Source organism: Solanum pennellii, chromosome 11 (assembly GCF_001406875.1).
Source record: "Solanum pennellii chromosome 11, SPENNV200".
Lineage (NCBI taxonomy): Eukaryota > Viridiplantae > Streptophyta > Magnoliopsida > Solanales > Solanaceae > Solanum > Solanum pennellii.
Window position 1 is genome coordinate 23,533,381 of NC_028647.1, and position 72,089 is coordinate 23,605,469.

At 34.8% G+C, this 72,089-nt stretch overlaps 1 pseudogene; it reads left to right on the forward strand.

The window, feature by feature from the left end:
* Positions 1-1,992: 1,992 nt before the first annotated feature.
* On the forward strand, positions 1,993-30,922 carry LOC107003752 (annotated as a pseudogene).
* The last annotated feature ends 41,167 nt before the right edge of the window (positions 30,923-72,089 follow it).

Below are 72,089 nucleotides of genomic sequence, written 5' to 3' on the forward strand. Positions count from 1 at the left end.
GGGGGGGGGGGGGGGGCTTGCATCTCAGTCATTTAGTCATACTATAAGGAAACTGATGTTTTCCTAGATATTCGTCATTATTCGTGTAAACTTAAACCTACTTACCTTTACTCAACCTCTCTATGTATCCTATACATTCATCTACAACACTCAATTCTTAGTGAGTTATCTACACGCTCCGCCCTATGGAGCCGCTGTACATTGATCCATCAGCACGTGCTACTTCTCATGTGAGATTTCTTCTAGGTTCAACCATATTAGGGTATCAATGAGGCTAAAGAGGAGGAGAATAAAAAGAACAAATCTATCAATATAATTGAGTGGAAAGGTGAACTGAAAAACCAGAGCTAGAAAAACAACCGTTCACAGAGATCTCTACCTGCGAAGAAAATGGCAAAGTCAATTAGATCAAAGAATAAAAAAATGAGAGTTATAAGGAGATATGTAGTTGCTATAGAACTCACTTTTATTAAGAAAGCAACTGCTAAATTGGCTTCCCAATAAGCTTCCCTTGCTACTCCTAAGCTTAATGTTATGTCTCATATGATTATGGCAATAAAAATTCAAAATCTGTAAAACCTTTTCGAAAGAGGATGAAAGAAGCTAAAAATAGCTAATAAGAAGAATCATGGCAAGAGAAAGATTAGGAGAAAAAATGTATGATTATAGTATATTCTCCAAGCTGGCAGATGTCTTGTTACTTACTATTTGAAGTCCCTCCTATATTCTCTCCTTATTTCATGATCTTACATTGTAGTATTATCTTGGAACTTGAGCATGTGAGTTATCAATACTCATAAATTTTGTTTGTGTGCTGTCAGAATGAAGTCTCAAGTTCTTAAATTTGTTTACAAAATAGATCATCTTATTCATTTACCTTTTAAAGAGTGTTAGAACATGTTCAACTGGCCTAGAAATATGTAGATGTAGAATATAATCAAACAATGTCAAAATTTTTTAGTTTTCTGATGAAGTTGACATGGGAAATATCAAAAAAAATTGATTGGGAAGTTTGTGCAAACACGGGAATGACACGTTTCATGATAACCATACCGTGGGTAGGAGATAATCGATTACTCAGTAACACTTGCATGGGAATTAAGCTAACAGATTACTCTCAGTAACACTTGAAGAAAGAAAACCAACGTCATGTTCAAATTTGCTATATCTACATAAAAAAGAAAGAATAGAGATAAAATAATCATGATCACAACGAGGAAGAAGAAACAAAAAAAAATCCTGAGTCAAAAAGCGAGTGGAAACCTAATGGACATATTGAGGCACGAAGCAACAATAATCAACTGAATTACAGTGGTATCAAGCTGAAAATAGCTATGTTTCGAGGAAAAAATGGAAAATACCTACCCAAATGAAGAACATGTAAAAAACGAGTAAACGAGGATCAATCATATAAGCAAGTCTACTAGCTTAGTTATTATTATTAAAAATAAAAAACATCTACAGTTAGTGATGGAATTGAACAGTTAGCATGTAGTTGATCAATCCCTAGGACTCCAGACAACAATTAAAAAGATATTTTAAACCGTATAAAGGACATATTATATGGCTCACTCAAATGTATAGCTCATTTTGTCCTGAAGAAAACAAGAAGAATGTTGATTGATAGATACAAGCTTCATAACAATGTACTGGGGCTCAAAATGAGCATGAGCCTAATACGACTAATTTTTTTGAAACTTGGATACCATTAATCTTACAGGTGATAACTCAGGGAGGTTTCAAGATACTACAGGAAATTACTATATGTAAGAATATCAATAGGTTATCGTTGTGGTTTTGTTCAATAGTTCAAATAAATTTAGCATCCTTTTATATTTCGAAATGAGTATCTCGCATTCTCAAAGTAATGCATACAGAAATCACTAACAAAATTAGAAATATGTAATGTTAAGGTATTTGATTCGATAACAAAATTAGAAATTGCTAATCTTTAACTAACAAAACAAACAGTAAATTTATATAAACTTGAACATGGATTATAGGAATAACAAGAGCCCGACACTCTGTAGGTGACCTGTTGCTTAAGGTAGTTTTATCAAATAAAATAAGATGGGAGGACTATAAGATAAGATGGGAGGAAGTTCATCAGTAATTATTGGGAATTTATTGCAGATGAAGATCATACATTACTCATGATTGGAGGTAAAGGTGAAGGAAAAAGTACCACAAACAATAGCATTGTTGGTAGAAATGCATTCCAACTAAGGTCTAGCTCTTGTGATGGTACAAGAACTTGTGAGATTTAGAGGACTCGATTAGAAAATGGCAGATTCTTGATGTGATGGATACCCCTAGATTTGATCTTAATGCTGAATCTGAATTAGTTGTAAATGAAATTGGTAAATCAATTGATTTGGCCGATGATGGTGTCCACGCTATTCTTTTTGTTTTGTCTCTACGAACTAAAATTTTCAAAAGAAGAACAGGTTGCCATCCAGTACTTTAAGAAGCTCTTTGGGATTAACAGTAGAAATTGCATGATTGTGGTCTACACTGATGGGTATAAGATGGAAGATAATGACTCTTTGAATGATCACTTAGATTGTTCCCTCCCTGAGAATTTAAGGAAAGATCTTATGATATTTGCGTATAGGCAACTATTTTTCGACAATAAAGCATAAGATCTAGCAAAGTATGCTGAATAATGAAGGGAAATTCTTTTCAACGACTAGTGAAATACCATATACGAGTAAATTATTTGAGGAAGTAAAGAAGCTGAAGCTTCATAATGACTCATTTGAAGTTAGTTCTTCGCTCAAAAATTTAAGGCAAGGGGTAGGTAATTAGTTGAAGGAACAACTGCTGAGGTTCCCTTTCAAGGAGCAGCAGAGGCGAATAACTTAAATAGTTAAATCGAAGATGAACAATACCATTCATAGTATGGAAAACCGTTAGGGAGGAGCCTCCTGCTCGGTTAGAAGCAGAAAGAAAAGTTCGTGAATTGAAAGATAGCTTTGAAAAATTGCTGGCATATACTGTGTGGATTGCAATGAGGTATTGGGCTGGAAGAATGAACAAGCTATTAAGCCATAACAGAAGTATAATTAAGGGTAATTTTGTACTCGAGCTATCAAAAATTTCTAACATGTACTGTGTGGATCTCAATGAGGTATTGCACTGGATGTATGAACAAGCTGTTGGCCATCACATAAGTACAAGGAAGGGAAAGTCGTACTTCAGCTATGCAAAATTGCTTACTTATACTATTTGTATTGCAACGAGGTATTGGGTTAGAAGTATGAACAAGTTGTTGAGCCATCGCAGAAGTACAAGGAAGGGAATTTCAAACTCGAGCTATGCAAAATTGTTAATGACATTTGGTAAGTCATATTCATACTCTTTTTTATTTTATATGTTAGTACTTTGAAGAAAGATTATTTTCATGTCTAAGAGCTTTCACTCTACCTAACTTTCCATCAGAATTATCAACATTCATATTGTCACTTTTGTTTCATGTTATAGAATCTTTTTGTTCTTCATAAAAGAACAGGATTAACGATATAGTCGAAACCTTTTTAGATGTAAATAGCAGTTACAATAGTTAAAACAGAACAAGTCATTATCTGGCTCGCAACGTATCAAAACACTGATTATATAAAAATAAATTATGATATCAGAAAAATAAGATTATCTATTACAAATCTCAACCTATTAAAGAAAAGATTAGGAAATCAGTCTTCACGAACATCCCCAAGACGTAACCAGCTTCTTAGTCCTCTTTCAGGGCTAAGATAAGCCTATTAGCTTACATCATTACATTCATAGGTAAAAAAATTGGAAAATTGAAAAATTTTCATTACTTATACAGTGAGGTGTAGATAGACCTCTACATACACATTATATTTATATCGAGTATACATAGACCCTTCATATAGGAAGATTACATAGTCTTCTACTTCTATTGCACATAGATATACAAGATGTAACATAGTCTCAAATGGATGTCTCATCTCATAACCATCTAACAAGAGTATAATAATTTTTGCCTCGACCAAACATCATTGTAATAAAGCCACATATAGGCTATACAATGTTTAATATACAAATGAAAAGGAAAGAACATAAGAGTCTTAAAACTAAAACAACTTCATAAGCCTGATATTGGCATTGCCCTCAGAAAGTGAGGACCTACCCAACTAGGATGAATTAGAATTCAAAGTATTCCTTCAAAGTAGTCTCAAAGCCCTTCAATGACCAGAACATAAAATGTTGGGGAAAAAGGGAGAAAATGGGATTAGTACACCACTTGTACTAAGTAAGAGACCATATGCACACATATCATGAAATCATTCTAAAAGGGGACATTTCATTGAAAAAAGCTGTTTTTCATTTAGAAAACCTTATGCACATTCAAGAAGACCATACCAATAAAATACGACATATTCATTAAGTCTAAAGCACGTACATCACAAGACCAACAATACTAAGGCTAGTCAAGACAACATGCATATCACATAATTGAACACTTAGTCAAGACCTCTCTATCATCAAGTTAAAATATCCATAAGCATGAATAAGACTTCATTACAACATAACCAAATCAAGATAATTACCCATAAACCCTCATTAATTCAACAAGCGCAATGACCAATCAAAGCCCCATAACCGTACTCAATCAAGTAAACTCAAAAAAACTCATAACCAATGTCCAACTTCACATAGTATATAATTAAGAGTACATATCACTATACTTTAGCAATAGACATCAACACATATTCCTAAGTGAAACCATCATCATGTAGTATAATCAATGCAAGATCATAATATTCATAGCATGTACAATTATTAGTGCATTCATATATAAGAACTTCCTCCTAAGACATCCCTCAAGGCTAACTACTGCAATGTTTAGATAGATTCTCAAACCCCTACCTAGACTAAGTTAAACCCCTTATGTTATCATAGTTAGAGTTCATTCCTTTAGTTCATTTTACCCTTTGGGAACATATTTCATTATCCGACATCGACCACATGAGATAATGTGGTGTCCGGTGTCATGGAACACTACAGAAAATGAAGATGACTACTTTCCAAGGTAGTACAAAAAATATGAACATAGTAACTACGTGGATCCACTAGCTAGTATGCCTATGGGGGCAACATAGTTCAAGAACTAGGAGATATAGTTGGGACCCTCTTTATGCTACATGCATTATAGTCTCCATTCTCAAGAGTACATTAGTTATCCTACCTTCCCTATGTTGTAAGGGACACTACTCACTCTAGTTCACTCGGTGCTAAGCTAGAGGCCCTTTTAGAAATGTTTTTGTTGTCTTCATTAATCATCAAAGCTTAATGTAGGTCATAGGGTCTATCCCTTGTATAATCATCATCATAATCATTTCATGAGTATAGTCCTTTCATTAAAATTCATATAAGTGAAGTTCGCACATTTACACATTCACATCATGATAAGGCACATTTGTGAGTTATGAACATCCTTATACCATTTACATCTTAGCCAACACATCACAAACCATAGTGAAGACATTTCAATTCAACTTCCTACCAACCCTATCAATCCTAATACAAGATAAACTTCAATGCAATATCATCACTCAATCTAAAGAAAAAACAATTGAATTAAACAATAGGGATGACAAGAGTTACCAAGTTTCCTTCATAATCCATCATCAACGTCTTACAATCAACCCTTAACTCAACCTAAAAAGGGTGTAATACCATCACATAATACTAATCAATATGATAATGAAGTCAATTAAACCACTACATAAAAATCCACTACTAGTTCATAGCTTAAGACAAGAGACTTCCGTCAAAGTCATAATCTAGATCAATTACTCAAGAACTAACATGATAGGACTATAAATCATCCTAATATATTCATAATTGATACAGTAACATCATCTAGTAGTAATTCAACCAATAAATTCAATTGAACAAACATTACACAATTCATATTAAGATTACAACCTAGGGTTAAGTTATTGAATTATAATACATGTTAATATATTGATAATATCAAAAGTAATTTATAAAAAAAGCAATTTACTGTATCAATTTTGAGATTGGAAAAAATCCACTTGAATATCATACTTTTGAAATCAGTTTGACAGAACCCTTTGCGGAAAGAAGTCCCAAAGGTGAAAGGAATCCCATACTTTACTGTTTGATGAATATTGATGGAGAAACCTTGGTGATGTTATCCCTAGAACCCACCTTGACCTTGTCTCCTGTGGTGTTCTTCAACATTGGACAGAGAAAGAAGAGAGAAGGAAGAATGTTTGGTTTTGGAAATTATGAGGTCTTAGGGTAGTTTTATTATCTTAGGGGATTTATATAGGTCATTAACAAAATTAATTATACCTCCCTAAACCCCTAAATAAATAACTAACTACCTTATTAATTAATTTAACCCATATAAGAACGTGCAGCAAAACAGCCCCTTGACAGACGAGACCAAGACAAACGGTCCGTTTGTCAAACAACGGGCATTGTTAACTTCCGTGTTGTACACTCATCGTTTTAGACTGAGACTTATCAAAACATGCCTCCAAGAATTTTTCTAACCAACTACGGAATCAGTCCACGCCCTGTCGATTGGACAACAGATCGATGGTTGCATCCGTTGGTGGACACTTCCTTCGGCAGCCTTTGACCCAAAAAATGCAAGGGTCCTCCTCAAGGGCACTTTGTTTGTCCTTGGGGAGTCGTGGCCGGACGTTTAAACTACGAATCAACTCTAATACCTGCTAGACACCCTTCCACAAAAGTTCATCAATTTCTGACTCCTAAAACTTAGTCAAATAGGCTAAGGCATACTAGCACCTCGTTGAACTAGTTTCCGGACGTTATGGGCGTTCCTTAATATTTTGGTTTCTAACCTTCCTAAATGACTTATATACACAAAAATAGACCTTAAACAGTGTATAAACCTTTTTACACTTATTTTAGTCTATAAAGCACGTCTCAGACATTCGAAGTGTTACATTGTTCCCCCCCTCCTTAGGAACATTCGTCCCCGAACGACACAAAAATCTTTTCAAAAGAAGGACTAGACTCAAGACAAATAGCCCAACAAATAAACAACACATAAAAACATTAGTTACAACGTCAATCATATAATTTACCCAAAGCAATCAAAAATCATCAATTACCACACATAAGGCTCAAAATCACAGTATGAAGAATTTCCTTGTCACACAATAATGTGAGCTCAACATACCATATCTGAGTCAATTATGACAATACTCAACTTACCTACAAGCTAAATATCATTTCATAAAGACTCACCATACAAAAATTCACAACATAACTCAAAACAAGAAGTATTGCAAATTTTCAAGTCAATATGCACAATTCATTGTAACTTCAATCTAATGACACCAAAAATGCACATTTTTTTGTAAAACATTCCCAAAATTAATGCATATTAAAATTATTCATTATTTTCATTATAAACAATAACAACTAACCTTCATTAGGAAAAAGATGAGGATAACGGGACTTCCTGTCGGCCTCAGCCTCCCATGTTCTTCCCTCAACTAGGTGGTTTCTACATAACACTTTTATGGCGGCGACTTCTTTATTCCTCCATCTCTTCAATTGAAGATCAATGATTTTTATCGGGACCTCCTCATAAGAGAGGTTATCCTTCACATCAAGACCCTCAATAGGAAGAATAGTCTTGGGATTAGCGGTACACTTATTAAGCATAGAAACATGGAAAACGGATGAACCGAAGATAGTTCACTCGGGAGTTTCATCTCATAGGAAACCTTACATACCCTTTGTAAAATTTCTTAGGGAGCCGCATAACGAGGACTGAACTTCCCTTTCTTGCAAAATCTAACCACTCCTTTCATAGGCAAAATTTTCAAGTACACCTTATCACCCTCTTCAAACTCTAAATCTCTTCTCCTATGATCGCCATAGGAATTTTGCTGACTACAGGCTATTTGCAACCAGTTCCTTCTGAAATGAACCTTCTCCAAAGTCTTATAAATATATCGGGACCCAAAAGTGAAAACTCATCCACTTCAAACCACACAATTTGAGATCTACATGTCTGTCACGACTAGAATCTAGATTCTAGCTAAAACCAGAATTGTTGACCTCTCAAAAGTCACAGACAACCCTACTTACGTCATCGTTACATCATCTAGATAAATTTTAGCATAAAATTTGAACTTTTTGTTTAGTTGAAGTATACTTAGACTTCATAATAGGAATCATCGTGTTCGTATAAGATCATAAATGTAATTTCATAATCGTTCACAACAACCATCTATTATCAAGATAATCAAATGAAAGACATAGTCATCTCTGTATAAAAATAAAAAGTTGCCAAAATGGCACCAATACAATATCTGAAAATCACTTGGAATGAAACACTAGTGGAACATACTCCACTAGCTTATGACTACATCTAAGCTAGAATATAAAAGATAGGAATCCTCGAAAGCAAGAGGGCCTACCTAGTCCTGATGAGTGCTCCACGTCTGGAAAACGTCAACGTAGTCTCGTAAGCTCTAGCGTTCACATGCAGCTGCACTTAAAAGTAGAGATTTGTATGGGATTAGTACAGAGTTTTACAATTTATGGGTATATGCAAGCACACACCATGGACATGCATGATTAATAAGAGCTCTCTCCTGACGATATGAGTTATGGAAAGTCAAGTCAGTGGACTTGCCAAATTTGATTAGGAAAGTCATGCTATGGGATTAATATGCATCATCATATATATCATTTTGAAAACAACACATAACATATTGCACATATCAAATCACATAGCTCATATCATCCCTTCGTTTGCCATGAAACCTTGGAATCATGGACTTGACATTAAGCTTCCAAAAATGAGGGCTTAACATATGGGACCTCAACTAGGGATCCTCCTTAACAAACATAGAGTCTGCTTCATTCAGTCATATGTACTTCATTTTCACTCATTCGTATACTAGTGTACACACCAGCTATACCTAGGAAGTAGTTTAAGACTTTCCTCGGGTTCGCTGTGCAATGACAAACAATAACCTAGTTTCATTGCATAAGTCTAGCTCACCTCTTGATTATCCTATCCTAACACCTTTGGTATCGTTCATTTCATTATGTGCATTATTTGAGGCTGGCCTCATTATTTCATTGGGAGCTTTAACCTTAACCGACATAGATCTTGTGAGCATCATGAAATCCAATGTTAAACCACACACCAAAAAGAGGTGGAACAACCGGCCAAAGTGAACCAAAACATGCTAGCATATATAGGGACTCAAACCCTGCTAGAACCCTATATATGCAGTTAGGTTCAAAGACTAGGAGAAATAAAGAGACACATATCCGTCTGGATGGACAGTTTAATCTCATGAGAATTACACGAATCTCGGCCTTCCCAAAAGTAGGAATTGTGACTCATATCTAGCCTATTGGCGCTCACTATAAAGTTCCATTACATTCATCTCTTAGGTGAATACTTTTGGTGACCTTATATTTGGCGTAGGTACAACTTGTCTCACTTAAACTAGCCTCATATTGTGATGCCACTATGTTCTTTTTTTAACATATTTTCATTTCATCTTTAATCACCTTTCATTATTTGTTCATCGTAACGTACATATGCTCTCTTGGAGTTCACATTGAGGGACATTGATTCTAGACGTAGATACATCTTGTATCACTTGTACTAGCCTATCCTCATGTGGCCACTCATTCTTTGCTTGTTCATCGTTTAGCATAAATATACTCACTTACTCATTTCATTTAGTGATATTGATTTTAGGCGTAGATGCAGATTATCTCAGTTGCACTAGCCTATTGTCATGAAGTCATTCTTTTCTTTACCTATTAACTATGAATTCATTCTTAACACTTTCTTTTGGAGTATGCTATTTGACTTTAGATCATTTTACACTCCTCTTACGTGAATGTTCATTTCGTCATATGCCAAGGCACTTGGAATTTTTGTATGTTTCACACTCTTACATAAACCTCCTAGATTCACACCATTTCATTACATACATCTTAGGTTCGCTTACTTTTAAACGTACACTGGACTTATGGATCCATACATACAAGCCATGAGACTTCATTGATAATTCATCTAAGTGACTCATACTTACCCAAGATTATGTGCTACAAGACTTATGCATCTTGTTGGTATGCCAAGATCTTTATTTCGATCCTTAGAGGCATCATTCATTAAATATTTGTTCACGTACGACTTATGTGTCAATACAAAATCGGGCAAGGGAACCCGATTTCGAATCCCTTGAGCAACACTTAATATTATATTAAACTTGGTACTTGCATTTTTCAGATTTGGTGGACCCTAAGTCGATCACGAACACCCCCTTAATATTTTCTTTCTTTTCCCTACTCTCTTTATCGTTTAAGGCAAAGAAATTGTGGGATCAATCCCCCACAAACTCATTATTTTTCTCTTAATTTTTCTCTTAACTTTATCCAAGAGGTTGTGGGTTCAATCCTCACTCACCTCATTGTATTTTTCTCTATTATATTTCTCCTATTTCTCTCATATATTCAAGAGGTTGTGGGTTCAATCCCGACTCACCTCATTTATTTTTTTATATTTTTTCTCTGAATTCTCTCCTCCATTCAAGTGGTTGTGGGTTCGATCCCAACTCAGCACGTTTTATTTTTCTCCTTTATTTTTCTCCTAACTCTCTCATCTATTCAAGAGGTTGTGCATCCAATCCCCACTTAAAACATTTAATTTTCTTTTCGTTTTTCTCATGAAATTATTATGTAATTTTTATTTGGTGTGGTCTTGGTCTCAATTCCCAATAACCTCACAATTTTTTAAAAATTTTAAAACATAGATCACTTTTTCAATTTTTTGGCCAAGACCAACATTTCTAGCAAGCTGTAAATTTAGTCTCTTTCACTCCATCTTTCTCTCAAATTTTAATGTTGACTCTTACAGTAATTCGAATGACATTTTTCCAGAAACATTACCTTTAAATGAACATCACACTTTTAACATTTACATATACGAAAACACAACATTAATAACTCACAAATTTAAGGCAGCAGCATAGTTAATTTACAACACACCCATGCTCAAACAATTAATGTAAATCACTCTTCCGGAATATTACTTTCGTTCCTTACATAATTTCCAAATACACATGCAATACATAATCACAAACAAACCTAGAATTATCTACTAGAAGACATACCAATGCATGCTTTGAATCTTTTAAAGGATCTAATGACAGGGGCATGCAACGTGGCAAACCTTAGTTTTTCAATTACGATTGAACTGAACCTGAAGGGTCTCTCGGGAAAGGGGCCAAGAGAGAAGAAAACCCATACCTGAAGTTGCTCAAAATTTATTCAACGTGCTGCCTATATCCCCACAAAACCAATGCCTCACTACCAAAACAACAAGCAAAATCCGTCAAGAAGAATGTTGTTCATTTTCGTTACTAGCTTAGCTTTTCGTTTGAGTTTTTGTGTGTAAGTTCTGCAAGAGTGAAGAACTATTATTTTCAGTTCTTATTCTTAAAAAAAACGTGAGATTGAGAGTGAGAGACGTTAGAAAGAGAGGATTAGGATTAGAAGAGATAGAAGGAGACTTAGTCAAACTAGGACTCCTCATTATTATTATTATTATTATTATTATTATTATTATTATTATTATTATTATTATTATTATTATTATTATTTTTTATTAAAATATGATTTTTCTTTAATTAAATCAGCAAATTAAATATTAATTAATTTAACTAATTAACTAAATACAACATGTCAATTAAATCATTGCTTCCACCAATGTTCCAACCCAGGTGGAGCAAGATTTCTCTCGAAGGGTCAATTTTGGCCCTTCCTACCTGAATTACCCATCCCCCATATTAATCAATTAATTAAGGTAATTACAATACTACCCTTATCCTGGAGAATACCATTATACCCCTAGACCCTCCAAATTTAAGATTACCCCTTTTTAAGTCCGGTTAAGACTCATTCGGGTAAATCTTCATATTAAGGTGACCTACATGGCTGGATCAAACCTTTTTTAGCTCAAATAACTCACCAAGTAAGTTGGCTTGGCTGTTGCAAGGGTTCAGAGTTCTGGTTCTACGTGCATTAATCCATCTGAACCCCGTCTAATCATAGTCATTCTAGCATTATGCGTTACGTAGCATAGTAATTTTAGGGTTGTTACATTATCCCACCCTTAGGAACATTCATCCTTGAATGACACTACACATCATTTTAAAATAAACAGGGTGATTTTAGAAAATATTTTAACGTACTTGAGAGTTTTCTCTTTGTGAATTTCTGTTTCACACTTACTATGGATAATTTATATTAATCAAGCTTATTTGAAGCTTCATATTTGAGATTGAGGAACTTCATACTCTATCGCACATAACTTGAGGCACCTCACAACTAATGCAACGAAAAAAACAAGTCCACACTATACAAAAAAAGCAACATGACATGCAAACATGGATTCATTTTAACTCACATAGTACAATTAATACACATACGATTTCGGACATACAACACCAAGTCGACAATTGCACTAAATCTTAGAGTTTCTTAAAAAAAACAAGCCTTAGGAGGAGTATATCTAAAAACTTAGATAAAATCTTGTTGGCCTTAAGATTTTAAATTATATGGTTTTGTTGGATTGGTCCACGCCCTGCCCATTTATAACCTATCTCATTTTGAAACTGAAACCTCACTACCCTGGTTTGATAGTCTATGGTAGCATAACACTTATGGAGAAAATCCATACCTAAGATATTCAATGAGTTTTAGTGGCTAATATGCATTAATAGACTAAGGAACTCCTTCCTAAACTAGTCTCATCAAAGCATACAACATAAATAAACACATAAGTCACATAAGTCAGCAACCAACATGATGACTCCAACATATTAAGTTCATACTAGTGCACAAAACCATTAACATTAAAAATAATTTACGATACGCACCCGAGACATCACCAGAGGTGTCTTCCCCTACACCCCTAGACTTGAGTGCGAAGAATCGTTTCCTCCTTGGAATTTCTTTACTTGGACCATTCTGCTGAACTTTCTCATTCCCTTTTTCTCAACCTCTCATATACGGACAATCCTTCATCATGTGACCCAATTTTCCATAAATGTGAAAAGCTTTAGAGAACCTCCTACACACTCCTCCATGAAGTTTGCAATACTTTCTACAAGGTTTCCACTCTTAAGGTGTATCTACTACACTGTTTCTCTTAACTCTGGGCTCGGAATCCCTATCATAGCAACCCCTGGATGAACTTGACTCCCCTTAGTGAGAGAGTCCCTTCTTAAAGCTGGGCTTATCCCTGATTTCACTACTACTCTTCCTTGAAAAAAATTCTTCCCAGCTTGCCTTAACATGTTCCCTACCCTAGTATGCTTCCTATTCCTTCTTTCCTCCACTTGTTGGACATGGACCATAAGACTGGAAAGGTCCATGCTATCATGAATTATAGATTCCCTACACTCCTCCTAGAGATCCTCAACAATCATAGATCCAGTGTAAACGGGAGGATTTACCCTCGTGAAGTCTTTTAACCTTCTAGATGGTGCTTGAAGGTGGATTCTCCCTGCGAAGACCTCGTTGCTCCGCTTGGGCTGTCATAGCCTGAGCTTGTAAAGTGATGTCTTGGGCCATCTATACCAAGGATATCATAACTTCTCCATCTGTAAACCCAGTTGTGTTAACAGGCATCTCCATTCCATCAGATGTAGCCTATGGAGGAACTTTATTTACCCCAGCAGCTGCTCCTCTAATCTATCCGCCTTTATTTCTCCTTGTATTCATCTTTCTGAATCTCAACAATTGATGTTAGATACAATCCTAACACTAAGAAATTAGACATTAGAGTAGGCATGATAAAACCAGAAGAAGGGAATTTTTCCTATGCATCATGCAGTCTATACTTTAGGATAGTTGTGCACTTCACTACCATGGCTGAGAAACTGCTTGATGTGGTTGATTATCCCGTCCTAACACCTTTTGTATCGTTCATTTAATTATGTGCATTATTTTAGGCTTGCCTTATGCTTTCTTTTGGAACTTTAACCTTAACCGACATATAGCATGTGACCATCATGAAATTCAATGTTTAACCACACACCGTAAAAAGGTGGAATCACTGGCCAAAGTGAACGAAAACTTGCTAGCACATATAGGGACTCGAAGACTGCTAGAACCCTATATTGGTAGTATAGTTTCAACGACTAGGAGATATAAAGAGACCCATATCTGTATGTACGTACATTCTCATATCATGAGAAATACACGAACCTCTACCTTTTCTAAAGAAGGAATTGTGACTCATAGCTAGCCTATCCGTGCTTAGTATAAAGTTTCATTACATTCATCTCATACATCATAGAAGCTAGCTTCTACCATGAGGCATCATATCTCATTAGATGATTTATCATCTCATCATTACGTATTAAGTGTGATTTCTCGTTACACTATTGAGTGTGATTGAGTCTTGTTTCTTAATTTTCAACACTCTCTTAGGTGAGTACTTTTTGTGACCTTATATTTGGCGTAGGTGAAACTTGTCTCACTTGCACTAGCCTCATATTGTGATGCAACCCTGTTCTTTGTTTAACATATTTTCGTTTCATCTTTACTCACCTTTCAATATTTGTTCTCGTATAAAGTACATATTCTCTCTTGGAGTTCACATTGAGGGACATTGATTCTAGACGTAGATACATCTTGTCTCACTTGTACTAGCCTATCCTCATGTAGCCACTCATTCTTTGCTTGTTCATCATTTATCATAAATATACTCTCTTAGTCATTTCATTTAGTGACATTGATTTAAGGCGTAGATGCAGCTTGTCGCACTTGCATAAGCCTATAGTCATTAATTAATTCTTTTCTTTACATATTAACTATGAATTCATTCTTAACACTTTCTTTTGTAGTATGCTTGAGATTTCACTTTACATCATTCTACACTCCCATTATGTCAATGTTCATTTCGGCATATGCCAATGCACTTGGACTTTTTGTATGTTTCATACTCTTACATTAACCTCCTAGGTTCACACCATTTCATTACAAACGTCCTAGGTTCGCTTACTTTTAAACGTTCACTGGACTTATGGATCAATATGTACAAGCCATGAGGCTTCATTCATAATTCTTCTAAGTGACGCATACTTACCAAAGATTATCTGCTACAAGACATATGCATCTTGTTTGTATGCCAAGATCTTGATTTCAATCCTTAGAGGCAGCATTCATTAAATATTTGTTCACATACGACTTATGTGTCAATACGAAATTTCCGAAGGAGATCCGATTTTGAATCCCTTGAAAAACACTTAATATTATATTAAACTTGGTACTTGCATTTTTAAGATTTGGGTGACCCTAGGTCGATCCCCATCACCCCCATAATATTTTCTTTCTTTTCCGTCCTCTCTTTCTCGTTTAAGGCAAAGACATTGTGGGATCAATCCCCCACAAACTCATTCATTTTTTCTTAATTTTTCTCTTAACTTTATCCAAGAGGCTGTGGGTTCAATCCCCACTCACCTCATTATATTTTCCTCTTCTATATTTCTCCTAACTCTCACATCTATTCAAGAGGTTGTGGGTTCAATCCTGACTCACCTCATTTATTTTCTTCCATTTTTTCTACTAATTCTCTCCTTTATTCAAGAGGTTGTGGGTTCAATACCCACTCACAACATTTTATTTTTCTCCTTTATTTTTCTCCTAACTCTATCATCTATTCAAAAGGTTGTGGGTTCAATCCCCACTCACCACATTTAATTTTCATTTTTTTACTCATGAACTTTTTATGTAATTTGAATTTGGTGAGGTCTTGGGTTCAATTCCCAATGACCTCACAATTTTTAAAAAGTTTTAAAACATAGCTCACTTTTTCAAATTTTTGACGACACCAACATATCCAGTAAGATGGAAATTTGGTCTCTTTCAATCCATCTTTCTCTCAAGTTTTTATGTTGATTGTTGGAGTAATTCGGGTGAAATTTTTCTAGCAACATTACCCTTGTATGAACATCACACTTTTAACATTTACATATACGAAAACCCAACATTTATAACACACAAACTTAGGGCAGCAACATAGTTAATTTACAGCTAACCCATGCTCAAACAATTAACGTAAAACACTTTTCCAGAATACATCTTTCATTCCTTACATAATATACGAATACACATTCAATACATAATCACAACCAGACCTAAAATTATCTACCAGAAGACATACCTACACATGTTTTGAATCTTTTAATGGATCTAATGACAGGGGCATGCAACGGGATCAACATTAGTTTTTCAATTGCGATTAACTAAATCTTAAGGGTCTCTTGAGAAAGGGGCAAAGAGAGAAGAAAACACATACCTGAAGTTGATAAAAAGTGATTCTACGTGATGCCTATTTCCCCACTAAGACAACGCCTCACCACCAAAACCACAAGCAAAATCTGTAGAGAAGAATGTTGTTGATTTTCCTTTTTAGCCTAGGTTTTCGTTTGAGTTTTTGTGTGAGAGTTCTTCTAGAATGAAGAAATATTATTTTCTTTTATTTTTCTGATAAAAAATGTGAGAATGAGAGTGAGAGACGTGAGAATGAGAGGATTAGGATTAGGAGAGGGAGGTGGAGACTTAGTCAAACTAGGACTCCTCATTATTATTATTATTATTATTATTATTATTATTATTATTATTATTATTTATTAAAAATCTGATTTTACTTTAATTAAATTAGAGAAATAAATATTAATTAATTTAGATAATTCAATAAATGCAATAAATTAATTATATCATTGCTTCCACCAAGGTACGAACTCGGATGGAGCAAGATTTCGCTTAAAGGGTCAATTTCAGCCCTTCCTACCCGAATTGCCCCTCCCCCATATTAATTATATAAGTAAGTAAATATTTAGGGTAATTACAATACCACACTTAGTCTGGAAAAGACCATTTTACCCCTAGGCCCTCAAAACTTAAGATTACCCCTTTTTAAGTACGGTTAAGACTTATCCTGGTAAATCTTCATATTCAGGTGCCCTACATGGCTGGACGCAACCTTTCCTAGATCAAATAACTCACCAAGTTAGTTGGCTTGGCTTTTGCAATGGTTCAGAGGTTTGGTTTTATGAGCATCAATCCGTGTGAGCCCGGTCTAATCATAGGCATTCTAGATACATTAAGCATTACTTAGCATAGTCATTTTAGGATTGTTAGAATTTCCTACCATATAAGGCTTCGTAATGATCCATTGATATAGATTAATGGTGGCTATTGTTTTAAGAAAACTCCACCAAAGGCAAATGTTTATCCCAATTTCCCTTTAAATCAATGATACAAGCTCTAAGCATATGCTCAAGGGTTTGACTAGTACGCTCTGCTTGAGCATCCGTTTGGGATGAAAGGAGGTGCTTAACTTCACCTTGGTACCCAACCCTTCTTGGAATGACCTCCAAAACCTAGATGTGAATTTCGCACCTCGATCCAATATTATGGATAACAAAATGGCGACACACAATCTCATCTGTGAAGATCCTTGAATAATCCTCCGCTGAATCGGTAGACATGAAGATAATAAAATGAGCGATTATGGTCAACCTATCCACAACCACCCATATAGATTCATATTTTCTTTGTGTCCGAGGCAAACCTACCACAAAATCCATTTTTATGTGTTCCCACTACCAAGTAGGAACTTTAATTTCTTGAAGTAAACAACCCATCTTTTGGTGTTTGGCATTCACTTGTTCACAATTTGGACACTTTGTTACGTATTCCGCTATGTCCTTTTTAAAATCTTCACGCAAAAACACTTACCTGAAGTCATGTTATATCTTTTTCGAACCCGGATGAATGGAGTAATGGGACACATGAGCTTTCGCAAGGATCCGGTTCCTAAAACCACCTATATTAGGAAAACACAACCTTCCTTGATACTTCAAGAGAGCATCCTACCCCTAAGGAGAATGACTTATTGAGCTTGCCAAGAAGCGATTCCTTGAACTCCATCAATGGTTGTTCAAGGTGTTTTTTGGACTTCACCTCAACCACCCAAGATGACTGGAGTTATAATGGACCATAAAACCACCAGTCGGAGAATCATCAAACCTAACACCCAATCTAGCAAGCCTATGAACATCTTTCAGTAGGTCTTTCTTGTCTTCCCCTACATGAGACACACTACCCATTGTCATATCACTTAGGGCATCCGCAACCCTGTTGTTTTTTACGGAGTGATAGAGAACACACATGTAATTATCTTTCTACAATTCCAAGCACCTTATTTGTCGTAGATTCGACGCCTTTTGAGTAAATACATATTCATAACTCTTTTGGTCGGTAAACACATATACTTGAATACCATACAAGTAATGTCTCCATATATTCAAGGAAAAAACCACAGTCGCTAACTCAAGATCATGAGTTGGATAGTTCCTCACTTGCACCATATGTAGTTTAGAATAGTCTACATTCCAATGTTTCATAATGACAGACCCTTTACCCACTAGTGATGCATCACAATATACGAGAAAGCCCTTGGTACCCTCTGTTAAAGTCAACACCAGAACGAATGTAAGACTATCTTTCAAGATTTGAAAGATTTTCTCATATGCCTCTGACCACTCAAATTTCTTATTCTTTTGGGTCGAGGTAGTCAAGGGAGATGCAATGGACGCCAAACCATCCACAAGCCTCCAATAATAACCCGATATACCCCAGAAACTCCTAATATGGGTTAGAGTCAATGGTGTAGGCCAATTTTTCACCGCCTAGGTTTTCCTTGGATCAACCTCAACTCTCTCAGTTTAGATGACTTGACCAAGAAATGCCACCGACCTCAACCAAAACTCACATTTGCTATATTTGGTAAATAATTTGTTCTCCTTAAGCATCTATAACACCACCCTCAAACGGTCCATGTGTTCACCCTCATTTTACAAAAATACCAATATGTCGTCAATGAAGACAATGATAAATGAATCTATGTAACTTTGAAACACCATATTCATGAGATCCATATATGCCTCCGGGGAATTAGTTAGACCAAAGGACATTACTAAGAACTCATAGTGACCATATCTAGTCCAAAATGTCATTTTTGGTATATCCTCACCTCTAACCCAAAGTTGGTGATACCCCGATCTGAAGTCAACCTTAGAAAAGTATCTTGCCCTTTGGAGTTAATCAAACAAGTCTTCAATTCGAAAGAGAGGATACTTGTTCTTAATAGTGACCTTATTGATTTGGTGATAGTTAATTCACCTTCTAAGGGACCCATCCTTCTTCTTCACAAACAAAACCAGAGCACCCCATGGAGAAAAAGTAGGTCTAATAAAGCCTTTGTCTAGTAGATCTTTGAGTTTAGCCTTTAACTAATTCAATTCGACCGGAGCCATACGATAAGGAGTAATGAATTGAGATTTGTGACCGGTAACAAATCGATTCCAAAATCAATTTTCCATTCGGGAGTAATATTGGGAATATCATTAGGAAAGACCTCCTTAAATTCTCTCACTACGGGGAGCAACTAAATAGGAGGAATTTTGGAGTCTAAATCTTGCACTCTTACTTTATGGTAAGATCATTAGGAAAGACCTCCAAAGGGTTTTTATGCCATAATGTTTGCATTTGCCTTTGGTTGAGTTTGCTTATAATAATAGTTTTCATTTATCTATATACATGTTTCCTTATGAAGACTTGTATGGTACGAGATGTTGATATCCAATTGGATGGTTTGAAGTAGGAGAGGCTTCGCTTCTTGCTCCCGATTTGATTTATAAGACTTTGGAGAAAGTTCAAATTATAAGAAATCATTTGCAAACGTGCTATAGTCGGAAAAAGTCTTATGTCGATCATAGGAGAAGGGACTAAGAGTTTTAAAGAGGTGATAAAGTCTATCTAAAAATTCTCCTATGATAGGGGTAGTTAGATTTGGCAAGAAAGGGAAGTTGAGTCCTCGGTATGTGGGTCCTTATGAAATCTTGCAAAGGTTGTGTAAGGTTTCCTATGAATTGAAACTTCCTAGTTAATTGTGTTTGGTTCATCCAATTTTCACTTTTTTCCATGCTTTAGAAGTGAATCGGTGATCCCGAGCCTATTCTTCCTATTGAGGGTCTTGATGTAAAGGATAACCTATTTTATGAGGAAGTTCCGATTCAAATACATCATAGGCAAGTAATGAAATTGGGAAACAAATAGGTGGCTTCCGTAAAGGTGTTATGGGAGAATCACCTAGTTAAGGGTGAAACATGGGAGGCCGAGGCCGACATGAAGTCCTGTTACTAACAATGAAATAATAACTAAAAATTGAAGTTTCTTGATTCTTGTTTATGTTTTGCAAAAAATATGCATTTTAATGTTGTAACATTGAAATGTGATTTCAACTTGGAAATATCGCAATTTTAATTGTTTTGAGTTATGTTTTTCATTTTGATATGGTGAGTGTTTATGAAATTGACTCATGCAAGGTATGTTGAGCTGATGTTCTTGTTGTGAGAAGCAAATTCCTCATAATGTGATGTTGAGCCTTATATGTGGTAATTGAAGCTTTTAAATTGCCTTGTGTAAATGATATGGTTTATGTTGTTATGTATTATTGGTTGGGCTGCTAGTCTTGAGTCTATTCCTTCCTCTCTAAGATTTTAGTGTCATTCGGGGACGAATATTCCTAAGGGGGTGATGATGTAACACATTGAAAATCCAAGACGTGTTCTAAAGCCTAAAATAAGTATAAAAAAGCTTAGTCACTGTTTTAAGGTCAATTTTAATAAATATAAGTCACTTAGGAAGTCTAGAAACCAAAACGTCCATGACGTCCGCAAACTAGTTAAAGGAGTTACTAGCATTCCTTAGCCTATTTTACGAGCTTTTAGGAGTCGGAAAATGATGAAAAATGGTGGAAGAGTTTCTAACATGTGTTCAAGTTGATTAATAGTAGAAACATCCAGGCACGACTCCTCAGGGACTAACCAACGGCCCTTGAGGTGGACCCTTGCGTTTGGGGTCAAAGGACTTCCCAAGGCAGTGGGACCACGACTTGTAGTCGAGATTCCTATGTTTATTGACGGGGGAGTCAATTGGATCATCTATGAAAACTTATTCATTTTATTCAAGACTAATTTTGGACAAGTCTCTTACAAAAATGATGGATCAACGGGACGGAGGGTCCTGTGGCCGTCGTCTCATAGTTGGACCGACGATCGGGGTCTCGTCTGTGAGGGGTCTGTTTTGCTCCACGTTTTCACTTAAGTTAATTAATTAATTGGCTTATTTAGGAAGTTAATTAGGGGTTAGTGGGGCTCTAATTAAGTAAGTGAACCGCCTATATAAAGTCTGTACCTAATTAGACTAACTTAAAAACACTCATAATTCCCAAACCCAAAAATCTCATCCTTCTCTCTTCTTTCTCTCTCTAGTGAAGAACTATGTTTTAGACCAAGATAGGGGAGGATTTAAGGGCTGTAAAATGTCATGTTTATCCATCAATCGTCATCAATTTCAAAGGTATGAGATCTCTTTCACTTTTGAGACCTCTTTCCTCAAAGGGTTTTATCAAACTGATTTCAAAAGTTGGGTTTTCAAGTGGGTTTTCATCCAATAAAAATTTATGTGGTGAATTGATTTGTTTATGACTTTTTTTTATATTATGAATATATTAACATGTATTCTAACTTAATTATGATATATCTTGATGGATTGGTATAGTTTGTAGAAGATGACCTTTACCCCTTAACCCTAGGTTATGATCTTTATATGAATAGTGTATTGTCTGTTCAATTGAGTTGGTTATTTGTTGAATTACTAGTTATGATGTTATTGTATCAATCAATATTAAATTAGGGTTAATTGTAGTCCTATCATGCTAGTTCTTGATAATTGATCTAGGTTATGAAGTATGTTGTGAGTTTGACCTAAGTACTTTGGCTTAAGCTATGAACTAGTGATGAATTGTGATATAGTGATTCAATTAGCCTTGTTATTATGTTGGTTATTATTTATTATGAAACTACACCCTAATTGGGTTGAGTTAAGGGTTTATTGTAAGACCTTGATGGTGAATTATGGAGGAGACAAAGTATGTCTTGTGATCCCTATCCTTTATTTCAAATTATGGTTAATTGTGATTAAGGCATAACGTTGTATTGAAGTATGCCTTGTATTAGGATTGATATCATAGTATGATGTTGAATTGAAATGTCTTGATTATTGTTTGTAATGTTTTATCTATGATGTAAATTTTATAAGGATGATGAATGATTTACTGATGTGCCTTATTATGAAGTGATATGTAAATATGCTAACCTCACTTATATAAATTTTAACGAAAGGATTATATGCATGCAATCCTTATTGATCTATGATGATGATGATGGTTATACAAGGGTTAGACCCTATGACCTACATTAAGTTATGATAATTAATAAATACATTTCAAAAGGGGCTTCGCTTAGCACCGACAGAACTTGACACTAGGAGGTGATGACTTTCTATAGAGGAAGATTCACCCTATAGTTCCACATGTGTTGTTGACTCCCAAAAGAGGGCTACTCATCCATTGGATTCCGTTGAGAGGAGGCCCCAATTACCAAATGGTATATAGAGGGATTATACCTATCTCTTAGTTCTTGAACTATGTTGCCCACATAGGAAGACTAGCGGTGGATCCACCTTGAAAGCTACGTTTATGTTTGGTTTTATTTTGGCAGTTAGACCACCTTCCATCGGTGTAAGGTTTTACAACACAAGATTCCATACTTAGGTCTTGTAGTCTATCTCTGTTAATACAAATGTTCCCTAAAATAAAATGAAGGAATGAAATACAAACAAAATAAAGTGACTTAAAAGGTTTGACTTATCCTAGGTAGCCTTGCACTATTTTTTCTTTAAGGGAACTTTAGAAGGTTGTGATATGTATGAATATGCTTATAATGGTACATTAAAAGTATATGATAATCATGCACATTATTGGTACTATATGTTGATTAGTTTCACTTATGAATATGTGTTGGTCTACATCGTTAAAGTATGATGATATGGCTTCTTAAATGACATCTTATGTGAAGTGGGATGTTGGTCATGATTCCTGTTGGGCTACTTGATTGAGTAAGGTTATAGCGTTTTTCTTGGTCATTGAAATTGTTTACTTTATAGGGGTTCATGGGTAATTTCCTTGCTTTGGTTACGTCATAATGAACTCTTATTCATGCTTGTTGAAGTTATAACTTGATGATTAGAGTGGTATTGATATTATATGCAAGTATGCTGATATGATCATTAACTTGACTATGCTTTGTATTGTTGGTCCTGTGATGTATATGCCAATTAATAAAGGAATATGTCCTTTTTGATTGATATGGTCTTCTAGAATGTGCATAAGTTTTTAAAATGGTAAAATAACATGTTTTAATGAAATGTCCCTTTTTAGAATATTTTCATGATATGTGTGCATATGGTCTCATCATTAGTAGAAGTGGTGTACCAACCCCATTTCTTCCTTTTCCCTTACATTTTAATTTCCGGTCGTTGAAGGGCTTTTGGAGACGGATTTGAAGAAGTCTTGGAATTCTTAGTCATCCAAGTTGGGTAGGTCCTTCCTATACGAAGGGTCTATGTATACGCGATATATATCTAATAAGTGTATGTAGAGGTCTATGTAAACATCAATATATAAGTAATGAAAAGTTCTTATTTTTCCACGTTTTTGACCTATGAATGTAATGATGTAATCTAAGAGGCTAGTATTAGTCCTCAAAGAGGAAGACGAAGCCGGTTACGTCTATGGGGTGCAACCCAGATGTGACACCCTAGTTAGTGTTCACATTATTATTTCATTTTACTTTCGGGAACACTTGTCTTACCTGACATAGACCACATTAGCTAAATATGGATCCGATGTCATCATCACCAACAACAAGCCATCACAATTGAAGTAAAAGATTCAGGATCACAAAGTCTTACCGATTCTTCTTCAACAAGCAATCATCATTGGTCTTACCCACAACTAATACAATATCATCAATCAGTAAGTTTAATAACATTATTAAATAGTAATTAACACAAGAATTAACTTAATTGTATCAATACTAACTGATTCAACATGAGTTCATAACCAGGGTTAGGGAATTTGGGTCAATTCATGATCTATTCCACATACTAGCTTAATTCATCAATAACTACAATAATTGAACAATAATAGATCATAAAAAAATAATAACTAAAATAAACAATCAAAATTCAATTTAGAAGATCAAATTCGGTTTAGGAGGAAACCCATATGAAATCATCTTGTTGAAAACCAATTTAGGAAGAACCCTTTTAGGAAAGGAATCCTAAAGATGAAAGGATCCCATACTTTGATATTATTTTAAGATTGATGGTTTAAAGTATTCTTATTGCTGCCCTATAAACCTTTGAATTTATCCTTCTATGGAGTTTCCTCGGGCGAGAGAAAGTAGAGAGAAGGAAGAGCAATTTGGGTTTTGAAAAAGTGATGTGTTAAGTGGGGTTTAGGGTTAGGGTAGTTTATATAGTTGCCTAAATAATCTAATTAACCAACAGTTAAAATATAATTATATCCCTAACTAACTAACATAATTAAATGAACCAATTAAAATATCACAAAAAAAACTTGATGGCCTGAAGTACAAGACCCCGACCTACAGGTCGTAGGTCAGTCGACGGGCACAGTTCCCCTCCATCTTTCACATCCGTAGTTTGGCTCATACAGTAAGCATTTGGACCTTTTTGTTGAAATAGACAAAGTTCCATCGAAAGAGGAACCAATGCCCCGTCTATTGTCCTACGCCCCGTCGATTGCAACCGTAGGTAGACACTGCATTTTTAAAGTTTTTTTGCAAAAATTGAAGGGTCCTCCTCAAGGACCGTTAGGGTGATCCTTGGGGAGTCGTACCCAGACGTTTTGACTCTAAACATTATTGAATATATGTTTACCAACTTTTATTACAAAATTTCACCAAATTCTGACACTTAAAACCTTGTAAAATCGGCTAAGGTACACAAGCATCTTTTATTCTTTTCAAGAATAGCCTCCCCTTATCGAAAAGAAGGGCCCGAAGGAGAGAGGACTGGCCTTCTCATCCCCCTAAGGAAGTACTACTCTCCGGACGTCATATACATTTCTTGACATCTTGACTCCAAAACTTATTAAATGACTCATAAAATTTTTTTTTAACCCTAAAATAGTGTTACAACCCTTAGACATCATATGAGGCTCTAGATTAGGTCTTAGACATTCGGAGTGTTACAAACTGAGGACCTCTATCTAAGATGATAGGCAAAATAACCCTATGCTACCTAACAACTTCATTAATGTAAAACTTGGCATAGTTCTCCGCCAAATATGTAGTCTTGATCACCAAAAAGCGAGAAGACTTAGTCATCCTATAAACTATCACAAATATGAAGTCATGTTGTCTGCAAGTACGAGGTAACTTTGTGATGAAATCCATATTGATCACTTCCCACTTCCAGGTAGGAATGTCGATCGCTTGAGTCATACCCCATTGTTAATAAAGTTCTACCTTGACTTGTTGACAATTGGGACACTTACTCACAAAATATTCTATATCCATTTTCATGTCATTCCCCCAATACACATCCCGCATATCGTGGTAGGTCTTAGTGACACCTTGATAAATTGAATATCTAGAGTTATGGGATTTTGCGAGAATATGTTTTCTCAACTCACCTACATTAGGAACAGACAATCTACCCTGTTAGCGAAGTACACCATCTCCCCCTTGAGAGAAAACCTCCACTCTCTGATTATGGATTGCACCCTTAGGTTCAAGAAAGATGGATCACTCTGTTGCTTTTTCTTAACCTCTAATACCAAAGAAGATTCTACCTCATTCTGGAATGCTACACTACAGTCTGATATGCTCATAAGGCGAACTCCTAAACGAGCTATGAACATCCTTTGGTAGTTCCTTCCTTTATTTTTCAAAATGGGCTACACTACCCATAGATAATCTTTTAAGAGTATCTGTTACTACAATTCCCTTACCAGGATTGAAATGCACACTCATATCATAATCGTTGAGGAATTCAAGCCATCTCCTCTGGCGAAGATTCTTTCTGGGTGAACACATATAGAAAACTCTTATGGTAGTGAACACATCCATGTGAAAATCATACAAGTAGTGTCTCCAGATATAGAGTGCAAACACCACGGCTGCAAGCTTGAGGTAATGAGTTAGATAGATCTTCTCAAGCACCTTAAGTTATCTAGAAGCATAAGCTATAAGCTTATCTCGCTGCATCAACACACAACCTACTCCAACTCTGGATGCATAAGAATAAATCACATAACCATCTGAACCCTCTTGTAGAGTCGAGACAGGAGCTGTAGTCAATCTAGTTTTCAATTCTGCAAAGATTTTCTCACAATCAACTGACCATTTAAACTTGACCATCTTGTGAGTTAACCTACTCAATGGTGAGACTATGGATGAAAATCCTTCCACGAACCTTCTGTAATAACCCACTAGACCTAAGAAACTTCTAATATACATAGTAGAGGTAGGTTTGGGATACGGTTTCACTGCTTCTATCTTCTTTTATTCCACTTGGATCCCCTCGTTTTATTCAATGTGACAAAAAAATCAATAGATTTCAACCAGATGTCAAATCCAGAGAGCACCCCCAGATGCGACCGGCATAATTTTCCTCTCAAACGACTCAAACAAGCCCTTAGCATTCTCATAACATGTCATCAGTTAAAAATGTAGAAAAATTAAAAACTTTTGCATTCTATATGAAGTGTACTTAGACTTCATGCTTAACATATGTTGAGGTATACTTAGACCTCTCACATAGAAGCTTACTTAGGCTTCTCTTTAAACAACATCAATAAACAATACGTAGCGATAGTCTAAAAGTTGTCTCATATAAAAACCATCTAAAGAGTAAGAGTTGGACTTAGCCAATAAAATGGCAATATGCCATATATGACTTAATACAATAGAATCCAAAGAACATAAAATGGAATAAAGAGTATTCCTAAAACTACTAAAGTCTTAATAAGCAAGAATAATGAAAAGATAGAATCCCCGAACATGAGGACCTACCAACACTTGGAGAAAGAGTTAAAAGTTTCTTCAATCGACCTTCTTAATGTTCAATGGTCCGACCCTATATTTGTATTAATATAAAGTAAGGGTTTAGTACGACACATGTACTAGGTATGTGTATATGCACATAAAAATTTTAAACTCATGCATGAAAAAGACCATTTCTTTAGAAAGCATGTTAATTAATTTGAAAGCCTTTCATGAACATACAATAGAGCATATACAAGATAATGATCACAACAATATAAAACATGATTATAACCCAAGACATAACATCCGTAAATCATATTAACATATCATGTTCAATAGTACATATCAACTTAACATACAAATGAATTAATAATAATTTCATCCCAAATCTACAAATGCAATGATCATATGAAGCCACATAACTCCGGATATTAAAGTAAACAAGATAGGAGACCATGTATAAAGCTTTGCTTTATACAACTTACATCATAAATAGTCATCATCACATATAGCAACATAGTCCATTTCATGTTCATTAACATATCCAATATCATTTACGAGTAACATCATATATAATAAGTGTTATACATTTTTGATATCATATTACAGAAGAGCAATCTCCTAGGACTTCCCTTTGAGTTAACTGTGATATGTCTAGGTAGCGTCCCATATCCCTACCTAAACTAATTAAACTCCTCAAGTCACCCTAATCAAAGTAGAACTTGATCTACCGGCCAAAGTAGAACCATACGCGAACATAGCTTTCTAGATGTGTGTACTAGCTAGTATTCCTATGAAGAAAACATAGTTCTAGAACTAGGACATATATATAAGAGACCCATAGTTCCACATTACATGGAAGCCTCTATATCATTAGAGTCATTGTTAACATACCTTCCATCTAGGGAAGGTACACCTCTCATATCTAGTTCACTCGGTGCTAAGCTATAGTCCCTTTTGAATAACCTTTAAGTCATTTTTTTTCATAAATCGTATCATAAGTGATATGATATTAACTCTTAGTATAAACATCACCATAAGATCATTTAGGTTTAGATGATAATTTCCTTTCATCACAACCTTTTGTATTTGGGATTAATATATTACAATTATATTATGCAAATCATATAAGAGAATATCATTAACTTGCATTTATCGTATCCTTACCATGAATTCACATTTGACATGTTCAAATGCCAACATATATGCATAGCAACATCATATATACTTCAAGTGCATAACAACATCATTCTTAGTACAACATAAACATAAATAGAGAAATCATGACTTTAGAAAACTTGCCTATTGCTTCCAATAATCTTCATCAAGAAATTACGTTCAATTTACATCACTCATCCAACAACATAGTGAAATACTCAATAACATAATCTATACCAACTCTTCTAGTCATATACAATACCAATTCATAGTTAATGATAAGGGAAAAGGGTCATTAAGAAGTTCATTTAAGCAATAGTTCCAATCCCAATGTTTTCATCTAATCATGCGATAAATATAACGAATTAATACCATTATTTAGGGAATGAACATGATTCACACAAAATTCAAACATTACAAACCAATTACCGAACATTACATGCTTAATAACCATTGAAAATTGTTATTCTCCATCATCAGTCATTAAATCTTGAGTGAGGAAGAAAACCGGTTTTGTAGAGTAAAATCCGTAGAAATTGAATTCTTGAAAATCATATTTGAAAGGACATCTTGGGGAATGGAAACCCAGTACTGAAGAAAACATACCTTATTGACGAATATTCCATGAATTTCAAATGAAAATCTTGAAGTCTTTGTATTCTTCCTTACACTTTTCTTGTTCTTTAATGGAGTTTGAAAAGAGAGAGTTCTTAAGATAAATTAGAGGGAACTTGTTTAATCTTATTTGAAGTGCATGAAAGTGGTCTAAAAGTAACCTAAAATCATTATAAAATAGTCACCTAAAATACCCAAAAGACCCTTTCGTAAAATGGGTCTTTTTGGGAAATTAATTAGACTTAAAAACGGCGCGGACGAGTCTGGGAAGTAGCGGCGCGTCGCAGGGTCAGTTTCCCATTTATTTTTGAAGATTAGAGTTGAGAAAGGGAGCCTAATGGGGGATCCGCATGCCAAGGAAACTTTTGGTCCTCCACGTGATTGTTGTGCATCGTGCAACAGCCCTCATTTCTTGGTTGCGCGTAGGCTGCTTTGGCAACTTGCTTACCCATGTTCGCGTCCTCCTAAATGGCCCCTCGGGTAGTCCTTGGGGTGTTTTTACCAAAAGTTTGGACCCTTTGTAATAAATATTACCTATTTTAAGTCCTTTTACATGTTTTGTACTTCATTTGACACTCCCAATCCTTCGCCTATCATAGGGACGTCTACTAGTTGAAATTAGCTAGTTTCCGGACGTCAAGGTCTTTCTTTGTTGTTTTAGATATAACCTTTTCCAATTGGGTTTTATAAATTATTATAGGTATGGAAACATCATTTTAAATATTATTTAATAGGCAAAGCTCTAGTCTAAGCGATTGAACGTCCGAAGTGTTACACCAGAACTCACATTGGCTAAACTTAGCGAATCACTGGCGATCTTTCAGAGTCTGCTAAACAACTCTCAAATGAGTCGCTGTTCTTCCTCATTCCTAGATTATATTAGGATATCATCAATAAATATGATAACCAACAAGTCTCAAGTACAACTTGAACACTCTGTTCATCAAATCCACGAAAGCTGCAGCAGCATTGGTTAGTCCAAATGACATAACTACAAATTCATAATGACCATACCGAGTTCTGAAGGTTCTTTTTAGAATGTAACTATCTCTAACTCTGAGCTTATGATAACCTGATCAGAGGTCTATCTTTGAGAAATGACTAGCACCATGATGTTGGTAAAACAAGTCATCAATCATAGGGATGGGATACTTATTCTTGATTGTGACCTTTTTCAACTATCTATTGTCAATGCACAATATAAGAGAACCATCTTTCTTCTATGAACAAGACTGGTGTACCTAATGGCGAAATACTAGGTCTGATTAAACCCTCATCTAGAAAGTCTTTACACTGATATTTCTATCCCTTAAGATCTACTGGAGCCATTATGTAAGGAGGAATAGAAATAGGTTGGGTATCAAAAAGGAGATCAATTCCAAAGTCGATTTCTCTTTCAGGAGGAACCCCGGGAATATCTTTTTGAAACATTTCTGGAAACTCACTGACTACGGGAATTGACTCAAGAGTTGGGGTTTCATAGCTAGAATCCTTAACCCGAACTAGATTATTCAGATAACCCATAGAGATCATCTTGCTATCCTTAAAATAAGAAAGGAATTGAACCATAGGAGCTAAGCTACTACACTTCCACTCTAAGATTTGTTCAATTGGAAACTAAAAATGAACAATCCTAGTTCCACAATCGACTGAGGCATAAGAGGAATGTAAATGATACATGCCTATAATGACATAAAAGTCTACCATTTCTAACTCTAAAAGATTAGCTTAGATGACTTTCTAAGAGACTGTAACAGGACAATTTTTGTATACCCCTCTAGCTATAACTGGCTCACCTACTGGAGTAGAGACGGAGAAAGGTTCTAAGAGAGTTTTTCGACCTACACTGAATTGAAATTCTATGTAAGGATTTACAAAGGAAAGAATAGCCCCTAGATCTAACAATGCATAAACATCAAGTTAAAGACTCATAACTTACCAGTGACTACATCAAGAGAACCTTCCTAATCAAGGCTAGCTTGAAGAGCATATAACCTGTTCTGGCGCTGACCTTCACCTGTACCAGATTAGCTACCATGCTAAATTGGCGACTTGATAGTGCTGCTGAAATTGTGGACTGATTTCTACCATTACTACCTTGACCCTTTCTAGAAGGACAATCCCTGAACCTGTGACCACACTAACCGCACCAAAAATATCATTCTTTTCCTACAAGGCACTCGCCTAGATTGTTCTTGCTACCCTTATAGCAAGTCGGGTAAGTCTTGGTGCCTGAAAAACTTTTCTGAGACTTTGATCCTGGTGCTCTAACGTTCTGGTCATACTTGTTCTTGGAGGATTGAACACAAGTTGATGAAGGGGCTGGGTGGAAGACATTTGCTGGCATTGCAAGCGATTTCAACAACTCGACATCTACTGAGAGTACATAGTTCCCAATCATAGCCTTCTTATTCTCCTTGGAATATTCCCTACGGTTGTCACTCTCAACCTGTTGATCATGAGTTATAACATTAGAGATGTTCATATCTCCTAGTAGCATAACATTTATGCACTTTGTTTCACCAAATCCCCCATACAAGAACTTATTCATCTAATCCTTGGAGATGTAAACCATGTGAGGAGTGTGCCTGGAGAGTTTCTTAAACTTGAGTCCATAGTCTTGGACCCTCATATTTCCGTTCCTTAAGTTCGTGATTTTCTGAGCCTTTGCTTCTCTTAACTCTATCGGGAAATACCTTTCCAGAAAGGTCTCATGTAAGAAATCCCAAGTAATAGGAGCTACATTGGTACCCCAATTTTTTCCCACTGAGTGTACTAGATATGAGCAACATCTTTAAGCTGGTATAATGCAAACGCAACCTGATCATTCACAGTGACCTGCATTAACTCAAAGATTTTCTTGATCTCATCTAAGAAATTTTAGGGATCCTTATTAGTTTGTTGTCCTAAGAAATCAGGTGGATTCGTCATAACAAAGTTACGAACCCTTGTTGCTGATGATACACCATTAACACTCACATGAGATTTAACCCGCTGATTATTCTTGTTGGTGACACTCTAAGCCAACATCTAAATGGCATTCCTTAATTCAGCATTCGAAACTTCATGTTCTTCCACTAGAGGAGTTGCCTATGTATTCTTTGCATTTTCATTCCTTGAAATAGCTCTACGAGGAGGGATGATCTGAAATGTAGAATTTCACTTAAGAATGGAATTAGACCATACCTTACACATGATTATCGTAACCAGAAAGAGAAGTTTTTCTTAAAAAGCTTCAAAGCCTCCCTCTCATTAGATGTGGTGCACTTCACATCCATCAAAAGGACTCTACTTAGTGCGGCTTTTCAGACATCCTAGCACAATAAAACATAGTGCACTGATACCAAGTTTGTCATGCCCCGAGCTACCCTTGAGTCTCGGACACAGGATCAAGGACCACAAGTGATATTAATCTAACCCTACTAAGATGATCATAAGCACACTAAAGATAATAACTGATGCGGAAGCTAAACAATAACTAAGTTAAAAGATGGGGAGTACCCATATACTATAAGTTAGATATTTTAGACTGATGAGTTAAATACAAAGAAAATATTAACTCAATACTAAGATGAAATTAACTATGTCTGAGAATAGACTTTAACTGACTAGAAATGATGGGATAGGCCCCGGCAAAGTCTAGCAAAACAAAAACTAAAGAACTAAAATAGAGCAAAGAAACTCATGACTATAGTCATCAAATAATGACAACACACCATTGATTCTGCTGCACAAGAGATTGAGAATCAATCTAATCATGATCAGAATGCAGAGAACCTGAACCTACATCATGAGAAGATGTAGCAGACGTATGCGTCAGTACCTGATATGTACTGAGCATGTAGGATAGAGTAAAGCAGAAAAAAACATAATTGAACGAGCACAAAAGAAAGTATAATATTCTAAATATGATATACTGAGTTATGAGTTGATTGGATGCAATGACTAAATTTATAACATGCTAAGATATAAAACTAAATGAACTATAAATATAGTCAATTCAATATAGTTTTTCTTAACCGTGGGAGCTAATGATAACCGATAAAAAACCACATCAGCTATATGTGGAATCCGATGTATACTCCCCGTTGAAAAAACCCAATATACTTTTCAAAATGTATAAATGCATGCTGGCATGATCACTAAATTGATGCCGATGAAGGAGACTTACAACCTACTTGGCTAGTAGTTTTATGACTATTTAGGTATGCTAAATTCTAGTCCAAATCGATAGTTTGCTACTCCAATGAATTAAGTGATTAACATATTACGATTTTGAATTTCTGTGAATACTTGGTATCTCAAAACTTAACATGCAAACTGAGAATGCAGCAATTAATCTGATAATGATGCATAAATAACTGAGGTATGTATAACTGAATTACTTGAATATCTTATCTAGCATGTGGAATTAAACAGCTAAAGAAATACATAGCTAGGTCCTATAATTCATGCAATCATTTGAGTAATAACATGATAATCTGTTTGGGACATATGACTATCTAATTCATGATATTCTGTTGAAGTTCTGGAAACCCTAGGAATAATCATGATATGGTAAACAAGAATCTGACTGAATACTAGGGACATAATGGGTGAAAGCAACCTACAACTCAAATCCCACATTTACCTAGTGATGAAATCAAGGCAGAAATCTTTAGATTTTAGGGCTGGAACTTTTGGAACCTTGTGTTTTCTTGAACTAGGGTTATTGATCTTTTTCTCCTTTCCTGCTTCTAATTTTGTAAGTGGTGTTTAATGATTTGACTTAGGCAAGTTTTAGTTATGTTTCAAGGATTAAACTTACTAAAAGTATATGATTTAGGGTCCAAACAACATTTCTTAGTGGTTAAGTGAAGTAGTAAAAGACCAAAATACCCCTAAATTAATTGCTATCAAAGCAATCAATGATCGGGACTGGCATCGATGGCCCGTCGTTTGGGTCTGCTCAACTTGCCTTCATTAAAATTGAATAATTTTCACTCTAAGGTCGGATTTTAGCAATCTCGGTTGACCTCGAAAGATAATTCAAATCTCTGTCATTTCATGGGTCATGGTATACCTAATTCATTTTGTGCTAATATTTATGACCATTTGAAGTTGATCTAACAACATTTTCCCCCTAACTGACTGCTAACTTTCACCTATGGTCAGACATACGGACGTAGATTGAATGACGGTCCGTGCTGGTCATCTGTAGTTCATGTCAGAGGTTGGATAACTTGAGTCTAAATTTATGGACACAGAACACAGACCATAATCTCAATTAAGATTATAGGTATGTGCGTGGATTGACACTTCGTCAATTTTTCGGGATGAGTTTTGGGGGAGCTTCAGTGGAAAATGATGGATGGACAGTAATGATCGTAGATCAGAGTACAGTCTGTTGATTGCAGGTGCAGATTTCTGAAAAGCTAATTTCTCGTCTATTTTGAATACGGGGTGTTATACATAGAATGGTAACTACTTTTGGTCTAGAGATCCTACACTTTCATTCATTCAGACATACATGACAAGGGTGTCTAAGACTAAGTCAAGAGATGACATTCACATAAATTTCATACATCAAGGAGAAAGAACATAAGCCAACCAAATCAAAGAGTTCATAGTCTAAAAGTTTTCATATATCAAGAAGAGGGACCTAAGTCTACCAATCAATACACAACATCATCATATAAGACTCTTCACAATTCAATACAATTACACATACACATTAGAAGATAATATACTTTCATCACTTTGAATCTACATTGTACAAGATCACACATACATCACATCATCTTTTACTTTATACATTCATATAAACCATAACACCTTATACATAGTGTAAGACCCCAAAATGATTTAGGGTTTCTATATCCTATCTTATTCTTATAAAGTTTATAAGGTCCTAAAATGAATTATAATATGGTTTTGAGTCAGTGTGTAATGTTTGAGGAATTTTGAAGTCGAATGTCAATGGACAACCAAAACATTTGACGACTAGTTCACCTATTTGCCTCATGTATACATGCGTGTTTATATACTGTATTATATGATCTTATGAAGTCTTAAAATAAGTTATAATTATTATAAATTGTAGTATATGAAGTTTCATGAAGTTTGAAGGTAAAATTCCAAGAACGTCCTAGACGTTCGAAAGATACCCTAGAGACATGCATATGTGTTTCTTGATGGGGCCTTGCATGTTTCGACGAGTTGCATGTGTTTATTTTGGGTGAAACTTATGTGGAAGGTGTAAAAATTTTTAAGGGTTGTATTTACATTTGAAAATTTTTGTGTACAACTCCTAAGCCTATGTTTTATGAAAAAGGAAATAAAGGATTTTCAATAAAGGGAACCTAGCTTAACACTGAGTGAACTTGATATTGAGAGGTGTTGACTTCCCTTGGAGGAAGATTCACAAATTTTACCCTATAGAGATTTGACTTCCCTTAAAGAAATACTCACCTATGGATCCGCATGAGATGTTGACTTCCCTTTGAAGAAGATTCACCCATGTTTTCTCATTAGAGAAGGCCCCAATTACCAAGTGTATCAAAAGGGAAGACCTATCTCTTAGTTCCATAAACTATTCTTTCCACATAGGATCAAGCAAAGTGAATTAATATAGTATTATAGGATGTATGTTAATGATCTGCCTTGGCTAGGTAGGAACACGTTCTATTGGTGTAAGACTCTACAACACAAAATTCCATGTTTATCACCCATGGTCTTAGTGTTGGTTAAGGCTATTGTTTCCCTAATGTAAAATGTACAATGGAAGTACACTAATAGGATCCTAACTAGGAGTAATTTAGGTAAGTTACTTAGGATAGGTGAAAGTAATGAACCAATCTAGACATTGCACAAGTAGCTCCTTAGGAATTCCTAGGAAGGTGACCTAATATGTATGATTATGTTTATGTCCATTTGCATGACTTTTTAGTATTGGTCTACTTGTTATAATGTTGTGAATGGTATGAATCTATATGATGAGGTCTTATCCTTATATGCACTATGTTGGTCAAAATGACTATATGATGAAGGGCTTTTATTGACCTGAATGAAGTTGCTTTCACTTACTTCTTGAGGTATAAATTGAATGTTAAGGTTTGTGGTCTCATAAAGGGTTTACTAAGAATGTATGGGGTTATGGAGCGCATATGTTCATTGCACTAGTATACAGAGATTGGTGTCATGAACAAGGTCTTATAATGATGGATGTGAAAAGAAGTAAAAATATGTAGAATTTGAAGTAGCTTACGAAAAAGCCAATGCAATCTTGACTTAAATGTGTATTAGATATATTATGCTTATATTATTATATGTATACGCTTAGGTAGGTTATATGTATGTTTCCTTGTGGCCCTAAGGTAATGCATTGCACCAAGTATCACTAGAAGGTTACATGGGAGGTTAATGAATAATATTAGGAAAGGTTCACTGTTAAGTATGAATAACTTATTGTAAAGTGGCTTCAAAAATGTCATAAATTCTATATGTGATCTTATGTGATATTTGACCTTTGAATATGTTTTTATGAAGTATATGAATTATATAAATGCTATTCTTTGATGGTTTTATAACGATATACTCAAAAAGGCATGAAGTATGATTTCAAGAAAATGTCCCTTTTAAATGAATGTTTTTCCATTGTTGCCATACTTAGTGCATTGTTATACTAATCCCATTCTTCTCAACTTTTATACAAAGTATAGGTTATGGATGCTTAAAAAATATCTATGATTGAGGATCTTTATATGTGATCCACAAGATGAAGGAATGGGGTCCTTAAGTTCCAAGGATTCCCTACTCATGTCTTAATGTTAAGTTTATTAAATGTTGTAAGTTATTTCTTACGTTTTAAGGGTCGTGTCCCTAATGTATTCTAATGTTTTGGAGTCTAAGATGGCAAAGAGATTAGAGTCTAAATATGTACTCTATTTTATATATATGAATCTGTAGTTTCAAGTATGTGATTTGCTATGAAAAGTTTTAAATATTCCACTAAATTTACTATGTCAATGCAATGAATGATAACTATGGGCTTGTATAAGACCTTTGAGAGGTCAAGTACGCAATATATTTTCTAGGGTGTGACCCCCGGATGTGACAAACGTTGTATTTGATCCGGGTTGTTTTAAAAGCGGTTTATTGTCCAAGAAGTCTCATATTGCTACGTATAGTAGATTTTTGTATCATTGATGGTGAGTCGCGACACATCAAATGGTATGAGAGGCTATAGGACGATAGTGTTTCCCGTCTTCATCATTATCATATTGTTCCATATAACTTAGCTCTATAAGATCTCTCTCTTACGTTTTCTTGTCGGGGGGTATTTTAGATATGATTGGTTGGATGAGATTGTTCTCTATGTTTGAGGGAGAAAAGGTGAGTTTAAATTCTTATATTTATTTTACGGATGAATGAGTATGTGCGAAGGTGAATTTTTGGAATGTTTTGATGATGTGATGCAATTTACGGCTATATATGAAGTTTATGTTAAATAACATGTTATATTGAAGAATGTGTGTCATAATATGGTTAAAACAAGCTAGAAGTTGTTATGTTTGACATAAGTTCTTTTGGAATGATGTGTTACTATATGGTTTTATATGTTGGTAGCTTAATATTATGATTTGAGCTTAAAATGTGTAGTGACTACCTATGGAAGCATGCTACCTTAAGAATATGTGCTTAAAGGTGTTCAATGTTTTCCTTTGAATAAACGTAGTCCCTTTTAAGTTTCCTAGTATGGGTTTGAGTCCTTTGTGTAGACTTAATCCTAGTTGTGAAGGTGATATGCTTGTGTTGGTAGGGTGATGATATGGATTTTAGTGACCTAGAAGTCACATTTTTGTAATGTCTAAAGAAAAAGAAGAATTCTTCAGGCTTAGTATCCTTGTTGTTTTCCCTAATATTGTATGATCTTGGTGTCTATTTTATTGAATAAAAACTTTATGTGGTTGAATGAGATGGCCTCACATGATGATTGGCGTTAAATTGCCTAGGAGATGAAGTTTAGAAGACCTTGATGTTCATATGTTAACTTACTGTAAATTCCTCCTAAATGGTAATCACTTGTAATTGTTGAAATATGAATGTTTTTAAGTTAAGATCCTCTTAAGTTTGTGTTAAGTTGCTCTTAATTAGGTTTACCCTATGTGCGGGATGGTGATGGAATAGTTAGGTTTTGTAGATATTTTCTACCATTGACCTTCTTTTTGTCTTGAACTTATATCTATTGATTTTTTAGTATGCTTGTTCATGAATAAGAGTTTTACATAAAGTATGAATTGCATGACCTTATATGTTTGGTATGCATTGATCGACATTACCTTAAAGATATTGTAAAAATTGCAAAGTGCATGAAATAAATTTTTTAATAAAATCCATGTTTTCTCATGTTGATTTGCATCTTGATATGCTAGTTGGGCATTTGACTTCATGAGATAAGATAAGAAACACTGTAATAGTTAATTGTAAGGTGTAATGTTTAGCCCTATAATGAATATTGAGTCTCTTTAAAATGGAATATGTTGAGTCTCTTGAAAATTATGTAACTTATATGGTTTCGGAAGCATGAATGTAGGCTCACTCTTGAAAAGTGAAAGCATGTTTAGCGAAGTGTTCATATGTGTGCCTATTATTTGTGTCATATTTGCCAAATTATACTTATTGTGAAGGTGAGTACTATGTTAGAAAATGATACTTTTTTGAATTGGATTCCTATTTATTGTGATGTATTTGGTGTAACTTATCATTTAGACTTCACTAGGAAGAAAATATGCTCGTCTTGGTTTGAAAATTGAGAATTTCTCATTTTAAAAGGAATTGACCTTGTACTTTGTTAAGGTGTGAACTCATGATACATGTAAGTGTGTTGAGGAGAAGTGAATTCCTCCATGGACACTACTAAGCATGGTATGGTTTAGTATGACCTTCATGGCACTAGATCTAGCCAATGAAGATCTTTGTTGATTCAGTTAACTCAAGACTATGTACGTTGAAGTATGAGTGCTTAAATAGCTTTTGAGTATATGTTGTAAATCTGCCTATATGTGTCCTTTCAAGATGATCTCATAATGAATTGAAGTGTAATGACAATGTTGTGACTTGGAGTAGTATGTACCTCCTATTGGCATGATAAAAGCCTATGTGTTTGATGCATTAAAGAGTGAGTGAGTAATGGTTTTGCTAGTTTGTGTGCATTGAGTGCTAAAATGATTTTATGATGTTATAAATTTTATGATCTGCCTTATAACGAATTGAAATCCTTGTTATGATTAAAGATCACTAAGTGTCATTCGAGGATGAATGTTTCCAAGATGGGGATATTTTAAGACACCAAAATGAGTTACGGTGTCTAGAGACTAAATGTTTGTATTAAGGTTCTAAGGTCCTAAGATGAATTATAATATGGTTTCGAGGAAGTGTGTAAAATTTGAGGTGATTTGGAAGTTTAACGTCAAGGGACGACCAAAACATTCGACAACTAGTCACCTATGTGTCTCATGTCTCCATGCGTGTTTATATAATGTATTATATGAGCTTATGAAGTTTAAGAAGAAGTTATAATGATTTTAAATGGTATTATATGAAGTTTCGTGAAGTTTGAAGGTCAAACGTCCAAGAGCAGCCAAGATGTTCGAAAGATAGCCTAGAGACATGCATGTGTGTGTCTTTTTGGGGCCTTGCATGTTTGGACGAGTTGCAGGTGTTTTTTTTGGTTGAAACTTATGTAGAAAGTCAAAAACATGTAAGGGTTTTATTTACGTTGGAAACGTCCAGGTATGACTTCTAAAGGCCCCCGCAAAAAGGCCCACAAGAAGGACCCAAGGCTAGTCGAGATACTGCCTTGGCAGTGTCAATCGACGGACCAAACGACGACAGTTGGTTGACAAAAGGACCTTAGGTGAGTTCTTATCGATTCATTCTTTTCTTGGGAAGGTCTCAACCCAAAAATTGTCCAATTACCAATTGACGGAAGACAAAGGACGACCTGTTGATTGACCAACAACCAGTCAATTGGATCCGTCGATGGTAGCCTGTAACTGTTGCCTTGCATCTGTTTTATTTAAGAGGTGAATAGGAAATTCACCTCACGTCCTAACCTTACTATAACAAGTTTATTTATGTACTTTTGGGTGCTTATAAGTTATCAAACACTTGAACATCCCATTCCCAATCCCCTCTACACGAATTAAACCTTTCCCTCAAAAAATATTTTCTCTAGAAACAACCATTGTTGGTGAAGCTCAATAAAAACTTGGAGATTGGATTTACATGGATGAATAACCATTTTTTGAGGTCTTCATGTAGATAAAGGTATTTCCTTCATCTCTAAGTAACCTTTCACTTGGATAGTTAATCTCAATGTTTTCAAAGAAGGTTTTATGATCATAGTTCTACCTCTCCAATCAAGCCATAAGTTCTTTTTAAAAACGTTTTTAATGGTTAAATAATTATTAATTTATGTTAATGTATTGGTTTGAACGTTATTTCAATAAAATTTATTGATGAACCCATGTTCTCTCCCTAAATTTATTTAGTCCTTGCATGGGCTTTGTGATATTGACTTGATATCGATTGAATTATGATTCTATTATGTTGAATTGCTTATACCTACTGTTATTTACGTTAATTAAGGTTGAATTGATGTTGAAGGATCCATGAGGATCAATGTATGAAGATTTGGGTATTACTAGCCTATGTTTCTATGTGTTACAATGAATACAAATTTAGAACAATTGTGTAGGATTTCAATTATGCATGAATCAGTTTAGCTACTTCCTTAAATTAACATTATGGATGAATTGTGGGTACAAACCCTTGATGATCAAATTAAAAAAAAGGCTTGCATAAATTGATCTAGGTTCTTTTATTCTATGAAGTAAAAAGACTATGTATGTGATGTGATCTCGAATTGTGGTTAGATGAAGCACGATTCCTTCATAGTAAAGATCTATTGATCTACTGCCTAGAATGTAATTATTGTTAACATATGATTGATGATCAATACTTTGAGGAATTAGTAAGATATCCTACTCCCTCTACTCACTATTGAATTGATATTTTAATGCCACTGCTGGTATCATGAACTTGTAGGGATTTAAGCATGATTTAATATGCTAAGTATATATTTAGACAATGCACTAGGTAAATATGATTAATTAAATATGACATATAATCCACGCAAGTGAATTGGGTAATGGTCTATGTTCTTCTAACTTCTATTATGTTAATGCAATGTACTAGTTGTAGTATGACCTTATTTTCGCTTATACTTGACTTCATGTATGATTAAATGTGTGTTTAGCTTCCGCCCTATATATGATATGTTGATAAACAAGCCTTGTATGTCATTGTGTGGTATGGTCCACTTATGGTGGAGGTGTTTACTTTATATTCAATCTATATATGTGTTGACCATGGTCTTGAAGGAATATTTATAAGTATATGAGGGTTTGGTTATGACGATTACACTATGTGAAGCGTATGCCTACTTTTTTATTGTAGTTGTGATTTAGGTTGCATGGCTATTGTATAAGCATGTGTATATATATATATTAGGATAAAGTGTAGGTCCTTCCATTGATGTGCTAAAATGGTTAATAATCTCTTACCTATCTACTTCTATGTGAATGCAAGAATAGGACAAGTTAGGAGTCTTTAGTGTAATATGAAGTGGACTTGTCTCCTATGCTATTGTGTGTTTTGTTGTTTATGCTTGAAATATTATTGTGGTCTAAGAGGGTGGCAGATTGAATATGTTCTTGATATCCATTATGTGATCATGTTTACCAACATACACACACACTCACTTTACATGCATGTTACAACTTGTATAAGTCATGGTGTCTAAAATGTTGTTCTCATATTCACTAGTGTCTATTACTATGCATGATAAGATGATTCCTATGATGTTAAGTATATGATATGATGGAGTATTAGTGTGCATAGTGTCTTGGAGTGTTGATATAAAACGATTGCTCATATAGGTACATATATAGACTTATCATATGAACATGTGTGACATTATGTGATATGTGAAAGGTTTGCTCACATATAAATACACTCGCACACATGAATGATGATCTAGATTATAGAGTGTCTTTTAAAGCTATGCCCAAGAATACTCTATAGTAGATAGGTGCTTGAATATGCTATAATCATATGAGGAATGAATATCCTAAGCCTATGTTTTATTAAAAAGGTAATAAGAGCTTTTCAATAAAGGGAACCTAGCTTAGCATCGAGTGAACTTGACATTGAGAGGTGTTGACTTCGCTTGGAGGAAGATTCACCATTTTGCCCTTATAGACTGTTTACTTCCCTTAGAGGAATACTCTCCTATGGATCCACATGAGATTTTTACTTCCCTTTGAGAAAGATTCACCCACGTTTTCTCATGAGAGAAGGCCCCAATTACCAAGTGGTATCAAAAGGGAAGAACTATCTCTTAGTTCCATAAACTATGCTTGCCACATAAGATCTAGCAAAGTGAATTCACTTAGGATGCTAGGATGTATGTCAATGTTCTACGTTGGCTAAGTAGGAACACCTTCTATTGGTGTAAGGCTTTAAAACACCAAATTCCATGTTTAGCACCCATGGTCTTACTATCGGTTAATGTTGTAGTTTCCCGAATGTAAAATTGACAATGAAAGTAAATGAATAGGATCCTAACTAGGAGGACTTAAGGTAAGTTACTTAGGACAGGTGGAAGTAATGAACCCATATAGATATTGCAACAGTAGCTCCTTAGGACGTCCTAGGAAGGTGACCTAATATGTATGATTATGTTTATGTCCATATGCATGACTTTGTAGTATTGGTCTACTTATTATAAAGATATGCATAGTATAAATCTATATGATGTACTCTTATCCTTATATGCACTATGTTGGTCTACATGACTATATGATGAAGGTCTTGTATTGACATGAATGAAGTGGCTTTCACTTAGTTGTTGAGGTATGAATTGAAAATAAGGTTTGTGGTCTCATGAAGGGTTTACTAAGAATGTATGGGGTTATAGCGCTTCTTATGTTCATTGTACGATTAGAAAAAGATTGGGGTCATGAAAAAGGTCTTAAATGATGGATGTCAAAAGAAGTAAAATTATGTACTGTAAAATTCTGGAAAAATCATATGTCTAATGAAGACACTATTTGTAACAACCCTAAAAAAATTAATATGCTAAGTAATGCTTAATGTGTCTAGAATGTCGACGATTAGACCGGGTTCACACGGATTGATGCGCGTAGAACCAGACCTCTGAACCCTTGCTACAGCCAAACCAACTAACTTGGGGAGCTAGTTGATCTAGAAAAGGTTGGGTCCAACCATGTAGGGCTCTAGATTGCGAAGATTTACTCAAAGGAGTCTTTACCGGACTTAAAAATAGGAAATCATAGATTTCGAGGATCTAGGGGTAAAATGGTCATTCTCCAGGATAAGGTTAATATCGTAATTACTCTAAACATATAATTAATTATTTAATGAATAAGGTGGAGGGGCAATTTGGGGAGAGAGAGCCGAAATTGAGCTCTTGAAGTGAAGTCTTGCTTCACCCGGGTTCGAACCTATGTGGAAGCAATGAATTAAAGTAATTTTTATTTAATCTATTGAATTAATATAATTAATAATTATTTTTCATTAGATGATTTAAAATAAAAGTAAATCAGATTTTTAATAACTAAATAAAAACCTTATTTGACTAAATCCGAAACTAGACTCCTAATCCTAAGAAAACTCTTCTCTCCCACGCTCATCTCTCTCTCTCACATCTCTATCACTCTCACTCACAATTATCTCTTCCAAACAACTTCAAAAAAACAGTAGGTAAACCAATGTTCTTCAAACTTGAAGAACTCACAACGAAAAGAAAAAGAAAACAAACGAAATCAATCACCTAGGCAATGAGAAGTTTGTCCGTCGAGTTGGTGTTGACTTTGAGGGGATTTGAACATGATTTTTGGAGAAGATTCTGGGAAAAAAGTCTAGGTTTGAACTTCATAAAAGGTATGGGTTTTATTACTCTTGGTGCCTTTCCCAAGAGACCCTTAAGGCTCAGATGAATCTACTCAAAAACTAGGGTTGTTCCCGTTCTTGTCGAACACCTTGTCCCTAGTATCACTTTGCTCTCAATGTGAAATAGGTTTGAGATCATGTTGTTGGTATGTTTGCTGGTATTTTAACTAATAAGTTTGATTTTCCTGATAATGTGTTCTTGATTATGTGTTTAGAATTGTAAGCATGTTAAGTTATGTCATTCGAAAGTATGTGAAAATGTTTTTATGGTTGAATTTTATGTGCGAATGTTTGTGTAAATAATGAGGTGTAAAAGCATTGTAATGTTTCTGGATGAAATTGTAATTCTTTGATGAATATAATCATAAGAAGATTACACTTAAAGATGCACCAAATAATCCACGAAATGCCTTAAGAATTAACGTATGAATGATGATAAAAAGAAGTTGAAAATAGTGAACAAATTTACAACATTTGGTAGGTTGTGTTCAGCCAAAAAAATGGTACAAAATGCTATAAAAATGAATGTAAAATAAGTGAGATGACTAAGGATTTAACCCAAGACGTCATTACATGAAAGCTACAAAAAAAATCAACAAAAGATTAAGACAATGGATTGGAAGAGACTAAATTTCCAGCCTGCTGGAAATTGTAGTCTCAGCCAACTTTTAAAAAAATGAGCTTCATTTAAATTATTTTAAAATGTGAAGTCATTGGGAATGAAAACATGACCTAACTAAATGAAAATTTTATAAAATTTTTATGAGAAAAATGCAAGGAAAAAAAATAGATGTGGTGAGTGAAGTTTGAACCCACAATCTCTTGAGTGGATGATAGAGTTAGGAGAAAAATAAAGGAGAAAATAAATTTGGAGAGTGGGGATTGAACACACAAACTCTTTGATAGGTGAGAAAGTTAAGAGATAAAATAAAAGAATAGTGGTAGTCTGATACCTTGAAACTGCGAATGACTATTAGTAACAACCAACAGTTGAAATCCTTTTACACTATGCCAGCTGCTCACTAACACCAGTCATGCGATAACAGATAAAAAAGGGTGGCTTTCGCAGCCCCTTTGCTCAATAAATGACTCATTTTAAATGCATACATGACCATTAGGGAATTATAGCATTCTGAATAAAGAGGTTCAGTGTTAGACTAAAATATTATATGTTTAAATATCATGTTAAGTTAAACGTGTAATAATCAGGTAATATTATCTCAATAGTTTTCACCTTGAGTTATTAATCTCTGTAAACCTTAGAAGTATATGTCAATAGAATCCTTGTTTATTATAAATGCATACATGGTGAGGTGATGATCTACAATACCAAAAACAAAAGTAAACAGAAAATATGATTCCTACCTTGGTTCGATTCCTTGGGAAGTCCAAATATATTTATCATTCAAATTTCGTTTGTAATATAATTCTCTGCAAAATGAACCAACAAAATTTATAAATTTGCTTTTCAAGGAATGAAAAGTAAAAATTAATAGGGCATTTTTCGTGTTAATTGAACTTAGAAATATTATACGCACAAAACAGGGGAAGCGGGCAAGCGAGGTGATAATTTTTATAAAAAATGGTTAAGTAAGATCTGCATAAGAAGAGATCGACACAAGGATATATACACGTCAGTTCTCGCAAAATCATAGTGATATTATGCTTTTCAAGAGAACGTCAACACGGTTTTGAGTATCCTTGTATTATACTACGTTCTCATGAGCCTGGTAATCAAATGGAGACCTACAACCACTGAAGTATGTAACAATATTTAAACAATATTTAAAATCCAAATTCAGTATAGGAAAAATGTCCATTCCATCTACCTAGAATTTGTATCCTTTAAAGGATGCACATAATCAAAAAACTAATTTCAAATTTTTGACACAAAAATTATGATTGAAACCCTCACTTGTTTGGAATAAAACCAATCAACTATATTGTGAGTTTGCAATGCTAAAGGAGGGTGACTGGGTGAGGCAAACAGGACTATCAGGTTTCTACATTAGTAAGCTTTGAAAAATGAGGTGTATATGAAATCTGGTGTAAATCAATATCAGAACGAAAGAGAAAGTTCTCATAATATCACTCAATATGACGTAGTCTAATGTATACAATACGTTAATGTATGTTTGAAAAGAACCTTATTTTAATTCTATTTGTTTTAAAACTCGAATTATTTATATTCATGCTTGAAAATCTCACTAGGGAATAAAAAAACCTCCAAATAAATGAAAAAAATACTATGAATAATAAACATGTGATTAAATGAAAAAAAGTGTACTTATGTCTTTTTTCTCAATTTTTGATGATATTGGACTTTGTACTTAAAATATGCCAGAATCCATCTTCCCCACCAACTCGTAACACTAATAATAAAACTCAAAACCTATATAAACCCCAAGACTTCTCTCTATTATATTCTCAGGAGTGACATATTTCAGGTTTTCTTTAATATAAATTTCCGAAAATCTTTTCTTGGAATGTAGGATAATATGTTCACAGGCTTTAAGATAAAGGAGTTATAAATATATTAAACAAATACAGCTATATAATCATATTTATTCATATAGATTTATATACATTCAAAATTTAAACCCCTATACATATTTAAAGATTTACCTTCAATCTCCATTTTTAAGATCTGTTTGCATTTGTATTTTCTCTTGGCTGGAAGTTATTACAATGAACAATATGGAATCAGCAAGAAAACTCAATGTTCAACTCAAACATATCTTCCGAAATTGACAAACTAAAAGTAGGGTTTTTCAGTCGCGAAATCAACAAACAAAATATGTACTTTATCTTGGGAAATAGACAAACTAAAAGCAGAAATTTTGTAGAAGATACTCCTCTGATGTGCGATGAAAAATTCTTTATAATTAAGAGGTACGAAAGAAACTCGTATGCATGAATGTTAAAATGACAAAATAAAATTTAGGGAAGACTTGCGATTTAGAAATTGGGGGAAAATAGATATATGGGTGGAGGGGTGGGATATTATTACTTTAGCTAAAACTTTATGAGACTTAATAGTCCACACTTGTTAAGTGTTGTTCTTATAGTTTAAAAAAAAAGCACACTTAAAAGTGTTGTCATCCATATAAATAAGTGTTGCCAATAATATTTTTATTTGGCAACGCTTATAATGTGTAGCCTATAGTTACAAAGATCACACTTTAAAAGTGTTGCCAATGTTTTCATGGACAAAAACCATAAGCAAAAGTCACGCCTTAAAAGTGTTCCCTTAGGTATTTTTGGCAACACTTTTTAAGCGTTGCCTAGAGTTGGTGTGGCCATTGACCAAATTTTTTTTAGTGAACAATTTAACATAGCTAGTGTGAAAAAAAGGCATCATCCTGAGAACTTGAGGACATACCCACACTTGAAGAAATGATCCAAACCTTCTTTGCACCAACCTTTCAATGACCGAAACCTAAAATGTTGGGGGAACAGGGAGAAATAGGGTTTAGCACATCACTTGTACTAAGTATGGAAACATATACACACACAACATAGAAATCATGCTAAAAAGGGACATTTGATAAAACGATGGCACGTTACTTTGAAAAGCGTTATGCATAATCAAGAAACACCTATAATACAATAATAATCCATCCCTTAAGCCTATAGAATATTCAACAGAAGACAAACATCATAAACTGAAGCCAAACCTTCTTTGCACCAACCTTTAAATGACCGAAACCTAAAATGTTGGGGGAACAGGGAGAAATAGGGGTTAGCACATCACTTGTACTAAGTATGGAAACATATACACACACAACATAGAAATCATGCTAAAAAAGGACATTTGATAAAACCATGGCACGTTACTTTGAAAAGCCTTATGCATAATCAAGAAACACCTATAATACAATAATAATCCATCCCTTAAGCCTATAGAATATTCAACAGAAGACAAACATCATAAACTGAGGCCAAGTGAAAATGAGTATAGCATAATTGAATTCATAGCCAATGCAATTGTACCATTATAATATAACCATATATAATGTTCACGAATTTCTAAAATTTTAACATAAGCAAAACCCTTACACATAATCTTTCACCAAGCCTAGTAGTGCAATGGTCAAGTGAAGCCCCATAACCCACTAAACCAAGCAGACTAACCAAAGGATAATGAATAATGTCCAACTTCACAAAACATAGCATTATAAGTATTAATCCTCATATTTAGCAATATATAGAATTAACATGAAGAACTAACATAAGCATAACATTTATTTAATTAGAGCATACATGAGAACATCCTTCCAAGGCTTCCCTCAAGTCTAACTATTGCAATGTATAGTTAGAGTCACATACCCCTACCAAGACTAACTCAAGCACTTAGCTCATCCTAGTTAGATTTCACTTTATTACTACATTTTACTTTTGGGAACATCTTTCTTTAACCGACGTAGAGCACATATGTTAATGTGGAATCCGATGTCATAGAACCCTATACCGAAAGAAGGTGGACTATTTACTAAGGTAGTACCAAAACATGAACATAACATCTTTGTGGATCTATTAGCTAGTATTCCTATGGGGGAAACATAGTTTAAGAATAACGAGATGTGTTTGGGACCCTTTTCATGCTACATGCATTATAGTGTCCAATTTCATGAGTACAATATTGAACCTACCTGCTTTATTTTGGAAGGGACATGCCTTACTACAAGTTCACTCTGTACTAAGCTAGAGTCCCTTTTGAAATGTCTTTATTTAACAGTCATAACTTATTTTAGTTCATAGGAGACTACTCCATATATTGTCATACTCTTAAGCTAAATAGGAATTGCGTGAGAACAATTTTTCAATAAAACCCTCACATGTGAGATTACCATTTTAGCATCATGATATTACAGTTAGGCACATAGGTGCTTCATAATATAGCTTATATCATTACATCTTAACATAATCTCACAATATACATAATTTAAACATTTCAATTGCATTATCATAGCAACACCTACTTAATTTAATCATAAGGTATACTTTAATTTAGCTTCATCACCAAGTTCAAGCCACCATAATTTAAGTAAAGGTTTGAGATCACAAAGACTTACCTAATCTATTTCAGAAGCCATCATCCAAGGTTTTACCATTAACCATCAAATTCAACCTAATAATGGGTGTAATGTCATCAAAAAAATAGTAAATAACACAATAACGAAGACAATTGCATCATTATAACTGAATTCAACACTAGTTCATAACCTAGGGTTAGGGACTTGGCTAAATTTTTCACGACCCGCATGTACCCCCTAGAAGTTACGGAGAACCCCTGGATCGTCACTTGGAGTACTTGAAACTTTGGGATCTTGTAGAAGCCCATTAACTATCGTTCATTACATAAGATATGAAAAGTAATGCGGAATTGAAACTTTTCAAGACATTTAATATAAAAAGGAATTCTTTCATAGATATTTAAGAAAATCACATCGTCACAAGACAACTTAAAGACACGGCATAATATCTTAGGAACACAGTCCTTTACATTAAAAGCTGTACATAATAAGTCTTAAGTAATGAATCTAAGAAAATAGGACTATGCCCTTGGATATATATGGAATTACTTTGTCTTGTGAGATTCTTCCCCATGTTTATGTTCGAACTTCAACTTGTTTCCAAACCTATATTTATAGGGTATAGAAAGGTATGGGGTTAGTACATATAATGTACTAATTATGACATATTCCAAAACATGCAAAAAGGGACATTTTAGTAAAAACACATTTTCATGCCAATTAAGTAAAACATTTAAGAATATAGGAGAAAAACAACATAAGAATCATCATTTAACACTTAGAGAAGGATATTCATAATTTTTACCAAAAGGACCATTTTACAGTGAAGTAGGAAAATTGTTACACTGAACCCTTTCATCTTATAGTGAATTAATTTTATCCCAAAACAGTGAACTCCCAGAGTCAAATCAAGGGGAAGTGAACTCATTTTCGTAGGAGTTTCCCTGGCTAAGGTTATCCAAAGACTCACCAAGTTTAGCCATGAAGGAAAGGCCAATACACCTCGTTCAATACAGACCTAGGTGATCCCCAAGACTACCCTGTCTAGGCTTACTCTCATCGGGAGAAGAAGTCCCCATTAAATGACTAGACATTAGAAGAACACTTAAGCAAACACACCAAGACTTCCCTTTAATAATTCCTACTTACTGCAATGGGTAGATGGTGTCCTTTTTGTCAAGACCCTCAAGTACACCCTAGAAGTTAGATCATTCGTGTGTCTTCATACGACAAATGAGACTTAAAGAAGTCTCATCTAAGCCTCTCGTATCATTCATTGCATAATAAACACACTAAAATAGGTAAAAAATTAATACTTTCTTCACACACAAAGAATTCTTTCATAAACATTACAAAAGTGGAAGACTTTCATTTAAAATATTCAATCTTTACAACGTCTACTTGAAACATCTAAACTTTAGAGTATACAACAATTGGGACTACTCCCATACAACACAATAAAGTAAAGATTATGGCATAAGGGACATGTCAGTATTGTCCTCGAATCGATGAGGACTCATCAATACTTTATCTTCAAGGCTTAGAAACCTATCCATCCTCCATGGTACGTCAAAACTTCCGATTCCCTACACTTTCGTCATAAAGGGAAAAGAAGGGTTTAGCACATTAGATGTACTGAGTATGGAAAAAGCCATGCAAAAACCATGAAAAAAAGACATTTAGTATATAACATGTTTTTTTATAAATTTAGATTAAAACATCATACTATAAGGATAAGAACAATATTTAACAACATAGGAACACATAAGAAATCATTTAAGCAAAAAGTCACATTTTTAGAAAACATTACAGTGAATTCACTTCACTGTATAGTGAACTCAACTAAGTGTCACAGTGAAGTTCCTTCACTTCACTTTAGACATCTTCTAGAATGTAATTATCCCTCTTAAAGCTATCCTAAGACTCACTTAAGCAACACAAGAGATACCGCCCAAACAACCTCCCTAAGCATGCCTAAATGATCCTCAAGACTACTTATAATGAGTGATGTACACACTTACAAGTCATAAAACATATCAACATATAATATGACATTTCCGCATCAAAGGCTATCAAAAGACTTACTTAAGTATATCAAGAAGGTAATGTCCATGATTGACCTCTTCAAGACTACCTGAACAATCTTTAAGACGTCCTATCTTTGGATCATGTCCACATAAACAATTATCTTCCCTAACTAGAGTCATTCTTAAGACTTATCTAGTTAAGAGAAGAAGTGACCATTCATATGCCCCTTTCATGCTTTAACTAGACAACCCTTAACTACTCTAGGTAAGTACTTATTCATTTAACATATATTCTTAAGTTAAGTCATTGTAGTCATTAGTTCATTTAAGACTCATTCATCACATAAAGTAGATTTACGTTATGGTCTTTGACAGACCTAGGGACTCCAACTAACATCTTCAAAGCCTATTGTGCAATGTCTAGATAGCGTCTATTACCACCACCTAAAATTCATAGAACTTCTTTAATTCAAGTATCACATATGGTTAGAATAGGAAATAATCGATATAGACCATGTTAGCAAAGCATGGAAGAGGGTGTTCTACTTTCAAATGGTAGAACTTGGACACATCCTGTGTAGGCACATGGTGAAGGAATATGAAGGGCATACATTCTAATGTATTCTAATTCTTAACTAGAACTACTTCCCTTTACAAACTCACTCGGTGCTAGCCTTCGTTCTATTAGATTAATTCACATTAAAGGTTCATACAGTTGGGTTCTATATCTAGTTCATAACCCAATCACATTTACCCTACCAAAGAGGTCCTCTAGGGATACCTTCCAATGCCGACAAGAAGCTCATGATGATTTTCCTAAGGTTTGATATGATGCTATTACAGCTAACCAACCTTATGCCCATCATTCTTTACTTGAAGGATACCATTACGGCTTCTGCCTTCACCATTCATAACCTTACCACTAGGTTCAAGGTTTCACATAAAGACACTCTTAACGTCATTCAAGGTCACATATCATTAATAGATTCAAGACTTAGAGACTTTAGAATCCTATGTCAAGACATCACATATTCACTTTCATACATTCATCAAGTAAGGGATTCAAGCCAACCAAGACAACACACCACATAATTTAGTTTAACACATATTACATGTCATTTTTAAGTCACTTAGGAATAACCATTATCATATTTAAGTCATCCGATACACTACCATATCATCATAAATATAGCCATTATTATATAGTCAAGTAGGAACAACCATGCATCAACCATAAGAATACACATACAAGCACATAGTCATAGTCTACACGATTTCCTACCATACATAGAAAGAACACATACTTTGATATCCTCCACATATAGATAAATAGGATAATAGTTCACATAATATAAACTATACAAATCATCAAAATACTTCAAGTAGTGCTGAAAAGGCCATGATCATCATATTGCGTAACTTAACACCGACAAGACCACATCAATTCACATAGCACCGTCACCATAAGTGGATCATACCAATCACAACATGATTGAAGTCTAATTAACACAAAAAAAGGAATTAGGGAAGCATATCCCCACTCGATCTTACCACTTCGATTTCAAAGGTAATTCATCCAATTTTATACCATTAGGCCGTTACCCATGGCCATGAACATCAATTCAATACATAAACCATAATTACTCAATTAATATAAGTCAATTCAGTATAGATTTATCAATATAAGAAAATTAGACATCAATTTAATACAATCCTTAGTTTATTCAATAGCTCATAAAAACTACATTATATTCATAATCATTAAGTCAATATCAATTCAATAGGCTTTAAATATCAAAAGATACAAGAATCTTCAATACTCAATTGATCAAATTGAAACAGACTATAAACCAATCAACCACAATATATACATGAATCAAAATCCCATAACGATGTACACATGAATTCATCAATATCAAAGCATGATCACATAACCCATATTTTAGTCAAATTGAGAGATTTGCGAAGGTCAATGGTTCATGGAGAATTTCATCGGAAACCATCAATTAAACATCAATAAAAGCATATCTTAGTGTTTGGAAACCATTTATGCATGAACCCAAGACATAGATTAGATATAGGACTTTTCATCTTTTTGAAATCGTTGAAAATCATCTTTGAAATTGGATTTAAGTTGTTAGCAAGCCTTATATGATGAACTCACATACCTTATTTGAAGAAACCAGTGAAAATTTAAGAATAAACTCCATTTAAGAACCGTCTTCGAGCTTCATCTTCACCTTGAACTCTCATGGATGTTTTTGAAGGAATTTTTGGAGGGAATGCGTTTTTATCTAGGTGTTAGGGTTATAATGAGAGTTTAATGACTTATATACTCTTAAAATACCCATAAAAACTCAAAGCAACAGTCCTCACACTTTATAAGACTTGGAGTGAATTTAGATGTTCACCCCTCAACTTAACAGTAAAGCAGGCAGGAAACACACAACACCATCGACGCACACATTGACCGTCCGTGGTCTTACCACGCTCCGTCGATGGGGTCTCGTGGGTTCACCTGAAAATCCTCAACCTACAGTCTAAGTGGATCCATCAATAAGACCCATCGACGGTCCGTTTCCTGGTCGACTAGCCATCGTTTGGGTCAGTGGATCGCCACTACCTGGCAATGTTGAGCTTCAAGTTGGGGTCCTCCTTTAGGGCCCCTTTTGGGTCCTACTTGGAGTCGTACCTGGACATTTACAACCCAAATATGTCATATTACGAATTTAGGACCTAACACATGAGTTTCTTCAAAATCAAACACGTAAAACTCGACGAAAGATACATAAACACACAAGGTCGTTTCGAAGGATACCTTTCAAACGTACTTGGACGTTTGACCTCCAAACTTCACGAAACTTGACACACATCCCATATACACTATAATAACTCATTTAAGAACCTTATAGCCTCATGAATCATACATAAACACATAAAACTTATAACGCACATAGGTCACTTAGTCATCAAACGTCTTGGTCGTCCCTTGACGTTTGACTTCCAATGCATCTAACTCTTAAAAACTGCCTCTAGACCACATTATCTAACATATTAGGACGTAAACCAATCATGAAAAACTTGTTAGGCTCTAGCTTCACCTAAGTCATTTTCGGGGTCTTACAATCTCCCCAACTTGGAGAACATCCCCCCTCAAATGACACTTGCCACTCTCCGAACACTTCTAAGCGTAGAGACTCAATCTTAACAATCATAACCATAACATATAGTACATAATCAAGAAGAAAACATCAATTTCCTAAAATCGAGAGACTCACGACACAACAAGAAACTAGAAGACATTGTATAACTCATCATGCTTTGAAACTCACGTGCTTAATTCCATATAACAAAAACTGATTTTATATTCAATATCATACTCATATAAATCAGTTATAACCACATTACTACAATTTTAGACAAAAGAATCGATTAGAAAATTTTTTTAAAATCTTCACAGTGAATTTGTGCAACTTTAGAAAATGCAACTTCTAGGCAATTCATGATAGAAACAAGCTAATATGCAAGGAAAAATCATATAAAAACATCTTACAACATAATCATGTCTTCATAAAATACACAATGCAAGAAGTTAATGAAATTCAATTTCAGCAAAACTCCAATCAAACATTCATATCATAAGGAGAATGTATGGAACTCACCTTCCACAAAAGACTCCTACAAAAATCAAGTAATATGAAATCTTTGTATTAGGCTTGAATAAAAATATAAAGAAAAGTTAAGGGTACTTCTCCCAAAAACCGTACTCTTCACCATACTCTCTCACTTAAGAGAAACCCATTCTAAGGTCAACATAACATTTATAAAAGGAACTCCCTCAAGGAACCTTATACCTTACTAATACTTTCTTACCAAGGTCTATCTCATGAAGAATAAGGACTCTCAAAGGTCTCATTATCTAAACCTTACATCCCCCTTACTAGGTTAACTAACCTTTACTATTTTAAATCTCATGACCTCCCTTCTATGGTTGGAGTCTTAAACAACTTGAAACCATCTCAACAACCACTCCTTCACATTCTCACACTATACCTTACCATTCTTTCAAACCTAACTACTGTGCAAAAGTAACCAAGCAAATCTAAGGTCAAACCCACCTTCCATCACACCTCATCTAACAAGTCACATCTCCCAAACTTCATAATGTAACCCTTAAGGGACCAACACATAAGGGAAACAACGGAAAAACACCATAGACAACACTCATAGGCATGAATAGATGAATGAAGAAGTGAAAGTTTTCCTAGCATCAAATAGCCTACTATTTATAAAGTGGCATGCCTCATTTTATAAAAAAAAAACTATATTAGATTTGTTTCATAAAAAAACTAAGACACTCCCTAAACCTTATGCTCTTATACCAACTTTGTCAAGACCCTCAAGTACACCCTAGAAGTTACAGCATCCTAGTGGTGTCACACGACAAATGAGACTTCAAGAAGTCTCATCTAAGCCTCTCGTATCATTTATTGCATAATAAATATACTAAAATAGGTAAGAATTTTATAAATTCTTCACACACGAAGAATTATTTCATAGATATTACACAGGTGGAAGACTTTCATATAAAACATCAAATATTTACAACGCCTACTTGAACCATCTAACATTAGAGTATACAACACTTAGGACTAATCTCATACAAGACAATAAAATAAAGACTATGACATAGGGACATGTCGATATTGTCCTCGAATCAATGAGGACTCACTAATACTTCATCTTCAAGCCTTAGAAACTTATCCATCCTCCATAGTACATCAAGACTTCTAATTCCCTAGACATTAGTCAGAAAAAGAAAAGACGGGGTTAACACATTAGATGTACTAAGTATGAAAGCCATGCAAAAACCATGAAAATGAGACATTTAGTAAATAACATGCTTTCATAAATTTTGATTAGAGCATCATTCTATAAGCATAAAGAACAATATTTAACAACATAGAAACACATGATAAATCATTTAAGAAAAAAGTCACATTTTTAGAAAACATTACAGTGAATTCACATCACTGTACAGTGAACTCAATTCACTATTACAGTGAAGTTCCTTCACTTCACTTTAGACATCTTCTAGTATGTAACTATCCCACTTAAAATTATCCTAAGACTCACTTAAGTAACAAAAGAGAGACCACCCATACAACCACAATAAACATGCCTAAATGATCCTCAAAACTACTTATAATGAGTTACATACACACTCACAAGACATCAAACATATCAACATGTAGATAATATGACATTTCCTGATCAGAGGATATCAAAAGACTTACTTAAGTAGATCAAGAAGGTAATCTCGATGTTTGACTTCTTCAAGACTACCTACATAGTCTGTTAGACTTCCTATGTTTGGATCATGTCCACATAAATCATGATATTCCCTATCTAGAGTCATTCTTAAGACTTATCTAGGTTAGATAAGAAGTGACCATTCCTATGTCCCTTTCTTGCCTTAACTAGAAAACCCTTAACTACTCTAGGTAAGTACTTATTCATTTAACATACTTTCTTAACTTAAGTTATTACATTCATTAGTTCATTTAAGACTCATTCATCACATAAACGAAATTCAAGTAATGGTCTTCGACAAGACCTAGGGATTCCAACTAACATCTTCAAAGCCTATTGTGCAATGTCTAGATAGTCGCCCATACCACCACCTGAACTTCATAAATATTCTCTAATGCTAGTAAGTATCACATATGATGAGAATAGGTAATAATCGACATAGACAATGGTAGCAAAGCATGGAATCCAGAGTTCTAACTTACTCCGATGAGGGTGTTCTACTTGCCAATGGTAGAACTTTGCCACATCCCATGTAGGCACATGGTTAAGAAGTATGAATGGAATACTTGTAATATAATCTCATTCTTAACTAGAACTACTTCCCTTACCATACTCACTTGGTGCTAGCCTATGTTCTCACAGATTAATTCACATGAAAGGTTCATACATTTGGGTTCTATATCGAGTTCAGAACCCATTCATATTTACCCTACCAAAGAGGTCCTCTAGGGCTACCTTCCAATGGCGACAAGAAGCTCATGATGACTTTCCTATGGTTTAGTGTGATGCCTTTCCAGCCAATCAACCTTAAAGTTCATCATTCCTTTACTTGAAGGATACCATTACGATTTTCGACTTCACCATTCATAACCTTACCACTAGGTTCAAGGTTTCACATAAAGACTCTCTAAACATCATTCAAGGTGACATATCATTAATAGATTCATGACTAAGAGACATTAGCATCCTATGTCAAGACATCATATATTCACTTTCATATATTCGTGAAGCAAGGGAGACAAGTCAACTAAAATAAGACACCACACACATTACTTTAACACATATTACATGTCATTCTTAAGTAACTTAGGAATAACCATTATCATCTTTAAGTCATCCTATACACTACCATATCATAATCAATATAACCATTATAGACTTATATAGTCAAGTAGGAACAACCATGCATCAAACCTAAGACTACACATACAAGCACGTAGTCATAGTCTACACGATTTCCTAACATGCATAGAAAGAAAACATAATTACATATTACATCACATATAGATATATAGGATCATTTTTAACATAATATAAACTATAAAAATCATCATGATACTTAAAGTAGTCCCGACAAGGTTATTATTATCATATTGCATAGCGTAACGTCGACAAGGCCACATAAAATCTCATAACACCACCACCAATCCCACATAATTGAAGTATAATTAACAAAAAAAATAAAATGAATTAGGGCAGCATACCCCCACTCCATCTTACCACTTCGATTTCAAAGTTAATCATCCAATTTGATACCACAAGGCTCTTACCAATTGCCATGAACTTCAATTCAATAATAAACCATAAATACTCAATTAATCTAAGTCAAATCAATAAGGATTTTTCAATATTAGACCAATTAGACATCAATTGAATACAATCCTTACTTTATTCAATAGCCTAGAGAAAAGTACATTAGAATTCATAAGCATTAAGTCAATATCAATTCAATAGGCTTTAATAGTCAAAAGATCTAAGAATATTCAATACTCAATTGCTGAAATTGAAACAGCCCATAAACCAATTAACCATAATCTACACATGAATAAAAATCCCATAATGATCTATACATGAATTCATCAATATCAAAGCACGATCACATAACCCTTATTTTAGTCAAATTGAGAGATTTGTGAAGGTCAAGGGTTCATGGAGAATTTCATTGGAAAACATCAATGAAACATAAATAACATCATATCTTAGTGGTCGAAAAACATTATTGCAAGAACCCAAGACTTAGAGTAGAAATTGGAATTTTCATCTTTTTGAAATCTATGAAAATCATCTTTGGAATTGGCTTTAAGGTGATAGCAAGCTTTAGATGAAGAACTATCATACCTTATTTAAAAAAACCAATTAAATTTGAAGAAGAAAATCCATTGAAGAACAATCTTCAAGCTCCATCTTCACCTTGAACTATCATGGAGGTTTTTGGAGGAACTTTTGGAGGGAATGTGTTCTAATTTAGGTGTTAGGGTTATAATGAGAGTCTAGTGACTTATATACTCGTTAAATACCCATAAAAATTAAAAAACTGTCCTCAAACTTTATAAGACTTGGGGTGAATTTACAAGTTCACCCCTCAACTTAACAGTAAAGCTGAAAGGAAACACACAGCACTACCGATCAGACCCATCGACGGGTCGTCGCCTGGTAGAATAGTCTTCTTTTGGTTCAGTGGATTGCCACTGACTGGCAATGTTGAGATCCAAGTTGGGGTCCTCCTTTAGAGACTCATGTGGGTCCTACTTGGAGTCGTACCCAAACGTTTCCAACCCAAATATGTTGGATATGAGTTTTGTCCAAAACGAACAAGTAAAACTCGACGAAACATACATAAACACTCAAGGTCATTTCGAAGCAAACATTTCAAACGTCATGGACGTTATTGGACGTTTGACCTCTCAACCTTATGAAACTTGACACACTGCGTAAATACACTATAATAACTCATTGAACAACATTATAACCTCATGAATCACACATAAATAGATAAAACTACACATGAGGCACATAGGTCACTTAGTCGTCAAACGTCATGGTCGTCCCATGACGTTTGACTTCCAATGCATCTAAACACTTAAACGATAGGTGTAGACCACATTATAGAAAACTTTAGGACCTTATACCATTATGAAAACAATTTTAGGCTCTAACTTCACCTAGGAAAATTTTTGGGGTCTTACACCATTCCACTACCTACCCTAAGTTGTACACTCTTTTAGAAGTCTTAGATCATTCAATTAATATAATACTCACCAAGACTTCGTTTGACGTTCTTGGACGTTTAACCTCTAAACTTAACCAAACTTCACACACTGCCTAAGAACATCATTATAATTCAAATTAACATAAAAATAACACAAGAAACATTCCCTCAACTCTAGTTTTCCTTAGTTTTTTTTAGCGTGTTACATTCTCCCCACTGGGAATAACGTTCATTCTCGAATGACACTTAACTTGAAGACCATCAAGGACTCAATTAGACACACATCAAAAAATTACAATCAAGTCTCAAACATAATAGTCAAGGCACCAACTAAAGAGGAGCACAATTTCACACTATAAAACACTTTTCAACACAAGATAGCACTATTTCACACTTTCAAACACTTTGCATCACAAGAAACTTTTGCAAAACTTCATTTCATTTTATGGAGGAACTACCTTCTCCAACATTAAACATGCTTATAAACATCATTTTCCTACACATTGAAACCATCATCCACGTAAAATAGATTTTTTCAAAATTTGAACTTGTTTATAGTGAAGTCTTCATTGTGTCACATGCTTAAAATTTCAATAATACACCTTTCAAGCAACATTAATAAGAAGGCATGAAATATGAGAGACAAGGCCATACTAGCTCACTACAAAGAGACTTGGTTACACTAAGTGCAATGTGAGAGTAACATCTCATACTACCACTCCCACTCAGTGACACTTGAGGATTCTTTTGGACTAAGTATACTACATTAGTCATCCATAAATTCATTACATAAAACTTAACTTTAACTAGTTGCATTAACACTAGACCTTAAGTCATATAACTCCATATACAAGAAATGATAACTCATTCATACACTTTATATTTAGAACATCCTTGAAGAATTGAAGCACTTATCATTAGCTACACCTTAACAAGAGAGCATAGCTTGACTACCAATGTTTCCCATGCCATCATGATACTTCAAGAGCCTCCCAATCATTATGACATCAAGGAACTCATAACAAAAAGAAGAAATGCAACTCATACTATTATGCAAGACTCTTAATCATTAACAAATTACTAAGGATTTGGTCTCAACCTTGAATAAAAACAAAAAGGAAATATGAGGATATCAACTACCTTTCTAATCAAGACATTCTCCCCCACATAGGGTAAAGCCATCTTCAAGGCACATACTTCAAAATGCCACTATGCTTCTCACAAAATAGGAATTCATACTAATATTAACTCATAATCATCAAGACTAATCATCAACTCTACTAATCAAGCATAACTCTCTCATCTTAGGATTCAATCCTAGGCAAACTTTCTTAAAAATCACCTCATTCAACTCTTAGGCACCTTTTAACTCAATCTCATGGAACAAAACTTCTCCTTTCCCTTTTCACCAATTAAGGTAGATTCATTTTGAAATAAAAAATCTTACTATATAAACTCCACCATATTGCTATCATAACTCAACAACTTCCTCACTAGGTAATCATGCCACATTTCCCGATTAGAGTAAACCTACACAAGAATCTCAACGAAATCACAAGAATAACTAGGAAACATTAACCACACAATAGGGTTGCCCACTACTCCAACAAAATCACCACATCCTCTCAACATTCCTTAGATTTACACCTTAAAGCATTTCTACCATCATTGGACATAATCAGAAGATAACTCATTTGCTCTCAAACGCACCTTATTCAATAATTATAATTCTTACCATGCTTAAAACTACATCACCATAAATTTTCTCATCATAACACTTCCAATTTCATGAGTCACACATAGCCATAAATGGATTCACATTACAATTCTCACAAATAACCTCCACATTTACTTTTCTACCAACAAAGCCATCATAAGCATCAAAACTCACCTTTTATCTCCCTCAACATAGAAACATTTCCCTTTATAAGCATTCACACCTAAACAAACCACCAGAAAAAGGAGAATAAAAGAAAGATATCATGGAGTTAAGTTCTATGGAACGATAAATGAATAATGAAGAAAGTGAAACTCTATCGTCCTATAGCCTCTTGTCCATGAATGTGTCGCGGCTCACACAAATAACCAAGACGCTACTAGACGTGACTTGTGAGACTTTTACACCCTAAACAATTTCCCATAACCTTATGCTTTGATACCAAGTCTTTCATGACCCGCAAGTACCCCCTAGAAGTTAGGGAGAATCCTTGGATCGTCACAAGGCGTACTTGACCCTTTTGGTTGTTGTACAATCCCTTTAACTATTGTTCATTATATGAGACATGAAAAGTACTAAGGAATTAAATTTTTTGACAACATTTAACATAAAAATGAATTCTTCCATAAATACTAAGAAAATATCATCGCCACAAGCCAACTTAAATACACGACATAATATCAATGGGACATGGCCCTTTACATTATAAGAAATACATAATATGCCTTAAATAAAGAAACTAATTAAATAGGACTATGCCCTCGAATATATGAGGATATACTTTGTTTTGAGAGATTCTTTACCAAGTTTGCCTTCTAACTTCAACCTTGCTTCCAAACCTATTTTTATAGAGTACAAAAAATTGTGGTGTTAGTATAATGCAAAAACATGCAAAAATAGACATTTTAGTAAAATCACATTTTCATGACAATTAAGGAAAACAATCAAGAATATAGGAGTAAAACAACATAAGAATCATCATTTAACACTTAAAGAAGAATTTCCATAATTTTTAACAAAAAGACCATTTAACAGTGAACTACGAAAATTGTTACAGTGAACCCTTTCATCTTACAGTGAATTCATTTTATCTCAAAACAGTAAACTCCCAAAGTCAAGCCAAGAGGAAGTGAACTCATTTCCGTAGGAGTTTCCCTAGCTAAAGTTATCGAAAGACTCAAAAAGGTAAAACTTAAAGGAAATACCAATACACATCCTTCAAGACACACTTAGGTGATCCCCAAGACTACCCCATCTACGAATACTCGTCTCGGGAGAACAAGTCCCCACTCAATGACTACACATTAGAAGAACACTTAAGCAAACACACCAAGACTTCCCTTTCAGTATGCCTACTTAGTGCAATGAGTAGATGGTGTCCTATTCCACCACCTACCCTCATTAGTAAACTGTTTTACAAGACTTATCTCGTTCAATTTTCCTATAAGAGTCACCTAGACTCCCCTTTCAGAATGCCTACCTAGTGCTATGGATAGATAGCGTCCCATTCCACTACCTACCCTTAGTAGTACACTCTTTTAGAAGACTTAGCAGTTTAATTACTTTTGTGGGGTAAGCTTAACCTGAATAGATCATGAAAGATAGAAATCAATCCTGATACTTCCCTTATCATAGAAGGGTCCCCCATTTGCCTAGAGTGAAATCTTTTCTTTTAGCTTTCATGGCCTTCCAAATAGCTACACCTATGTCGGCGCATAGTTAAGGGATAAGGAGATTGCTACTAAGTAACTGATTCTCTACTATTGAGGACTACTCATATCAAGAGTTACATTGGAATACAATATCTTAACTCACGAAGTGTAACCATCTATCCTTCATATCCTCTTGGTGCGAGGCATAAATCCCCACGGGTCCTCCACATTATAAACTATAGGCTAAGGATAACTAGTGGACACCACATCTCAAGCTCACAAAGAGTGTTCACCCCAAAACTCCCCTTTTTATTCACATTCTTTGACTTCATTCAGTCATTCATTCAAAGTATATGTATGTGTGTGTACATGTGAGCACACCTTGCACAGTAGCATCATTTCATTTACCTTCAATTCTATACATTCTTAGACCTTCATTAGTCATATTGCACACTTAACATGATCAACATATACACTTACTTCATTTAGGCATGATCTAGGTAAAGCATACAATTCAAGCTTCACAATACACATTACAAGAACAAACTTCTTTATCATTTCATTTCACACATTAGGCCTGCAAAGCCAAACATTCAATACATACTAAGAATAATCAAATTCATCAAGTAAAAATCGCCACCAAGAGAGTAGACCATACCACTCAAGAGCAATTCATAAAGTGAGTTAACAAATAGATTAACTTACCGTTCTTTCACAACCTTCGCACCTATTTTCAATTTACTTCAACAATTCATCATAATATAAGCTCTTAGGGTAGTATCTATATAAAAACATCAACCCAAAGAAACCAAAGCTCAAAGGCTACAAAATCATGCTTATTTAACCCATTCATTAAGCCAAAATTTGATTAATAGGTTTAACATATTTACGTTGATGTTTTAGCATTAAAATCACCAACTAACATTAGAAACATCATATTTGAATCATTTAAAATGTTTTCATGTAAAACCCATATTTAGACTTAAAGATAGAAAAAGTTAGGGTTGAAAACCCTTTTTGAAAATTCATTAGAAAGGACTCCTTGAATGGAAGAGAGTTCAATGATGACTACCATACCTCACATTGATGAAACCCTACTCTGATTTGATGAAGAAACTTCCACCCATAGCCCCTCCTAGCTCCTTCTTGACTTCAAGCTTCTATGGATGTTTGAAAGAGTTTCTTGAGGGAAGGGTTTTGGGTTTTAGGAAATGATGTCTAAAATTAGGTCATATGGTATAAAACATATTAATATACCTAAAATACCTTCAAAATATCACTCAAGGTTCAAAAAAGACTTGGGGTGAATTTACCAAAAGCCCCAAGCCAAAAAAGAAAATGACCACTTTTCATAGGCAACATCAACTACTCCTAACCAATAGACCGTTGGTAAAACGAAGCCCTGTTGGTGAAGGTTCGTTGGTTGAGTCTGCAACCCTCAAGACCTGGAGACCTTCAGTTCTAATCGAAGGACCAAGTTGATGAGCCATCGATTGGTCAACTGGTTGTCGACTTGTCCCGTTGGTGGACACTGCCATGCAGTTTTGGGCCTATGTCTTAGGCCCTTTACTAGGGCCCCTTGTGGGTCCTAGGTGGGATTGTAACCGGACGTTAAACCCCTAAACATAGTCTTATAGGTCTTAGGAACATCCCACATCAATTTTGAATTAAACGAACACGTAAAACTCACTCAAACAACTCAAGACACACAAGTACTCTAAGACACAACTTCCGAATGTCATGGGCGTTCTTGGACGTTTGACCACCAAACTTAACACACTGGCTAAGAACATTATTATAACTCAATTAACATAAAAATAACTAAATAAACATTCACAAAGATGTTGTTCACTTTAGTTGATCTTAGAGTGTTACAAAGTTCATGATCTATTCCCATGTACTAGATTAACTCATTAAGATCTAGCATAATTGAGTCATAATAATCAAAAGAAACCATAAACAATAAAATTTAGAATATAAAATTAGTAATATAAAGAAATCCATATGAAATCATCTTTTGAAAACCAATTTTGGAAGAACACTTTGGCGAAAGGAATCCCAATGGTGAAGAGTTCCCACACCTTGGTATTTGATGAAGATTGTGTAATACTCCAAAAGTCTAAAGCCTTTGCTAGAGCCTAACATGAGAGTCTAAGAGTTGTAACAATGCTTTAAGTTCAAATATACTGTGTATAAGTCAATTAAGAAGTTTAAAATCAAATTGTCAAAAAACGTCAATTACGTCCACAAACTAGTTCAAGGGGTGCTAGTGTGCATTAGACTATTTGACAAGGTTTTAGGAGTCGTAATTAAAAAGAGTTTTGTTTTAATGTGTCTAACAAGTATGAAAGTTGTTTTAGTATCGAAAAGTCTTGGTAAGACTACCCAAGGATAAACCTAAGGGTCCTTGAGGAGGACCCTTGCATTGTTGCAAAAAATTGTCTTGAGACAATAGTCATCGACAGTTACAGGATCCGAGGCGTGTACTGATCGACAAGGCATCGAAGGCAACCATTGATGGTAACTTAGTAATTTTTTTAAAGGGTCAATTTTGTTCACTCTCTGACCAAAACGACGGATGTGAAGCACGGAGGGGACCTTGGTCGTCGAAAGACCTACGACCCGTAGGTCAAGGTCACTGTTTTGCTGCAAAGTTTTAAGATAGTTCTTTTAATTGATTAGGTGGGTATTTAATTAGTTAGGTACTAAGGGAGGTCTAATTAATTTTTTTAAAGACTTATATAAAGACCCGATCCTAATTAAATTAACCCAACCCTTATATTGCCCAAAACCCAATTACTCTTGCTTCTCTCCTATTTCTCTCTCCCAAATAGAAGACCTCCATTGAAGGGATAAATCAAGGTCTAAGATAATAAATAAGGGGGATTTTTCTTCATTATCCTTCATCAATTAACAAGCTATAGGATTCCTTTCACCTTTTGGATTTCTTTCCCCAAAGGGTTCCTCCAAATTGATTTCAGAAAAATGAGTTTCAAGAGGGTTTTCTTTTATTACGAATTTGATCTTATAATTTTATTTGTTTATGGTTTCTTTAGATGATTATGATGACATTGTAATGTATTATGATTCAATTATGTTAGTTCTTGATGAGTTAACCTAGTTTTGTAAAGTAGATTATGAATTTGACCCAAGTCCCTAACCCTAAGTTATGAACTAGTGATGAATTGTTGTGTTGTGATCAATTGACTTCATTATTGTGTTGATTATTATTGTGTGATGCATTACACCCATTGTTGGGTTGAATTGGATGGTTGATGGTATAACCTTGGAAGATGGCCTGTGAAGGAGATGGGGCAAGTCTTTTGATCTCAATCCTTTACTTCATTTATAATTACTTGAGTTTAGTGATGAATTTATATTGAAGTATACCTTATGATGAGATTGATTAAGGTTGGTATGATCTTGAATTTCAATGTCTTGAATTATGGCTTGTGATTTGTTGGCTAGGATTTAATTCTCACATCAGGGTTTACCCCTTAGACGTAATCGGCGTCGGCGTCCTCTTCGAGGACTAAGACTAGCCTAGTTTACATCATTATACTCATAGATTAAATTTAGCGAAAAATTCAAATCATTTCATTAATTCTACTTGGAGGTTTACACAGACCTCTACATACACATAACATATACGTATCGAGTATACATAGACCCTTTGTATAGGAAGATTACTTAGTCTTCTACTTTTATTGCACATATGCATATAAAACATAACATAAACATAATAGTCATAATGGTTGTCTCTCCTCATAACCATCTAATAAGAGTGAAAGAACTTGGGTATAACCCATACATCAAATAAAGATACCTCACAGGGGCTATACTATGTTTCGTACTAAATGGAAAGAAAGAATCATAGACGTCTTTAACTAAAAAGAAAACTCCATAAGCTAGATACTGGCATCGCAGTAAGAAAATGAGGACCTGCCCCACTTGTACTAAGTATGAAAGCATATGCACATATAAGATCAAATCATACTAAACCCGACATTTTATAAAAAAAAATGCTATTTTATATATTGCAAGCCTTATGCATCATCAAGGAAAATATAAATCTCAAGAAGGCATGTTCATCAAGCTAATGCAAATAACATAATTGTCAGCATACATTAGCCCATAACCTAATATAACTCTACCATCAAGTAATTACATCACAAGCATTGATAGGAGTTCATCATATCATAATAAAGCAAGACTAATACTCATGAATCCTCATAAAGCACAAGTGCAATAACCAAGCAAAGCACCATAACCTTGCTCAATAAAGTGACCCGACAAGAATCAAGACTAATATTCAACTTCACATAACATATCCTTTCAAGGATATACAACATCATACTTTTAACAACGTAGACCAATTACATGTTCATAAGATTATCAATCATAATATATTTTCATTTACATGTAAAGTCATCATAATATTATCTTTTGCATTGATTATCATATACATACATAATATCAACCTTTTAAAGATTCCATCAAGCAAACTATTGCAAGGCATAGGTAGAGTCCCATACCCCTACTTAGGCTAAGTCAAACCTCTCAAGTCATCTTAGTTAGTTAATCCTTCCTTTGTTCATTTTAATTTAGGGAACACTCGCCTTAACCGGCATAGACCACAATAGCTAAGTGTGGAATCCGGTGTTGTAACTCTTACACCGAAGAAATGTGGTCTACCGGCCAAAGTAAAACAAACATAAATGTAGCTTTCTAGCTGGATCTACTAGCTAGTCTTCCTATGGGGGTAACATAGTTCAAGAACTATGAGATAGGTATTCTCCCTTTACATACCACTTGGCAATTGGGGCATCCTCTCAAAGGAATCCATTAGATGAGTATCCCACTTTGGTGAGTCAACACCACATGTAGAAATATAGGGTTACTCTTCCTCTATGGGAAGTTATCACCTTCCATTGTCAAGTTCACTCATGTTAAGCTAAGTCCCTTTATTGAAATGTCTTTATTAATTATCATATATTATTGTAGGTCATAGGGTCTAACCCTTGTATAATCATCATAATCATAGCATAATAAGAATTTTAAGAGTATATTCCTTTCATCACAATTCATAAGTGAGGTTAGCACATTTCAATGTTCATTTATAATTAGGCACATTGGTAGTCATTACCATCCTTATAACATATACATCTTAATCAACCTCACAACATAGTCAAGAAATTTCAATTCAATACCATACCAACCCTATCAATACTATTACAAGGCATACTCCAATACAACATCATGACTTAATCACAATTAACCACATTTTGAAGTAAAGGATAGAGATCATAAGACTTATCAAGTCTTCTTCATCGTTCCTCATCAAGGTCTTACAACAAACTCTCAATTCAACCCAATTTTGGTATACATCATCATAAATTAATAATCAAAATGACAACAAGGATAGAAGAATCAATTCATCACAATTAAATACTAGATCATAGCTTAAGACAAGGTACTTAGGTCAATTCACTTCCTGACATAGATCATCTTCTCAAGAACTAGCATGAAAGACTACAGTCACTCTAATTTTTTCATGATTTATGTAAAAACATCATATAATATTAATTTAACCAATAACCAAGTGAATTGAATCAAATACAACATAATTCATATCAAGATCAAACCTAGGGTTTGGGGTTAAGGGTCATCTCCTACAAACTAGATAAAACCAAAAAGATATATCAGAATAAGGTTAGAATTCATGTTAATCAATTCATATTATCCAATATAAAAAATAAATAACCCAATTCATAGCATAATTTTGGATATTCAGAAAGATCCACATGAAAGCTCAACATTTGAAAATACTTTGAAGGAACCCTTTGAGGAAAGAGGCCTCATAGCTGAATTAGATACCATACCTCAACGTTTAATGAAGAATTGATGGTGATATCGTCCCTTTACAGCCCCCAAATCCCTCCCCTGTATTCAATGTTGTCTTCCAATAGAGAGAGAAGGAATAGAGAAGAAAGAGAGTTTTTTTTAGAGTTGTAATTAGACTAATGGGGTTGGGTCCTTATATAGGGGGTTAATTAAGATAATTAGGCTTCCCTTAATACCTAAATAACAACCAAAGCCCTTAATTAATTTGTTAAGACCAACTTAAAATGTGCAAGAACTACAATCCCCATCGACGTGACCATGATCGATGGATCGTTGGTGAGTAGATGGACTAGACCTCGTTCATGCCGCACATCCGTGGTTCTTTTAAGAGACTTGTGCAGGCGAGGGATTCAACACTTTCTCTATGTGTTGGTCGATGGTTGTCAATGAAATCCCGTCGATTCACACCACAGATCGTCGATTGCATAACGTGATTACACACTGCCCAGGCAGTGTTGACTCCAACGTGCAAGGGTCCTCATCAAGGTCCTTTGGTTGATCGTTAGGGAGTCGTACCCAAATGTTTCAACCATGAATATACTTAAATACATGCTAGATACCCGTCCACAAAATTTCATGGATTTCCGACTCCTAAAAAAGCTAGTCAAATAGGTTGAGGCATGCTAGTACCTCCTAGAACTAGTTTCCGAACGTCATGGACGTTCTTGGATGTTTTGGTTTCTACACTTCCTAAATGACATATAAACATTAAAGTAGGATTTAAATAAGTGTCTATACCTCATGGCACTTATGTTATGCTTTAAACACGTCTTGAATTTTCGAGCTGTTACATTATCCCTCCACCACTTTGGAACATTCGTCCCGAATGACACTAAAATCTTTCGAAGGAAGGAATAGACTCAAGACTAGCAGCCGAACCATCAACAATACATAACAAAAGCAACCATTTCTGTTACACAAGGCAATTCAAAACTTCAATTACCACACATAAGGCTAAAATATCATATTATGAGAATTTCCTTCTCACAACAACAACATGATCTCAAGATGCTTTACATGAGTCAATTATGTCAAAGTTCAACTAACCAACAAGTTACATATCAGTTCATAAAGAATCACCATATCAAAATACACACGATAACTCAAACAAGCCAAAGAGAAAATTTTCAAGTTCAAATGCACCACTTCACTGTAAGTTACAGTAAAGCTATTCAAAAATGCACATTTTGAAAGACTTCACCAAAATAAAAGGAACTTCACTTTTTAGTTATTATTTTAATTATTTGTAAGAATTTCTAACCTTAATAATCAAATAGATTAGGGTAACTGGACTTCATGTCGGCCTCGGCCTCCTATGTTGCACCCTCAACTAGGTGATTCTTCCATAACACCTTTATGGAAGTCATCTCTTTATTCATTAAATTCTTGACTTGCCTATCAATAATTTGAACCAGAACTTCCTCATAAGAAAGGTTATCCTTCACACCAAGACCATCAATAGGAAGAATAGACTCGGGATCACCGATACACTTTTTAAGCATATAAACATGGAAAACCGGATGAACCGAAGTCAATTCACTAAGAAGTTTCAATTCATAGGCTACCTTACAAACCCTTTGCATGATTTAATATGGACCCACCTAACGAGGAATAAACTTTCCTTTCTTGACAAAACTAACTACCACTTTCATAGGTTAAATTTCAAATACACCTTATTACCTTCTTCAAATTCCAAATCCCTTCTCCTATGATATGAACCTTCTACAATGTCTTATATATAAAATCAGGACAAAGAAGTGAAGGCTCACCCACTTCAAACCATTTAATAGGAGACCTACATCTCCTTCATACAAGGCTTCATAGGGAGTCATGGAAATGAATGAATGAAAACTATTATTATAAGAGAACTCCACCAAAGGAAAATGTTTATCCCAATTCGCTTTACAATAAATAATGCAAGCCCTAAGCATATCCTCAAGGGTTTGAATAGTGCGTTCCGCTTGACCATCCATTTTGGAATGAAAAATGGTACTCAACTTCACCTTAATAACCAACCCTTCTTGAATTACCTCCAAAACCTAGATGTGAAATCTGCACCCCGATCCGATATGATGGATAACGGAATATCATGGTGACGCACAATCTTATCTATGAATATCCTAGCATAATGTTCTGCCGAATAAGTAGACTTGATGGGAATAAAATGAGCGGACTTGGTCAACCTATCTACAACCACCCATAATGAATCATATTACTTTTGAGTCTGAGGCAAACCTACAACAAAATCCATATTGATATTTTCCTAGTTGCAAGTAGGAACATTGATTTCTTGTAGTAAGTCACCCGTCTTTGATGTTCGACTTTCACTTGTGGGAAATTCGAACACTTAGCAACAAACTCTGGTATGTCCTTCTTCAAACCTTTCCACCAAAATACTTCACTAAGGTCATGGTACATTTTTGTCGAACCCGGATGAATTGAGTAGTGGGACCTATGGGCTTCCTCAAGGATCCGGTCCCTCAACCCTTTACGTTGCGAACACACAATCTCCCTTGGTACCTCAAAACACCATCCTCACATAAAGAGAATGACTCATTCAACTTACTTTGAACTGATTCTTTCAACTCCATCAAAGTTTGATGAAGCTGTTGTTTGGACTTCACTTCAACCACTAAAGATGACTCTAAATTATTATGGACCATGAATCCACCATTCGGAGAATCTTTGAACTACACACGCAACCTAGCCAACCTATGAACATATTTCACTAGGTATTTCTTGTCTTCATCTATGTGAGACACACTACCTGTTATCATACAACTTAGAGCATCTTCAACCATATTTGCCTTGCCGGGGTGATAGACGACACCCATGTCGTAATCTTTTAAAAATTCTAACCACTTTTTTTGTCGGAGATTAAACTCCTTTAGCGTAAACACATATTGGAGACTCTTATGGTTGGTATAGACATCAACATGGACACCATACAAGTAATGCCTCCATATTTTCAAGGCAATCACCACGGCCTCTAAATTAAGGTGATGAGTTCGATAGTTTCGCTCATGCACCTTAAGTTACCTAGAATCATAGGCTATCACCTTCTCATGTTACATAAGGACACACCTCAAACCCACTCGGGATGCATCACAATACACAACAAAAACCTTTTAACCCTCTAGTAAGGATAACACAGGGGCGGAGTAAGCCTATGTTTTAACTGTTGGAAGCTTCTCTCACATACCTCCGACCACTCAAATTTCTTTTACTTTTTGTTCAAGGTAGTCAAGGGAGATGCAATGGACAAAAACAATTCACAAACCTTCGATAATAACCCGCTAAACCCAAGAAACTCTAAATGTCGGCTGGAATCAATGGTCTAGGACAATTTTTCACTGCCTCCGTTTTCCTTGGATCAACCTCAAATCCCTCATTAGAGATAATATGACTAATAAATGTCACCGACTCAACAAAAATTCATGTTTGCAATACTTGGCAAATAATTCATGTTCTTTAAAAACATGCCACACCTCCCTCAAATGGTTCATGTGATCACCCTTATTTTTCGTATATATCAAGATGTCGTCAATGAAGACAATGGCAAATGAATCTAGGTAACTTCGAATCACCCTAT